Consider the following 72,089-nt stretch of genomic DNA (forward strand, 5'->3'; position numbering starts at 1 on the left):
TATCTTAGGTCTCATAATTAATATGGTAAATAACTTTTCAAAATCAATGACCAGCACATGGTGAAAGATAACCAGACCTACTCAGAAACCAGAAACTAGAAATTCAGACACCATACTCCGTAAGTTAAAAGGAGCAGGAAGACCAGAGGTACAAAGCCCTAACTATGAGATGCACAAATACTTAACTATTAGAATTATCATATTAAAATTATAAAATAGTTAGGCTTACTGTGTTTTAGAGGTAAAACACAGGCTTAAAAGTTTTAGCACAGACCTGAGAGCTGAAAAAGAGCTGAAAAAGAACCAAATAGAAATTACATAGTTTTAAAATGCAGTCTCAATAGAGGGTTTAATAGTAAACTGTCCATAGCTAAAGAGAGACTTGGCAAAGTGGAAGATGAGAGAGAAGAAACTGTGAGATGCAGCACAGAGAAACAGAGATGGAAAACACAAAAGTAAGAGTAAGACACTCCAAGGAGTCCCTGAGAAAGTTCAACAGGTTTTTGAAGTTCCGGAAGAAGAGAGGGGAAAGAAGGAAGCAGAAGCAATATCTGAAGAAAGAAATAATTTGGACAGGGATATCAGATTCCCTGAATATTCCTTCAGAGCTTAACTTCCCCCAAACACTCCCCAGTTAGCAGCCTGGTTAGTTCAGAGCACATGGGAGTCCCCTAGGAGGCAGCAGTGCCTAATGCCAAACACCAGTCTGAACACCTCAGCTATGAAAAAGCCCAAATGCTCTGATGGAAGAGAGGCAGTGAGCCAGAGGAACAAGGGAAGGAATGTTCCAACCTGAGGAAGTAGCATATGCAGAGGCTGGACGACAGGAAGAAGGAAGAGATAAAGGCAGAGAGGGAGAGAGAATATAAATGACTCTAAAAACAGAACACTGTTCAGTATGTCTGGGACATAGAAGGCGGTGACAAGATGATTAAGGAAGTCCCCAAAGGGACATGAAGAACCTCATGGCCATGAGGACACTTAGGTCTCATTCTGTGGGGTATGGAACATAAGAAGGGATATTAGAACAATCAGTCTGGGTAGAGTAGGGAGAGTTGATTAGAGTAGGGATCACTCAGAGACTGTTCTGAGTCATCCAGATGACAGCTAAGGGCGACCTGCTTAAGTGCCAGGTGGTGGCACTTAGGAAATGACAATACCTAACATTGAAGAAGGGTGCAGAAAACAGGGATTCTTAAATGTTGCCGTTGAGATCCCTGATGCAACTTTTTGAAAAGCAATTTAGGAATTTATCTGTTGTTGTTCAGTCACTCAGTTGTATCCAACTCTTTGCAACCCCATGGACTGCAGCACGCCAGGCTTTCCTGTCCTTCACCATCTCCTGGAGCTTGCTCAAACTCATGTCCATTGGGTCAGGGATGCCATCCAACCATCTCATCCTCTGTCATCCCCTTCTCCTCCCACCTTCAATCTTTCTCAGCATCAGGGTCTTTTCTAATCGGCTCTTCACATCAGGAGGCCAAAGTATTGGAGCTTCAGCTTCAGCATCAGTCCTTCCAATGAATATTCAGGATTGATTTTCTTTAGGATTGACTGGTTTGGGAATACATAACAAAGCTTAAAAATGGATATAAGCTTTGACTCAAAAATTTTCCTTCTAGGATTTATTTTAAATAAATAATTAAGAATGTGTAGTTTATCTCAATATTAATTATGAAAGGAAAATGCTGAAAACAACGTAAATGTGTCCAATGCTGAGCATCATATATATGTACCTAAATAATACTTTAGACAGTAAAATAATATTTTAAAAGATTCAATTTCCTCTTTATGCTTTGATCTTTAATTTTTTCTGTTGATATATATGAACTACTTTTGTAATCAGGAACAAATTAGTGAAAATGTTTAGAATTTATGAAAACATATACAAAAATTTACAAAGAACACAGGAACAAGTTCCAAAAATGACAATTATGCAAAGCATATGCTTCAGTCACTAGAAAATAAAATTCAAAAGTAACACCATATGTATAAATGTCTCCAGCCAAGAGGGATGCAAGTAATGCTACATTGTATTTATTTCTCAAATTCATTAGAACTGGTTTGAGTCCCCACATTCCAGACTGGTGTGAAGTTATGGATTCCATTCTCGGACATTTATCTACCATGGGTCCCTTACACTCATCTAAGGGGTTCATTTTAGGCAGTTTAAGAAGGAAACGGGCAGGCTTTAATTCTCAAGCTGACAAGAATTCTAGCTTCTTTAAGCCTGCTGCTGCCTTTACCACACCTTGCTTCACAGAAACATTTTGCCAGTCTGGGTCTTCCTCTGTCTGTCCAGAACTGCTGGTCCCAGCATCCCAAGTCATGCCACAAGGTTGTCTTTCAGAAGGCGGCAATTTTGTGAGCAAACCCACTTCTTTAGGTGAAGCTCACTCCCCTTACTTGGGCCCCAGTACTGCAGCTCTTGGTACCTGGACCTGTCTTCACCCGCAGCCACTTGCCTCCAAGGTCCTATACTTAAAAGTTGGTTCCATCATCTTCTCGTCCTTAAACCAGTCTCCAACCAGGACTTGGAGACCACACTTCAAACTGGAGTGCTTTAGTTTTTCTTACCCATTATCACACATCCCCAAACCCTCCTTTGAAATTAAAGATGCATCATGTTCCTTTCTTTTACAATAGGGCTTGTTTGTCTATGACGAAGGGTCACATTTTAGAAATACCCACAAAAAGCCTTTTTACTTGAAGACGGATGAGGATGGAAAGATAGTTTCCATTCTTTCCTGATGAGTTACTCTTCCCCAAGGACAGATCAGAAGACTTTCTGCTGAAAGAAACAATAGTATAAAGATCACCCTAACCATAAAGATAACAAAAACTTAAAAGAAAGACTCTTGGACAATAAGAAAACAAAACAATTCTCCTAAATAAATTTTGGGGCAAACCGAAAGCTAAAACATAGTTTATAGACAATACTACATTCATTTGAAATTTACGGAATATTGTCAAAGCTATGCTCAGAGGCAAATCAGTAGCCTTAAATGTTTTCTATGTTAAACAAGATAAAATAAACTCCAATTAAGTATTCAGTGTAAGAAATTAGAAATCTAACTTAGGCAAACTAAAAGAAGGTTAAAGTTAATTGAATTAGAAGACAGAGAATCTGTAAATTGGTTCAAGTTCTGTTTCTTTGCCGGGAAAAAACAGCAACAAAAGCAGTTACAAGAAGTCTCTAGTAAATCTAATTAGTAAAAGAAAGGAAAGCAAAATAAACATAAAGCATTAAAAGGAGGGATGTAAGAAGAGACAAATGTAAAAGCCTTAACAGAATATAAATTATTCTCTGGGGAAATGTAAATTATCAATATTTATCCAAAATGTTGATGGTTGAATACACTGTCATATTAGAAATTAGAAACTTTTTCAAAGAATCATCTATAAAAAAAGAGCTCAGAGCCAAATTAATGTTACCAATTCTACACTAAGTGAATTACCTTAGAAAACAGAAAAGGGTAAAAAAAGACTTCACAACCTATTTTGCAAAACCAGCATTACCCTAATATCAAGATCTGACTAAAATAAGCACTGAAAAGTGAATTTATTGATATAAATATATGTGTGTTTGCGAAGGTGTTAGTCACTCAGTCATGTCCAACTTCGCATGGACTATAGCCCACAAGGCTCCTCTGTCCATGGAATTCTCCAGGCAAGAATACTGGAGGAGTGGGTAGCCATTTCCTACTCCAGGGGATCTTCCCGACCCAGGGATTGAATCTGGGTCTCTTGCATTGCAGGCAGATTCTTTACCAGTGGGATTTGCTGGGTCATATGGCAGTTCTATTTCCAGTTTTTTAAGGAAAATAAACTCAAAATGGACAAAAGATCCAAACGTAAGACCAGAAACTATAAAACTCGAAGAGGAAAACATAGGCAGAACCCTCTATGACATAAATCACAGCAAGATCCTTTATGACCCACCTCTCACAGTAATGGAAATAAAAGGAAAATTAAACAAATGGGACCTAATTAAACTTAAAAGCTTTTGCACAACGAAGGAAACTATAAGCGAAGTGAAAAGGCAGCCTTCAGAATAGGAGAAAATAATAACAAATGAGACAACTGACAAAGAATTAATCTCCAGAATATACCAGCAGCTCATGCAGCTCAATACCAGAAAAAACAAACAACCCAATCAAAAAGTGGGCCAAAGAACTAAACAGACATTTCTCCAAAGAAAACATACAGATGGCTAATAAACACATGAAAAGATGTACAACATCACTCATTATTAGTGAAATGCAAATCAAAACCACAATGAGGTATCATCTTACACTGGTCAGAATGCTGCTAGGTCGCTTCAGTCGTGTCCAACTCTGTGCGACCCCATGGACTGCAGCCTATCAGGCTTCTCCATCCATGGGATTCTCCAGGCAAGAACACTGGAGTGGGTTGCCATTTCCTTCTCCAATGCATGAAAGTGGAAAGTGAAAGTGAAATCGCTCAGTCGTGTCTGACTCTTAGCGACCCCATGGACTGCAGCCTACCAGGGTCCTCCGTCCATGGGATTTTCCGGGCAACAGTACTGGAGTGGGGTGCCATTGCCTTCTCCCACTGGTCAGAATAGCCGGCATCAAAAAGTCTACAAACAATAAATGCTGGAGAGAGTATGGAGGAAAGGGAACCCTCTTACACTGTTGGTGAGAATGCAAACTGGTAAGCCACTATGGAGAACAGTGTGGAGATTCGTTAAATTCTTATATAATTTTTAAAGTTTACTTTCCATTTACAGTCATTGTAAAACATTGGCTATATGCCCCATGTTATACAATAATCCTTAAGTCTGTCTTATACCCAATAGTTTGTACTTCTTTTCCCCCAACCCTATATCACCCCCTCCCCTCTCCCCACTGGTAATCACTAATTTGTTCTCTGTATCTGTGAGCCTGCTTCTTTTTTGTCATATTCACTGGTTTGTATTTTTTAGATTCCACATATAAGTGATATCATACAGTATTTATCTTCCTCTGTCTGACTTATGCCACTTAGCATAATGCCCTCCAGGTTCATCCATGTTGCTGCTAATGGCAAATTTTTGTCCTTTTTATGGCTGACTAATATTCCACCTCTTCTTTATCCATTCATCTGCTGATGGATACTTAGGTTGCTTCCATATCTTGGCAATTTGTAAATAATGCTGCTATGAATATTGGGGTGTGTCTTTTTGAATCACTGCTTTTGTTTTCTTTGGATACATACCCAGGAGTGGAATTACTAGGCCATATGGTAGTTCTATTTTTTAGTATTTTGAGAAACTTCCATACTGTTTTCCACAGTGACTGTACCAGTTTACTTTTTTTTTTTTTTTTATGACAGCCATCCTGGCAGATGTGAGGTGATATATTTCACCAGGGATGGTTTTGACTTGCATGGTTTTGACTTTAGTGATGTTGAGCATTTTTTCATGTGCTTGTTGACCATTTGCATTTCCTCTTTGGAAAAATTTATGTTCATTGCTTCTGCCCATTTTTAAATTGGGTTGTTTGTTTTTTGATACTGAATTGTATGAGCTATTTATATATGTTGGATATCAATCTGTTATCAGTCATATCATTTGCAAATATTTTCTCCCATCCAATAGGTTGTTTTTTTCATTTTGTTGATGGTTTCCTTTGCTGTGCAAAATGTTTTAGGTTTAATTAGATTCTATTTGCTTATTTTTGCTTTTATTTCCTTCACTTTAGGAGATGGGTCCAAAAAACATGGCTGTGGTTTATATCAAATAGTGCTCTGCCTATATTTTTCTCTAGGAGTTTTGTGGTATTCATCAACCGTATATTTTTAAATGCTATTTTGGTTTTTAAAAACCTATGCTATAATACATTCCAAAAAGAAAAAAATGAGATCAGTTCAATATATGTCAAAATATCATTTGATAACATTCAAAACCTAATGCAGGCTAAAAGTGTCTTGGTAAAATGAAAAAGGCTATTTACTAGATACAGCATAAAAGTATAGCATATAATATACATGTATATATAGTAAATACACTGCATCAAACCACCAGTCAAGATCACCCTTAATGAACACTGGAATTGTTTCCCGTGAAATAAGGAATAAAAAGGAATTGTTCATGATCACTCCTCTTATGTAACTTTAACTTGAAAGATAGTGTAATAAGAAAGGAAAGTACATTGAAATGAGATAAGAAAGGCAGAGTCAGATATATCGTTTTCAGATTATACCATTTTCTATCTACAATACTCAAGTGAATTAATTTAAGCTATTATAATTCATAACAGGAGTTAGTGCAGAATTAAGAGAAAGAAGAGAGGAGAACGATTGGGAAAGTGAAAAAGAAAAGGATATGGCAAAAAAATAAACAAGAAAAGACAGAAACCATTGTCTGCCTTGTCATAAACACCAAATTCTAAGTGCTATCCTCGCTGTTGGAAGTCTAACTCAGTAACAGAAGAGGCTTTCTTTCCAGGGATTATATACTGAGTGCATTTTATGAGCCAAGAGTTGTTTATGTTCTTTTAGAGACTGCTGGACAGTTTTGAGTTGTTGTGCTGAGACTCAGACATGGTGAGGAGAGAAACGTCTTCATGCCCAGGCCCCAGAGTCTCTATGCACTCACTCATGCACCTGGAGCTTCATTTGTGTAACTGGGGACTGAAAGAGGATTCGGAAGAGGAAGGATAAGCAGGGATTTTTTTTTTTTTTTTCCTGTCTCCTTGAATAGTGTTTAATCCCTGAAACTGAACTATATTTCTTGAGACTTTTGGTGGGTTCATGGGCAAGAGGTTACGCCCGGAGGTGAAGAAACTGAGAGAAACTTTTGAGGCTCTGAGCACAGTCTGGGCTATTACAAGGCTCAGGAGACAAAGCAGCAGGGACTGGCTAAGAGGCGATTGTCTTCTCCTTCAAGGAACCCAACATTACTCTGGTACCCACCAGAAAGTGGAAACTTTTGGAACAACTGTAGGGATCACCTTGATGTGAACATTGGCGTTCTTGTGAGCTTAGACTTCCCTGTAGCTCAAATGGTAAAGAATCTGCCTACAATGCAGGAGATCAGGGTTTGATCCTTGGGTTGGGAAGATCCTCTGGAGCAGGGCATGGCAATCCACTCCAGTATTCTTGCCTGGAGAATCCCATGCACACAGAAGCCTGGTGGGCTACAGTCCATGGGGTCACAAAGAGTCAAACACGACTGAGTGACTAACACACATTCTCGTAGGCAGGAGGAGCTTATACCCAAGTGACCTTCAGGGGCTGCAGACTTGGATAACTGGGAGCTAGAGAAGAAAGGTGGGAAGACACTGGATGGTCACCCCTGGAGACAATCTGATTTGGAAACTCACACAAGCCCTGCCCTTTTGGACTGCCAGATACTAACGTGATACACATCAAGAACACCAATTTCTAATACTTCAGGGCATGGGAAATTGACTCACTGGTTTTAAAATTCATATGGCAACACAAAAGCTCAAAAGGAGTGAAGGCAATCTTACACAAAGAGACTTTTAAAAAGCCTGAAGACTTAAACCCCCATATACGAAGACTTATTATAAAGCTTTAGCAAATAAGATAGTGCGGCACTTCAATAAGCATAGACAAAAAGACCAATGGAGCAGAATATGAGTTACACATGAACAAAAACCTAACTTACAACAAAGAGGATACTGTCATATTCTTTTCAGAGGGGAAAGGATGAGTTTTTTTTATAAACAGTGCTGGTTCAATTGGTTATATAATGGAGGAAAATATATCTTGACCCCTACCTCACATCAGAAACAAAAATGAATTTCAGATGAATCACAGGCCTAAATGTAAACAGTAAAAATAATAAATCTTTGAGAAGATAACAGAAAATCTCAAGACCTTAGAATAGGCAATGATTTCATAAACAAGACACAAAGGGTGCTCATCAGTAAAGAAAAACCTGAAATATTGTACAATGTTAAAATTAAGGGCTTCTGTTCACCAAAAGACATCATTAAAAGAGTGAAAGTATTAATAGGATACTACTAAAACTATTAATACTTGACAGAGTATTAAAGATACTCTGCAAAGTATCTTTACAGGTAGGACAGATATTTGCACAGAGTAGGGCAGGATATCTGCAATACATATAATCAACAAAGCCTTACACCAAATATATAAAGAATCATACAAATCAATACAAAAAACCCACAGCTGACTCAATTAAAAACTGCGCAAAAATTCTAACTTATTTCACAAAAGAGAATATCCAAATATTCAATAAACATATGAGAAAATGTTAGATTTCCTTAGCCATGAAGGAAATGTACTTTAAAACTGCTAAGTTCAGTTCAGTTAAGTCGCTCAGTCGTGTCCGACTCTTTGCAATCCCATGAACTGCAGCACGCCAGGCCTCCCTGTCCATCAACAACTCCCGGAGTTCACCCAAACTCATGTCCCTAGAGTCGGTGATGCCATCCAGCCATCTCATCCTCCGTCGTCCCCTTCTCCTCCTGCCCCCAATCCCTCCCAGCATCAGAGTCTTTTCCAATGAGTCAACTCTTCACATGAGGTGGTCAAAGTACTGGAGTTTCAGCTTTAGCATCAGTCCTTCCAAAGAACACCCAGGACTGATCTCCTTTAGAATGGACTGGTTGGATCTCCTTGCAGTCCAAGGGACTCTCAAGAATCTCCTCCAACACCACAGTTCAAAAGCATCAATTCTTCAGCGCTCAGCTTTCTTCACAGTCCAACTCCATACATGACAACTGGAAAAACCATAGCCTTGACTAGACGGACCTTTGTTGGCAAAGTAATATGCTATGTAGGTTGGTCATAACTTTCCTTCCAAAGGAGTAAGCGTCTTTTAATTTCATGGCTGAAATCACCATCTGCAGCGATTTTGGAGCCAAAACAAATAAAGTCTGACACTGTTTCCACTGTTTCCCCATCTATTTGCCAGGAAGTGATGGGACCAGATGCCATGATCTTCGTTTTCTGAATGTGAGCTTTAAGCCAACTTGTTCACTCTCCTCTTTCACTTTCATCAAGAGGCTTTTTAGTTCCTCTTCACTTTCTGACATAAGGGTGGTGTCACCAACGGCAGTGATTTTGGAGCCCCCCAAAATAAAGTCAGCCACTGTTTCCACTGTTTCCCCATCTATTTGCCATCTGCTTTATTGACTATGCAAAGCCTTTGACTGTGTAGATGACAATAAACTGTGGAAAATTCTGAAAGAGATGGGAATACCAGACCACCTGATCTGCCTCTTGAGAAACCTATATGCAGGTCAGGAAGCAACAGTTAGAACTAGACTGGTTAGAACAGTTAGAACAACAGACTGGTTCCAAATAGGAAAAGGAGTACATCAAGGCTGTATATTGTCACCCTGCTTATTTAACTTATCTGCAGAATACATCATAAGAAACACTGGGCTGGAAGAAACACAAGCTGGAATCAAGACTGCCGGGAGAAATATCAATAACCTCAGATATACAGATGACACCATTGGGGGCAGGAGGAGAAGGGGACGACAGAGGATGAGATGGCTGGATGGCATCACCGACTTGATGGACATGAGTTTGGGTGAACTCCGGGAGTTGGTGATGGACAGGGAGGCCTGGCGTGCTGCAGTTCATGGGGTTGCAGAGTTGGACACGACTGAGCGACTGAACTGAACTGAACTGATGGGACTGGATGCCATGATCTTAGTTTTCAGAGTGTTGAGCTTTAAGCCAACTTGTTCACTCTCCTCTTTCACTTTCATCAAGAGGCTCTTTAGTTTTTCTTCACTTTCTGTCATAAGGGTGGTATCATCTGCATATCTGCTGCTGCTGCTGCTAAGTCACTTCAGTCGTGTCCAACTGTGTATGACCCTATAGATGGCAGCCCACCAGGCTCCCCCGTCTCTGGGAGTCTCCAGGCAAGAACACTGGAGTGAGTTGCCATTTCCTTCTCCAATGCATGAAAGTGAAGAAAGTGAAAGTGAAGTCGCTCAGTCATGTCCAACTCTTTGTGACCCCATGGACTGCAGCCTACCAGGCTCCTCTGTCCATGGGATTTTTCAGGCAAGAGTACTGGAGTGGGGTGCCATCGCCTTCTCCGATGTAATCTGCATATAAGTTAAATAAGCAGACAATATACAGCCTGACATACTCCTTTTCCTATTTGGAACCAGTCTGTTGTTCCATGTCCAGTTCTAACTCTTGCTTCCTGACCTGCATATAGGTTTCTCAATAGGCAGGTCAGGTGGTCTGGTATGCCCATCTCTCTCAGAATTTTCCACAGTTTATCGTGATCCACACAGTCAAAGGCTTTGGCATAGTCAATAAAGCAGAAATAGATGTTTTTCTGGAACTCTCTTGCTTTTTCAATGTTCCAGCAGATGTTGGCAATTTGATCTCTGGTTCCTCTGCCTTTTCTAAAACAAGCTTAAACATCTGGAAGTTCACAGTTTATGTATTGCTGAAGCCTGGCTTGGAGAATTTTGAGCATTACTTTACTAGTGTGTGAGATGAGTGCAATTGTGCAGTAGTTTGAGCATTCTTTGGCATTGCCTTTCTTTGGGACTGGGATGAAAACTGACCTTTTCCAGACCTGTGGCCACTGCTGAGTTTTCCAAATTTGCTGACATATTGAGTGCAGCACTTTCACAGCATCCTCTTTTAGGATTTTAAATAGCTCAACTAGAATTATGTCACCTCCACTAGCTTTGTTCATAGTGATGCTTCCTAAGGCCTACTTGACTTCACATTCCAGGTGAAGTGGAATGTGAAGTCAAGTAGCTCTAGGTGAGTGATCACACCACTTTGTGTGATTATCTGGGTCGTGAAGATCTTTTTTGTACAGTTCTTCTGTGTATTCTTGCCACCTCTTCTTAATATCTTCTGCTTCTCTCAGGTCCATACCATTTCTGTCCTTTATCGAGCCCATCTTTGCATGAAATGTTCTCTTGGTATCTCTAATTTTCTTGCAGAGATCTCTAGTCTTTCTCATTCTGTTGTTTTCCTCTATTTCTTTGCATTGATCACTGACGAAGGCTTTCTTATCTCTCCTTGCTATTCTTTGGAACTCTGCATTCAAATGGGTATATCTTTCCTTTTCTCCTTTGCTTTCACGTCTCTTCTTTTCACAGCTATTTGTAAAGCTTCCTCAGACAGCCATTTTGCTTTTTTGCATTTCTTTTTCTTGGGGATGGTCTTGATCCCTGTCTCCTGTATAATGTCACGAACCTCCGTCCATAGTTCATCAGGCACTCTATCTATCAGATCTAGTCCCTTAAATCTATTTCTCACTTCCACTGTGTAGTCAAAAGGGATTTTATTTAGGTCATACCTGAATGGTCTAGTGGTTGTCCCCACTTTCTTCAATTTAAGTCTGAATTTGGCAATAAGGATGTACTCACTCAGAACCCATTCCTCATTAGTGGGTTGTTTCTCCAGGAAGCACAAGAGAAATTATGAGGCGGCATGTGAAATATAATGAAATCTACCACATTGGGGCAGTATAACCACATCATGCCAGCAATCCCTAGCCAGCCGGGCTGCTGCGGTCCCAGCCCCCCATCCCTGAAGAGCAGCCCCACGCGGGGAATGAAGCACACAAGGAAGGAGAGGCTGACAGAGCGCTAAGCATCTGTTTGGGACATTATGATCTCTGGTTTAGAGCAAAATTGAACTGGAAAATACCTAGATGCATGTTTTGTGGAAGAATCAAGTGGGAGGTTCAGCAACAGAGGAAAATGCATTATCTGGGATCTTACTGATGTTTTTCCCTGGGGGTTTCAAAATGGGTAGTTTACTTCTATGAGTTAGCCAGGTAAACAGCTTGTCACAGATCTGATGTGCCTTAGATGCAATCTAAGGGAAAATATGCTTGTATTAGCAGCAAACATCCAATTTCTTTTTTCTATTCAACGGATGGGCAGGGGTGCTTCCCTGGTGGTTCAGTGGTAGAGAGTCTGCCTGCCAGTGCAGGAGATGCAAGTTCAGTCCCTGGGTCAGGAAGATCCTCTGCAAGAGGAAATGGCAACCCACTCCAGTATTCTTATCTGGGAAATCCTGTGGACAGAGGAGCCTGGTGGGCTACAGTCCCTGGGGTCACAAAGAGTTGGACACGACTGAGTGACTAACACTTTCCTGTATTCTTGTCTGGGAAATTCTGTGGACAGAGGAGGTTGGTGGGCTACAGTCCACAGAGTCACAGAAGAGTTGCACACGACTTAGAGACTGAACAACCATAAGAATTCAAGAGAGCCGAATAAACAGACCCACAAGCTTACAAAAAGGTCATTTCCAAAAATGTGCCATTTGGTTAATTTTTTAGAAGTTACAATGCATTTTTGTACAGAACCAAAGCTACATCTGAGAATTAGTTTCTCATGAACAAATCAAAAGAAATGGTTTAGCCTGTAATGAAATGAAAATATGACTTTTGCGTTGAAGAATAGAAAATAACTCTGTACTGAGAAAGAACGACTAACACACTGAATAATTCAGTCGTCATTTATTACATATCGCTTTGTGCAAGAGGCAGTAGGTCTGAGTCTGATGTTTGGAGGACCAGCAGAAGTCTGTGAGGGCAGGGCAAGTGCAGCGAGGGCAACAGTAGCCAATGCAAGTGGACGAAGGAGGAAGGGGCGGTGAGAGAGGGAAGCCACATGGGGTTGTTCTTTCTCGGACCTGACTGGGGGCAAAGGAGAATGTCCTCATGACAGCTGGAGAAGGATTCAGGACCAAGGGGTCAGAGCTCTCTGAGTATGCTTTTAGGCTGCTGAAAGGAAGCCAAGACAGAGGGGAAGCAAAGATACAGTTGAGAGGAGGTATAGTCAATGGGTCTATATTCTTGTGAGAAAGATTACTAGCTGTCTGGCTCTCCAATCTCTGCCTACCTAGTAAGAGAACCCTGATTGTATTCAGGGTACTGATGTACTTAGCTTAAGGCCACATTCTCCACCCTCTCTTGCAGCCAGATGTAGTCCAGTGACTAAATTCTGGCCCAAGAGATATGAGTAGAGATTTTCGGTGGAACATTTAGGGAGACTGCTGACTCAGCTGGGAGAAAGCCATTCTGTCCTTCCTGATTTTGAAACCTATAAATGTTAGAAATGTATTTCCCAAACATTATCTGAGCACATGCCACAGTGTAATTGATTCATTAATGAGAGGAGCCAGCAAAATGACATAGCTGGTTCAGTAAGGGAAAAAAGAAATCCTCAAATAAGAAGACTACGATACAAAAAGCAGCAAATGTTCTTCAAGGTAATAAAACTATGTATTCCGAGAAAACTTAATTTACATCTTATTGCCTTTTTTTTTTTTTCCCCCCACAAATTAACACCTAATTGTAGAGTCTGAATGCTAATCAAGAGTAACTAAAGGGTCATTCTCCAAGTGAGATTTCCCTTGGGGGGAAGTGACAGTGCTCTCATAAGACACTGGTAGGACATATAGGCTTCCCTGGTGGCTCAGATGGTAAAGAATCCACCTGCAATGCGGGAGACCTGGGTCCGATCCCTGGGTTGGGAAGATCCCCTGGAGAACGGCATGACAACCCACTCCAGTATTCTTTCCTGGAAAATCCCCATGGACAGAACAGCCTGGAGGGTTACAATCCATTTGGTCACAAAGAGTAGGACATGACTGAGTGACTCAATACAGCACAGTCAGCTTTATTTCTAAGTTTTGGATTACTTTGCTGAACACCTGCTATCTGGAACGTGGATGCAGGGGCTGGAGCTGCAGCATCCCTGAGGAGGGAAGCTGTGAACTATTCATAGAAAGGCAGGGCAGAAAGGAAGCCTGGGTCCTTGACGAACCATCAAAACACCCTTCACTGCTTACTCTTGGGCTTCTTTTATGAGAGAGAGGGGACAGAAACTTCTCTATTAAGCCACTGTTATTTTAGATTTCTCTGATCTGCACTTAAGTTTAATCTTCTAATGGAGCAGGAGGCAGATAGAATGAGAAATCATTATTAAAGCATGCTGGAAATCCAGTGGACCATTGCAGTCAGTGAAGGTGCCTAAAGGCAGGGATTCTGGCAGGGAAGACTCTTAGTGAAACCATCAATGGAGATATGGAGGACATAGGACTTTCCAGAACACATACAGAGAATGAAATGCCGTGTCATACTAGTGGGTAGTGGTGGCTTTACTACAATCTGGAAAAGGAAACTGAAGAACCACGGACTAGAGAGGAACTGATAAAGTTATTCATGAAAACTAGGATGGGGACAGCAAATGGGAAGGCAGAATATCACTAGTTTGTTCAAGGTTCCAAAAAAGCTTATTTAAGTAGTTTTCTCAACGTAATCCCTCTTTGGAATTTCATGCTATACATTACCATGTACTCTGTGTAGCCTTATACAGTTTACATGCCTTATACCTGTATATTACTGTCTGCTTGATATACTCACACCTATATATTACTTTCTAGGACTATATTCTCAAAGCCACATTTGATCTGCTGTTGTGGGTAATGTAAGAAATCTACTAGGGTAATTTTGACTGTATGTGACTTTTGTCTGTGTGCAGACTTAAGAATCTAATCTCCACCTTAAGATGTGATTCCATCTGAAGAAAAGCTGAAGGCAAATCTGATTAACAAGACTGGTAGAGAGGTGAGACTTAAACCAAGAGAGAAGGAGGGAGGTGTAGGAACAGATCAAGTCGTTGGCTAGGGAGTAGGAAATTCGGTAAGTTCTCACTTGACCACCTCAATGTCCTTGGTATGAGACAAGCCACCTGTTGAGAGCCAATGGGGACAGAAAGAGGAGGACTTTCAGGAGCTTGGGGAAGTGATGGAGTTCTGAAATAGCTGTTCTGGGGAATAGGCTTGGGAATCAACCAAGGACTTGCAAGAAGATTACCAAAGGGAAACATTAGAGCCTCGGACATGATTGGCTCCCAATGGGCGTGTTCTTCCTCTCTCTGTTTCCAGTCCCTGCTGGGGGAATTGGGGAATAGGGAGGAAAAAGATCAAGCAGTTATGTATTAAGCCTGTTCAGAGTAAATAGAGTCAAATTTGTAAATAAGATAACATCTGGCAAGTTGTGCAATTTGATTGCATTTGGCTAAGAGCTGAGTTGCTTAATTAAATTAAAATTAAACTTACTTTATTTTTTAATATTCTTTTTAAATTGAAATATAGTTAAGTTACAATATTATATTAGTTTCAAGTGTACAGTGGCATGATTCAATACTTTCACAGATTATACTCCATTTAAAATCACTATAAAATAATGACTGTTCCCCTGTGCTGTATATTAGTGTCATTCTTAAAATCTAAGGATGCGTGGTGGTTGTCCCCCTCATATGTCCATTTAGTTCACTAGCTTGTCCCCTGTAAAGCCAAGTGGGTCCTAGGAGTGAATTCCCACCAATTTAAGCAGAAGCTCTAATTGCAGTTGTCACACTAGTGTCATTACTAGAGTACATCAATATGGTCAATATGGCTTCTGGCTCATGGTACATGGCCACTGATTTGTCAAATATGTTGTCTTCTATTCTCATCAGAAAAGAGTGGTAGAAGCAGTTTGCACTCATGGGAGGCCAAACGATAGTATACACTTACAGGTTCTCTCTAGGTTTTCAGTTAACTCATGTCATCTGTCATAAGATAGTCCCAAGGGCTCCAGGCTATCTGGAAATTCTGTAAAATATTTCATTGCTCTACCATACTGATGACATTATGTTCATTGAACTGATGAGCAAGAAGTGGCAAATATGTTGGAGGCCTTAGTAAATGTTATAGACTTATTTTAGAATTAAATTCTGTTCCTGATCAATAGTAGACATTTAATAACTGTTGAATGATTGACCAAATACAAGCAACGGAGCAGCCTGTAGCTGTCTGCATGATGTGGAAGCCATTGTTTAGAAGAAAGCTTTGTCATGAAGAGATCCCCACAAATAGCAAGGAATTCACCTGTACCCCACCTGTGAAGACCAGGAGAGCTTACATAACTGTTGCTGCTGTTTCTGCTTTCGAAGGCATAACTTTCTTTTTCTTAAAAAAACAACAACACATCCTTTGAGGTTACCATCCTTGGAAGCTATAGTAATCCAAATGGTATGGCACTGGCATAAAATCATACATATAGACCAATGAAACAGAAATAAAAACATGCATATATGGTCAGCTGGTCTTCAGGAAGGGTGCCAAGAACACCCTTGAAAGGACAGTTTTTCAACAATGAATTGGTGCGTGGAAAATTAGATATTTACATGTAGAAGAATGAAGTTGGTTTCATACCCACCCCACCCCATTTTTGCCTTCTCTCTCAGTTCAGTTCAGTCGCTCAGTCGTGTCTGACCCTTTACAAACCCATGAATCGCAGCACGCCAGGCCTCCCTGTCCATCAACAACTCCCAGAGTTCACTCAGACTCATGTCCATCGAGTCAGTGATGCCATCCAGCCATCTCATCCTGTTGTCCCCTTCTCCTCCTGCCCCCAATCCCTCCCAGCATCAGTCTTTTCCAGTGAGTCAACTCTTCGCATGAGGTGGCCAAAGTATTGGCGTTTCAGCCCTAGCATCATTCCCTCCAAAGAAATCCCAGGGCTGATCTCCTTCAGAATGGACTGGTTGGATCTCCTTGCAGTCCAAGAGTCTTCTCAAGAGTCTTCTCCAACACCACAGTTCAAAAGCATCAATTCTTTGGCGCTCAGCCTTCTTCACAGTCCAACTCTCACATCCATACATGACCACAGGAAAAACCATAGCCTTGAATAGATGGACCTTTGTTGGCAAAGTAATGTCTCTGCTTTTGAATATGTTATCTAGGGTGGTCATAACTTTCCTTCCAAGGAGTAAGCGTCTTTTAATCTCATGGTTGCGGTCACCATCTGCAGTGATTTTGGAGCCCAAGAAAATAAAGTCTGACACTGTTTCCACTGTTTCCCCATCTATTTCCCATGAAGTGATGGGACCGGATGCCATGATCTTCGTTTTCTGAATGTTGAGTTTTAAGCCAACTTTTTCACTCTCCACTTTCACTTTCATCAAGAGGCTTTTGAGTTCTTCTTCACTTTCTGCCATAAGGGTGGTGTCATCTGTATATCTGAGGTTATTGATATTTCTCCCAGCAATCTTGATTCCAGCTTGTGCTTCTTCCAGCCCAGCATTTCTCATGATGTATTCTGCATAGAGGTTAAATAAGCAGGGTGACAATATACAGCCTTGACGTACTCCTTTTCCTATTTGGAACCAGTCTGGTGTTCCATGTCCAGTTCTAACTGTTGCTTCCTGACCTGCATACAAATTTCTCAAGAGGCGGGTCAGGTGGTCTGGTATGCCCATCTCTTTCAGAATTTTCCAGTTTATTGTGATCCACACAGTCAAAGGCTTTGGCATAGTCAATAAAGCAGAAATAGATGTTTTTCTGGAACTCTCTTGCTTTTTCGATCATCCAGCAGGTGTTGGCAATTTGGTCTCTGGTTCCTCTGGCTTTTCTAAAACCAGCTTGAACATCTGGAAGTTTACAGTTCACATATTGCTGAACCTTCTCTCTCTAGCCTACTTCTTCTCTGATCTCCGGTCAGAAAAGCAACCTGTCTATGACCTCACGTGCCTCACAGTTTATCTAGGCTATCATATATCACTGCCCACAGCTTTGCTGGTGCTAGTTCAGCCAAGAAGGGTTCTAACTCCAGAGTGAGCTGGACCATAAAATTCCCAGGAGGTAAGTAAGCATGAACAATGGATTCTTTTTGGCTTCCAAAGTTCTTGTTTCTTTTGCTCTGGCTCCCAACCTGACTTGAACTATGCTTTTCCTCTCTGCTAAAATCCCAGATTCAAATACAAAAGACCCAATTCTGGAATGGTGGCAGGAACAGCCTCCCAGACCTGGTCTTCAGTGAAACAGTCATAACTGGTGACAGTTACTTTAAAAAACTTAACCATTTAAAGTCTATACAGATTGTCCTGAGGGCATATAGCCAATGAAGAAACGTATATTCAAGAAAACCTACTAAATCTCAGTAAGAACTGTGAGAATCTACGGCATTTGAGCTATGAACTGCTCCCCGCCTCTCCCTGTCCCCAGAGAAAAGTAGGATGTATTCTTCTGCCGTAATTTGTAGGTTATGAAGAAGCTGGCACATAACTGGTCTTGGGTCACAGAGAAAGTACTTGAAACAGTCAAAGAGAATGATTCTATTTTCTGCAATTTCACACGCTCACACAAAAGGGCAAAAAGGGAGCCTCATGATCCTGTTTGGAGAATTTTTACACGGTCACAGCCCAAGTGGTCTAGACTCGGAATGGACACTTATTTGAAGAAGCACAGCTCAAATAGGCATTTCAGCTTTACTCACCTCTCTAAAAATTTTTAAAAATGTAAGTCATAATTTGTGATTAATCTTTAAACCCTTTTTAACTCTCTGGTGGCTCAGCTGGTAAAGAATCCGCCTGCAATGCTGGAGACCTGGGTTCAATCCTTGGGTTGGAAAGATCCCCTGGAGAAGAGAAAGTCTACCCACTCCAGTATTCAGGCCCGGAGCAAATTCCAGGGACCATATACTCCACGGGGTCACAAAGAGTTGGACTAGACTGAGCGACTTTCACTTTCACTCACTTTCAACTCTTCTCTAGAACCTACTAAATCTTCAGGGCCTCACACTCTCCTCCATACCCTCCCTCTGCCCTCCTCTCCAGTGGGTTTGCTAGAGTCTTTCCACCTCTTTGTCCCTTCCCCCTCCCCAATCTAGGGGCTTCCCTGGTGGCTCAGTGGTAAAGAATCTCCCTGCAATGTAGGAGATCCAGGTTGGATCCCTGAGTCGGGAAGATCCCCTGGAGAAGGAAACGGCAACGCACTCCAGCATTCTGGCCTGGAGAATCCCATGGACAGAGAAGCCTGGCAGGCTACAGTCCATGAGGTCACAAAGAGTCGGATACAACTGAGCGATTAACACACACACCTCCCCCATCTATGCAGTTGGCAGAGGAGGCAAAGGAGAATAACAGGACAGCCAGCACCTAAGTGATTTTGCCCAGTTGCACTTCAGTCACATTAAGTTTGCGCGGTTTTGGACTTTATCATTGTGTTTTTGTGTATGTTGTTTAAATTTGTGTTTGTAAAAGAATTACCATGTGTTAGTGGGTTTGTTTTTTTTTTTTTTTTTGGCAAGTTATCTTCTTTCTGTGGACAATGGCTTCTGTGTGCCTTACTGGTGCCCTTTGTCTGCATGTGAGTTTGACTATCTTAGCGTTATGGGTTCATTTCCCTTTCTGAGAAACCTCTCACCTCTCACAACTCCTCAACCCAGGTGGCTGGCAGAGCAGATAGACCGGCAGCCAAGCCCATGAGCGGGCAAGGGAGTGCTACTTCTCAACTTTGTTGCAGCTGCCCCAGGGCTTGAGCCTGTTTAGAGTCTGAGAGAGGAGGGTTCCTTTGTATGAGGGCCTGTCTGGCATGCAGTAGGAGCTCGAGAAAGCTGCTCTGCTTCTGTTTGCAGCTCGGTGTGGCAAAACTGCTGGTCTCTTCTGTGTCGCACCAGTAACTTTCTTAGAAGGGCAGTGAGGGCAATTCAGGTGAATGTGGCTACCATCACAAAAGTTGGAGACAAAGTTCATGTTTGGTCACTGCAGGAGATCATTCAAACTAAGTTTTCAACTCTGTCCTATATCCAATGTCTTCTCCGATCAGGGTCACCATTGCCCATGCCCTGAAGAGTTGTCTTGTTGAGGCCTGTCATGGCTCAACTATATTCCTTTAGTTACCTAAGAAGTGGACTTTCTGCAGAGGGACACAGGATTTCCTTCCTCGCAGGCCAATCTGGTGTTTCCCTCCCTTAGCCACCAAGAAACTGAGCTCCATGTTCATGAGCAAAGGCTGCTAAGGCTAGGAGGCTACTGTCAGATGCTGCCCCCTGCCTTCACTTTGACTTGATCCTTGTCTAAAAGCCCAGGGGAGATGAAAGGCGCTGCCCACGTCTCTCTACAAAAGATGCTATATTACTTCATCCACGTTTGTGAATGCCCAACACAGCCGACCACTCCAATGATGTTAGAGTGTTCCAGAGTAGACAGCCGGTGGAGAACCATTCAGCACAGCATGCGATTCTAAAATATAGTGCTCTCAAAAGTAAATATAGACACTAAAGGGAATGGTATGAAGTTTAAATCGCGGCATAAAAAATATGTTACGTAAGATTCTAACCTTCATGTTCAGTCCTTTTCTCTCAGGACACCTTTCCCTGATTCTTGTTGCAGCTGCCCCAGGGCTTGAGCCTGTTTAGAGTCTGAATGAGGAGGCTTCCTTTTGTATGCTGGCCTTGAGTCATTTTTGCTATTATAGTTCCAGATCTTTTGACATGCATACATACATTTCCAATAAAACCAGATTGTACTGATTTTGTGCATATTGATTTGAAACCTGTTTGTCCACTTAATGTGCTTGTGCATAGTCACTCAGTCGTGTCCAACTCTTTGTGACCTCATGGACTGTAGCCCACCAGGCTCCTCTGTCCATGGGGATTCTCCAGGCAAGAATACTGGAGTGGATTGCTATTTCCTTCTCCAGGGGATCTTCCTGATCCAGGAATCAAACCAGGGCCTCCTGCATTGCAGGCAGATTCTTTACCAACTGAGCTACCTTTTTAGATATTTCATGTTCATGGATTGGAAGAATTAATACTACTAAAATGTCCATTCTACCCAATCCCTATCAAAATTCCAATGGTGCTTTTCACAGAAATAGGAAAAAAATCCTGAAATTCATATGGAACCAGAAAAGACCTTAAGTAGCCACAACAATTTTTTAAGCAAAAACAAAGGTGTAGGCATCACACATCCTGATTTCGATATATATTACAAAAATTGAAAGTGAAAGTGAAAGTCAGTCAGTCCTGTCTGACTCTTTGCAACCCCATGGACTATATAGTCCATGGACTTCTCCAGGCCAGAATACTGGAGTGGGTAGCCTTTCCCTTCTCCAGGGGATCTTCCCAACCCAGGGATCAAACCCAGGTCTCCTGCATTGCAGGCAGATTCTTTATCCACTGAGCCACAAGGGAAGCCCATTACAAAAAATAGCACAAAGCAAAATAAAATGAAGAACAATGAAATGAGGTTTGCCTATAAATAGAAACCTCATTTAAAGTGGCTCCAGGAGGGGCACTCTCATGCTCTACCACTGGAATTCAACTGCAGACCCAGCTGGAAGAGCTGTACCTTTGCAGCTCCACAGGAAGAAAGTTACAGCATGACTACCCAGTAGGAGGAAGGAACAATTTCTCCTTGCCTGGCAATAGCCCAACCATTGAAACCATCACAACTCAGCCAATGAAAATCCACTACACTCTAAATTCTCAGTTTTCTCCAGTGGACTCCAATGTTTATAACAGACTCTCCCACTTCTCCTCTATATTAAAAAAAAAAAGTGTCTCTCTTGTAGTCTCCAAATTCGCCTATGGTGTGCCACAGACTGCATGTCCTAAAACACAATGTTCTTGCTGTTCCCAAATAAATCTATTGTGCTAGTAAAAGAACTCGCTGCATTTTGAGGGTTTGGAATTTGGAAGCAGCTTTTCTAGCCCAGGATCTCACTGAGGCTGTAAACGTGCCATCAGTTGGAGTTGCCGACTTTGGAGTCTTGACTGGAGCTGTGATGTCTGCTTCCAACTTCACTCATGTGACTATGGCCAGGAGGCACCCATCCATGAGGATGTGGCTTTCTCTACAAGGCTGCTTGCAACATGGCTCCTCCCAGAATGGGTAATCCAAGAGACAGTAGATATGACCAAGACAAAATTTGCACCGTCTTTTATAATCTGATCTGAGGAGGGACATGCCATCACATCTGCTAATGTTCCATTGGTCACACAAACAAATCTTACAGAGCGTACAATCTATACAGAGTACTCAGTTCAGTTCAGTCACTCAGTCATGTCCGACTCTTTGTGACCCCATGAATCGCAGCATGCCAGGCCTCCCTGTCCATAACCAACTCCCTGAGTCCACCCAAACCCATGTCCATCAAGTTGATGATGCCATCCAACCATCTCATCCTCTGTCATCCCCTTCTCCTCCTGTCCTCAATCTTTCCCAGCATCAGGGTCTTTTCAAATGAGTCAGCTCTTTGCATCAAGTGGCCAAAGTACTGGAGTTTCAGCTTCAGCATCAGTCTTTCCAATGAATATTCAGGACTGATCTGGATGGATTGGTTGGATCTCCTTGCAGTCCAAGAGGCTCTCAAGAGTCTTCTCCAACACCACAGTTCAAAAGCATCAATTCTTCAGCACTCAGCTTTCTTTATAGTCCAACTCTCACATCCATACATGACCACTGGAAAACCATAGCTTTGACTAGACGGACCTTTGTTGGCAAAGTAATGTCTCTGCTTTTGAATATGCTACCTAGGGTGGTCATAACTTTCCTTCCAAGGGGTAAGGGTCTTTTAATTTCATGGCTACAATCACCATCTGCAGTGATTTTGGAGCCCAGAAAAATAGTCTGACACTGTTTCCACTGTTTCCCCATCTATTTCCCATGAAGTGATGGGATTGGATGCCATGATCTTCGTTTTCTGAACATTGAGCTTTAAGCCAACTTTTCACTCTCCTCTTTCACTTTCATCAAGAGGCTCTTTAGTTCTTCTTCACTTTCTACCATAAGGGTGGTGTCATCTGCATATCTGAGCTTACTGATATTTCTCCCGGCAATCTTGATTCCAGCTTGTGCTTCTTCCAGCCCAGCGTTTCTCATGATGTACTCTGCATAGAAGTTAAATAAGCAGGGTGACGATGTACAGCCTTGACGTACTCCTTTTCCTATTTGGAACCAGTCTGTTGTTCCATGTCCAGTTCTAACTCTTGCTTCCTGACCTGTATATAGGTTTCTCAAGAGGCAGGTCAGGTGGTCTGGTATTCTACAGAATATCATCTCTTTCAGAATTTTCCAGTTTATTGTGATCCACACAGTCAAAGGCTTTGGCATAGTCAATAAAGCAGAAATAGATGTTTTTCTGGAACTCTCTTGCTTTTTCCATGATCCAGCAGATGTTGGCAATTTGATCTCTGGTTCCTCTGCCTTTTCTAAAACCAGCTTGAACATCTGGATGTTCACGGTTCACATATTGCTGAAGCCTGGCTTGGAGAATTTTGAGCATTACTTTACTAGCGTGTAAGATGAGTGCAATTGTGCAGTAGTTTGAGCAATCTTTGGCATTGCCTTTCTTAGGGATTGGAATGAAAACTGACCTTTTCCAGTCCTGTGGCCACTGCTGAGTTTTCCAAATTTGCTGACATATTGAGTGTAGCACTTTCACAGCATCATCTTTCAGGATTTGAAATAGCTCAACTGGAATTTAGTCACCTCCACTAGCTTTGTTCATAGTAATGCCTCGTAAGGCCCACTTGACTTCACACTCCAGGATGCCTGGCTCTAGGTGAGTGGCCACACCATCATGGTTATCCAGGTCATTAAGACCTCTTTTGTATAGTTCTTCTGTGTTTTCTTGCCACCTCGTCTTTACACGTTCTGCTTCTGTTAGGTCAAAACTCTTTCTGTCCTTCACTGTGCTCATCTTCGCATGAAATGTTCTCTTGGCATCTCTAATTTTCTTAAGAGATCTCTAGTCTTTCCCATTCTGTTCTTTTCCTGTATTTCTTTGCATTGCTTACTTAAGGCTTTCTTATCTCTCCTTGATATTCTCTGGAACTCTGCATTCAGTTGGGTATATCTTTCCCTTTCTCCCTTGCCTTTCACTTCTCTTTTTTCCTCAGCTATTTATAAAGCCTCCTCAGACAACCACTTTGCCTTCTTGCATTTCTTTTTCTTTGGGATGGCTTTGGTCACTGCCTCCTGAACAGTGTTATGAACATCCATCCATAGTTCTTCAGGCACTTTGTCTACCAGATCTAACCCTTTGAGTCTATTCAACAATTTCACTGTGACGAATAATCATAAGGGATTTGATTTAGGTCATACCTAAATGGCCTAGGGATTTTCTCTACTTTCTTCAGTTTAAGCCTGAATTTTGAAATAAGGAGCTCATGATCTGAGCCACAGTCAGCTCCCAGTCTTATTTTTGTTGACTATAGAGCTTCTCCATCTTTGGCTGCAAAGAATATAATCAATCCAATGTCGGCATTGACCATTTGATGATGTCCATGTGTAGAGTTCTCTCTTGTTTTGTTGGAAAAGGGTGTTTGCTATGACCAGCATGTTCTCTTAGTAAAACTGTTAGCCTTTGCCCTGCTTCATTTTGTACTCCAAGGCCAAACTTGCCTGTTACTCCAGGTATCTTTTGACTACCTAATTTTGCATTCCAATCCCCTAGCATGAAAAGAACATCTTCTTTTGGTATTATATCTGGAAGGTCTGTGGGTCCTCATAGAACTTGTCAGCTTCAGCTTCTTCAGTATCAATGATTGGGACATAGACTTGGATTACTCTAATGTTGATTGGTTTGCCTTGGAAACAAACTGAGATCATTCTGTTGTTTTTGAGATTGCACCCAGGTACTGCATTTTGGGCTTTTTTGTTCACTATGAGGGCTACTCCATTTCTTCTAAGGGGTTCTTGCCCTCAATAATAAATATAATGGTCATCTGAATTAAATTTGCCCATTCCCGTCTTTTAGTTCACTACTTCCTAAAATGTTGATGGTCACTCTTGCCATCTCCTGCTTGACATGGCCATCATTCCAGGTTCCTACACAATATTGTTCTTTACAGCATCAAACTTTACTTTCACCACCAGACACATCCACACCTAAGCATCATTTCCACTTTGGACCAGCCACTTTTTTCTTTCTGGAAGCTATTTAAATTACCCTCCACTCTTCTCCTGTAGCATTCTGGACACCTTCCAACCTATGTAGGGTGCGGCTTATCTTCTCCAAACAATGAACAAGCCCAATAAGCACTTTCTAGGTTGGACTGAACTAACTGAAGTGGCAGTTCAATCCAGCTATAATGTTCCAAGACTTTGATGGGTGACTGGTTAGGTCACTCAAGTTCAGTGTCAAGTTACCTCATACCTAGCTCGAGCTCAGTGGTCATGCACTACCGTAACCAAGGAATCGAGAGAAACAGAACACTGTTTGAATTAAATGTATCAGTTTATTAAATGTGAGCACAGACATGAAAGACTAATGGCAATATGTAAACCACACAGATGTCTCTTACCTAACCACCAGCCCTTTCTCAGCTAGAATTAGTCAAGTCTCCCACCTGAGTGGCTGGAAGCCAGATTTCAGCCTGGCTATGGCTATGGCTCACCTCGGTTGTACTTCTTTCTCCCAGTCCTGCCCCAACTAACTCTAACATCCCATGCTTTGCTCAGCTAGTCTTTACCGTCTCTGGTAGTTCTTTCTCTAAGTGTATGCTAGCTGCAAGGATGCTGCAGTCACTGTGTACAGCTGACCCTTGAACAACAAGAGTTTGAACTTCCCAAGTCCACTTATATGTGGATTTTTTTCCGTAGTAAATAATACAGTGCTACTTGATCTATGGTCGGTTGAATCGGTAGACATGGAATCACAGATACAGAGGAACAGTAGATCCAGGTGAACTGAGACTATAACGGGCTGACTATAACTTATACTGGATTTCCTACCATGCTTGGAGGTTTGGGGCCTCTGTCCCCTCCTCGTTCAAGGCTCCAATGTATATACACCTAGGGTTTTCTCTGTGGCTTGTATCTTTCTACCTCACCTCCCACCATGGAGATTTCAACAAATGAACTGGGGAGCTGAGGAACTGCATACTTGGACACCACCATGCATGGCTGATTCTTTCCCCATTTGGCACACCCTGTGGGTGGCTCCATTCCTCTACGTGTTAGACTAACTGCTCGGTTACATGGGTGTTTGCTGCTGCTTCTGAGCATCTTTGTCTCTGCTTTCCAAGGGCTTACTTGGCTACTGGCCATTTGACAGCCCTCAAGTCTTCTCAGTTCCAAAGGGATCACCCTGGTTATTTGGAGAGATCAGGCAGTGTGATGTGGGGATTAAACGTACAGAACTTTGGAATATCCACATATGGCTTTGTTCGCTGGGTGATGAGAAATGAGCTACCTCACCTCTTTGTGTTGGGTAAAATAGGGGAAATAATACTTCAGTTTAAGGATCACATTGGTCAGGTCCTGGCAGAAAACTGATTTCGTGTTATGTTGTTCAAATGAATGGGTTACTCACAGAGGTGTGAGCAAGAATGGGGGTACAAACAAGGGTTGTTGAGGCACCCGGAGACGAGCAGCAGTAGGAAGCCATTAGCATCCCTAAAGCTGAAAGGCGAAAGGGAGGAAGAGCCCACCGAGAACCAGAATTGTGGAAGAGGTGCTGTAGAGTGGACAGGTGCAGCTAAAGCTGGAGGTGCAGCCTGAAGCGTGGAGAGAACAAGGAAGACATTTCCCAGTGTCTCTCTCATCTCACCTGCGGGTGCTACCTATGGGCTGAATGGAATGGGAATCAGGAGACAAGAGAGCCTGGCAGGTGCAGCTGGAGAGCAGGGCTTCCAAGCGCAGAGCAGGGCACAGAGGGTTTAGTGAAGGGGCTGAAGAACCAGACGAAACTAGCAGCACGGGATTAAATGAGAAAATATACAGTATACTTTCCACAGGACCTGGCACATAGCAACTACCCCACAAAGAGTGATTGTGGTTATTGTTAATATCACCAAGGCTGCAAGGTCACTGGACTTTCCGGTTATACCTGAAGCCATCTTTGCCCCTCTAAGCAAGTCATGACGCTTGGTTTAGTAACGCACTCTCTCTGGGTCTGCTGACACCAGAGCTTTAATGATCTAGTTTCTGTTTTCATCAGGTGAAATGTAGGCTGTTTAACCTGTCCCCAGATTTACAGCAAGAAAAAATAATTTCTGAGCAAAGTTCTTTTGAGAAATCTGTCCATCTGGGCACCACAGATCCCTTTACACATGGCCTAAGACTTTCCTTTGTTCCTCTTATCTAATGAGCCAAGACGAAATGGTCATGCTAATGGAAACTGCTTTGTACTCCAACTGCTGCAGCCCAAGCATAAAATCCATGATTTCGTAAGGGCTTAAAAATGTCTTTTAAACTCCCTTACCTCACCACTATTCGGCTGCCTGCTGTCTTTCCCGTTTTGTTTTTGTCCCTGTCACTGGTCCAAGGTGTCAGAGGACCTGATGCTCCCTGCCCCCTTTACTGCCTCTGATCACACCCCTCTCTTTCCTCACCTTTCCTTTTTTCCCCTTAGATCTTGTTTCACATTTCCCACTCTTCTCAGTTTTCATGCTTGAAGGCTGGCCTCTCAGTCAACACTGCCAGCCAGTCAAATCCGTCTTGTTGTTCAAGGAGATAGACTGATTAAATCACCGCAGGTAAGATAAAAATCTTTGGTTCTTTGACTCTTCTTGGCTGCTTGGTGTGGCTCTGCACTCCAGGTTTGAGGTTTCTAAAGGGCTGAATGTGATGACTAACCTCCTTGCACCTTCAGTCGTGTCCACCTCTTTGCAACATGGCCAGGCTCCTCTGTCCATGGGATTTTCCAGGCAAGAATACTGGAGTGGGTTGTCATTTCCTTCTCCAGGAACCTCCGTGCACTGTAGTAAAGTCTGACTGTTCAGTTTGGTTGAGTCTGTGCTGAAGACAGAGAGTGAGCCAGTGACCTGTGTATAGCTTAGAAAAGCAGAGAGGTGTGACTCTAAGGACAGTCTTAAATCTTGAAAAGCGTATGTACAAAACTTGTAAATTTTTATATTTTGGAACTTTGCTTCTTTGGGGTTGAGGCAAACTGGTCACCCCTCTGCCTGTGAGAGCTCTCTACAGTCTGTGGGCTAGCAGTGTGCTGATCTTTTAAAGTTTCTTTCCCTACCCAATCCCCCTTTTTTGATGAGGTTTCAGTGAGGTCTGTTAGGGGTGTATCCTGCAGCTTAATTGGCTTAAAATGTTCTCTCCTTTGGTGTGGTCTCTTTGGGGACCAATTGGGAGAAAAAAAAACCAATAGTGTAACTGTTTTGATACTGAAAATTGATAAATGTCTTTTTGAAATAACCAGTCCCTCCAAAATAAATAAATACAATATGACAATCTCAAAAAAAAAAAAAAAATTATTAGAACAATTTAAAACCAGACATGTATGTATTTTAGGAACCTAAATACTGGCTACATTACTGAGCCTAAATTGTGTGGTCCTTAGAGTATATGAATTGAATAATCATTATTAATGGAACATGAAATGCATGAATTTCATCATTCTTGATAATCATTTACTTTGAAGACTTAAAAGTTGAAAGCTATTTAGAAGACAATACTGTATACTGTTAGGATTCAATCCAAGTATAAATTTTGTCGGATTCAATCCAAGTATAAATTTTGTCGTTAAGAACCAGGCTGGCTGGATTTAGCAGGATTAAGCTTGGCTTTCAAAGTTATTTCTGAAAGGAACAAAAAGTGACCTTCATACTGTAATAAAGTCTATCTAGATACCATTTACCCAGCATGTCCAGGTCTCAGCTACAGTAAATAGTAGTTGTTTTATTAATGAAAAAGGTCAGAATTAAAGTATGTTAATGAACAGACTAAGGATACCAGTTGTCGAGACCCTCTTGCTACACCCAAAGACAAAGCTAACGATAACCCATATTCAGGCATGTGTTTGACTAGTGAGCATGAAATCTTCGTCTAGGAAGAATTACTTTTTTAAAAAAGCTGAGATATTCAAGTGAGTTATATTATTCCAGTCCCAATTTAACAGTCAGCATTTAATCCACTTCTTTCTCATCCCCAATCCTAGCTATGGCTGATGGGAGTAATAAGCCAAGACCATCAAAAACTGGAGGGGACATATGTATACCTATGGCTGATCCATGCTGATGTATGGCAGAAACCCAAACAATATTGTAATTATCCTGCAATTAAAGATAAATAAGGAAAAAAAAAAGCAAACAGGAAAAACCAAGGTATAATTTATCTATTTTTTATAGGATAGTCATTAGTTCAATCAGTTAATGCACTGTTAACTCAATAAAGTTATCAATGGGAAAGGTACAGAGAAGTCATTAGCGAAGGAATGCTCTCTAATCTCCAAATTCTTCACCAAGTTTCATTTTCATTGCTTGTTTAAAGGGCATTTTTTCTTTAAAGTCCTACCATTAAGGTATGGAACATAAAACTCGCTTGTAATCCATCATGTTTTTAATGTTAAATCTACACTGCAATCAAGTAATCTCTCTGGGAACTGATAACCAAAGTTCGCTTTTAATGGGGAGAAGGGGCCGATGATGCCCATCAGCAGTGGATCTACTGTTCTGTTCATACTATGGAATGCTACTTGTTAGTAAGGAGACTATGAATAGACTCAACATAAGTGAATCTCAAAAAAACGAACAAAAGTCACATATGAAAGAGTAAATACTACATGATTTCATTTATATGAATTTCTAGAACAAGTAACACTAATCTATTGTGACAGAAGTCACACAACAGTTCTATGGGGAAGGATTAACCGGAAAGGGGCATGAGGGAATTTTCTGTTGGAGTAATGCAAAGGTCCTGTATCTTGACTGGGGTTGTAGTTACCAAATCTCAAATTACATATTTAAAATCTGTGCATTTTATTGAATGTAAAGTATACCCCAGTTTTTTTTAAAAGTGCTATCTATCTAGAGGATCCTAAAGTTAAATGTAACCTATCACCACACTGCTCCTGCTGGTGCTAAGTCGCTTCAGTCATGTCCAACTCTGTGTGACCCCAAAGATGGCAGCCCACCAGGCTCCCCTGTCCCTGGGATTCTCCAGGCAATACTGGAGTGGGTTGCCATTTCCTTCTCCAATGCATCAAAGTGAAAAGTGAAAGTGAAGTCGCTCAGTTGCGTCCGACTCTTAGTGACCTCATGGACTGCAGCCTACCAGGCTCCTCCATCCATGGGATTTTCCAGACAAGAGTACTGGAGTGGGGTGCCATCGCCTTCTCCTCCTATCACCACAGAAAGCATCTAATGAATCTATTAATTAAAAAACAACACAGGTCGTTCATTCAGAAAGCAGATACGAAGCTTTAATTCACTGTGGGCATTTCTATTCACTATATAATATATAAACTTTTCATATTTCTTCACACAGATAAATCTTTTATAAGACTTTTTTCCCTCCAAGTACTGTGTACCATAACACCATTACATTTAACTAGCTAAGGACATATTATAAATACCATGAGCCACTGACTATATACAGAAAATGACACGTTAGAAAGTATAAATTAAAAATGTTTAAGAAAGGCTAAATACAATGAAAGTTTACATGTATTCTTTAATTCTAGATATCACATCACAGTGACAACCAATTACAATAAAATCAAAACTTCTTTTAGAAGATAATACATTCAAATTTCTAACATCCAATTATTTTCATTTCCACACTGTTAATACTACAGGCTTAACACGACAGGCTTTTAGACTGCAGACCAAGTTTCTTGTGTAATAATAACAAAGTTTCTTGTGTAATAATAAGAATTACTATCTTGATCATGATCAAAAGAAACCAAATTTATATATACTGTACTATACAGAGATGAGACTTTATTAAGTATAATATGGAACTCTTTAGTAAAGGTGTTCAAGAGAAATTCAAATAGTAGCCTGAAAATGAGTTTTAACTGCTACTGTATTCTACATACATTCCGTTAAAAAATGAAGTCTCTGTCAAAACATTTATAAATAAGTATATAGTATAATAGCTTTTCCCCCTCCAAAATACCACCTGGGAGAAAATTTCCAAGGTGACTCAAGGAGGGGAAAAAAAAAGGCCTCAGAAAACAAACATTATATGGTCTCATAAGCGGCAATCTTCCAGAGTCTATTTTCAATTGGAATAAATTCTGCAGCCAATTCTACCTTGCTTCGGTGTTCACAGTCCAGAGTCCTTGAATATCTAGTTCAGTATTCTACAGAAATCTGCAAGGACTCCCAAACACCCCTCAACTAATTACACAAGGGAAAACTGATCATGTTCTGTATTAAAACTTATGTGAAAATTGTACATAGTCATAGCCATTCTTTTAACAGTGATGCTAGAATAAGTGATGAAATATATGCACAGCTGTACACGAATCACCATTAAACACAGGAACACAACGCCATTTGATGCATATCAAATAAGCTCCCCAAAAGCCAATCTGAATATATTTATTTTCATTTACTTTGATACAGCGTTGGAAGGGTCTGCATATAATTACGGAGACTGCTGCAAACAATATTTGATGCTATTAAGTGTTCCATTAAGCAGCAGGCATGCACAATAGTTACTTTAAAAAATTTCTCATGTATGTATCTTAACATTTCTATTTATAAGCTACAATATGTTTAAAGCATTTAGTAATCTTTAAACCAATTATTTAAATTGACCTATACCTAAGTGGGGAAAAACAACAACAAAAAACTTCATCTCAACACCTGAAGGTAATATTTAAACTTTACTCCCCCAAATTATGTAAATTTTTTTTAATATGTCATCCTTAAAATTCCAAACATGACAAAAATTCTTACCACTACTAGATTAGAAGTATGATTTCTCAGCAGCAGTCTACCCATCACACACTTAAAGCATGCCACACTTCAGGGGTTTACATGGTAAGAGTGACGTGCTGGCTGTAGATGACCATAATTGAACATCAGTCTCTTCTCTTCATTCTGGATCTTTTATTTCAAACTAAATAAAGCTTTTCATTAATATAAACTAAAACTTTTTTCCCTTTATTTAACACCAATAGAGGAGATAAAACACCTTTATTGTCTTCAAGTGCCCGGCAAAATAGAAAATCTTTCAACTACATTAGGTAATCGGGTGAAGGGCTAGTGTTTGTTTTCTCATTTAAGGAGCATTCCAAGTCAAATGATCACACACAATGACAAATTCAGATTGCCTGGTTCTCGGTCCTTTATGGCTTAAAGCAGTGGATTTGAAAACTACCTCTGGTTAAAATAAAGTTCATGAATAATGCACAGGTTGTACATCTAGGAAATCATGCAATAAATATATGTTCTCATGTACACTGGAATCTTGGTGATGAAAGGGGTCTGCAGGTGTGAACAGTAATGTTTCTTCATTTTACCAAAAGAATACACCCAGCAAGTTCATTGCTTTGGGCCTATTCAAAACCCTGTTTGCCAGGTCATCCTGATTTTCTCAGAGTGATAAAAGCAGCCAATGTCGTAAGCCATCTTACGACAGTTAAGGAACTGATGGGCCTCAACTGCAGGTGCTGTGAGGTCTGAACTAAGCAGAACGAGATTCTCAGGATCCTGCCACTCTGCTACAAAGTCACTTTGGACTACCTGGCAGACTAGAGTATCAAATAGGGAAATGCTGAGAATGACCCACTGGAAATATTTACTATAGTATTATCTTAAAAAAAAAACCTATCTGCCCTTTAAATCTATTTGAGAATTGCCTTGGTAAGACCCACTCACTGTTCCTGGTTTTGATATGCCCCTACAACATGAGAATTGAACTGAACTACAATGATTGTAATGTCATCTCTGTACATCCGAGCAAGCTCTTCAGGAAGACTAAGCATTTTGGAGAGGCGCTCATGATCAACAGCCCCAAACTCATTGTTGCCCACAGCGTGGCGAATAAGGTGGGTTGCTGCATTCTGGTCCTCAAACACCGATGACATCTTAGCTCTCCGTTCTGTTAAAAGGCCATGCATCTGCCCCAGAGTCACCTTATAGCCACCAACGGCTATTGGCTGCTGGTGGTGCATGCCTGTTAGGTACTCACCCACAATCCTAACCACATCCTGCCTGTGCATTGTCTCCCACAGCCCATCAGTCGCCAGTACCAGAAATTTATCCTGTGGCCTTAATCGGTGGTAAGTTACTTCTGGTTCAGCAGTGAGATAAGGAGGTGTGTAATAATTAGGAGGGATGAACTTGGTGTATTCATTGTCATTCAACTGGTCTGGGCCAGATTCTATCACTCTCTTCTGAAGGTCAATGCTCCATTTGAACTTGACGTCTCCAAAAGCCCGAAAAGGCATCAGCAAGCCAAGCAGCCGATCCTGTTTCACCACACTCTTGGCCTCGTTCTTTGGGTGCTCCAGTTTCAGCCGTTCCACTTCTCTCTCATTCTGAGCGTTGTGGTCATTAGACAGCGTGACTGCTGACCAAGAGCCGTCCTCTTCCTGCACTCCCAGCATGGCTCTGCTATCGCCAGTGTTGGCCACGTGAAGGTCAACGCCATCCACGTGGGCCACGCAAGCTGTGGCCCCAGAAAATGCCACTCGAAGCACTAGGTAGTTGAGGAAAGAATTGGGATCACCAACTTGAGCCTCCAAGGAGATGTCATTATCAAGCCTCTTGAAAGCATTAATCAAAGCCTCCTTAACATCAATATCAGTCGACTCCCCAGTGTTGAGGTCAATAAGCTCTTGCCAGTAAGTCCTCAAGCTGTTGAAATATAACTTGGATGCCTCCTTACTGAAGTAATCGTTGGGGTGCTTGTGCCACTGGAGAATGGGCAGCAGGGCTCGACCACTCTCTACAGCATTTTCGATCTCCAGCAAAGTCTCGTGGGGTAACAAAGAGACAGCAATATAATAAAAGAGTCTTTCACTAACTGCCTGGGAGCAAGCACAGCCTGCGTGGCCATCAAAAACCCCCAAAAGCATCCCTCTGGTCTGCAAGCAGGTTGCTGCACTCCTCCGGTCCTCAATGGGTGCGTTTGCCGGCAGCTGATTGCTGTCAAATCCAAGGACAGAACTTACATTTTTGCCATCAAATTCTGGCACTTTGAAACTGTACTCATTAGCTTTCAGGATGCTATTGACTTGGGGAGGTGTGAGGTAAAACTTCTGCGGTGTGGAAGCGTATCTCCTTCCTTGGGTGTACTGCCACCAGCTCTCCTTTGGCCTGTAAAAGGTAGCATACGCCGGATGGGGTGTGTATCTCGGGCGACTCTGCGGAATATAAGGGGGTGAGCAGCAGAGATGTTTGTGGTGGCAGTAACATGCAGTGCCATAGATTCTGCTCAGTTCACAGTTACGAATCAGAGGGAAAAACAGTTGAGTTGGTGCTGGCATGGCATCAGAGAACAGTGGCAGGCTGGAACTTCTGACCGGGATTCCTAGACAGCAATTTCACAGGTACGCACAAAGAAAAAAAGTTACAGATTACTTAATCTATTTTTGCTTTCATAACAGATATTTAGCAGGTGAATTTACAAGTGCCCCGTGCCTCCTAAGGTACTATATTTTACACATATACCATGTACTATCTCTACAGGATATACTCTGCTAAGTGCACTCGATTACTTAATGGAGCCAGGGGCAAACTGTCTTCCAGCTTTACTTTTCTCTTTGTAGTTCTTTATGCAGCACAAACTGGGCAGAATGTACAATAGATCTGGCTGGGAAGAGCGGAGATGAAGGTTATATAACATCATGCAGTGGCAGTCTACCTGGCCAATCACCCTTCTTTTTATCCTTAAAAAAGGCCATGGGTCTCCCATATTGCACAGGGACTTTTCCCATTTATGAAGATCCTGTTTCTAGAGCCATGGTCAATGGTTAGCATTTGATACACCTGGATAGCACCATAAATGTGTTTGGATGCAGCCTCGACCTGTGTGTATTCATGAATTATTTGTACAATATATACATACGTTACTATAATTAACACGTACACGAAAAATCTTACATAATGGATAAAAATAGAAGTTCCAAAATGCCCTCCTTGCATCCAGGAGATGGTCTTGCAAACAATGCTTCTCCAGACCACTGTGCCGATTTGGCAAGTTTAGGGACACAGGTCTGCCACCAAGTCACCAAATAATCCTGGAAAAGCGGGCAGGTTTCATTTATTCATTAATTTTACTATACTTTTTGTGATTAAAAAAAAAAAAAACAAGTATTTTAGTAGCTCTAAAACTTTATTAGTAACATAAATGGTCTCAGTTCTGGAACTTAATTTACTTGTTAGTATTTTCCTCTGCCTATCAGCCATAAAAGAAAGCTACAGAAATATGGTCTTCATCTTTTATGGACCCCAAGTAGAATTCACCCGTAGAAAAATATTCTCTTACATTTTAAAAAATGGTTATCTATTTGCCTTTGGAAATTAATAAACAGTGAAACAGTAGTCTAATGTTCTACGGTTTGGCTTAAAAAGGTAGAGCATTATACTCGTGAATAAATGAAAAATCGTATCACTTATATCTGGAAGTGGAACACTGAAAATATTTTGATGAGCATTTATCTAGAAAATGTAATAAACATGTATCAATAAGCCAGGTAATCTATACACGAAAAGAATCCCTCTTGTAACACATATTTCCCCTGAATTCTTGAGGTATGGCCTCAAAGTGTTTAACTGGCCTATAAACAAATAGGCTTTAGAAATATCTTAAATAGGGAAACAAATGCAATAAACAAAAAGGAATAAGGAATAGAAAATCACTTGAGCCTTAATATCAACTATTTCTTCCTAAGGTTGAACACGTTAAGAAAAATTTTTACAAATATCATAGAGTATTAGCTATATATTACATTATTTTCACATACCCTTTTTGGAAAAACAGTTAGAAAAATGATAAGTGGAATATAGGGAGCAAACACTGAGTTTGCTTCGGTAATAAGCACTGTGTAAGCCAGTCGTATAGAACCCCTTTTGCATGTGATAGAATGTACCATTATTTTAACTGCACTATTTAAGAAGAAATTTGTTTACAAAATTGAAAACAAGATTAGGCAAGAGAAGGTAATGAATAGAATTTTGGAAATAAGAGCAATAACTAAATAACGTCTGAAAGGCAGTCAGGTCTTTCAGAAGACCTGAAATTCCAGAAGAACAGGAATCTATCAAGAATAACCACTTAAATAACAGCACTTTAAACTGAATACCTGAAAGTCATCCAAAGGTTAAGTGTACATGACTGAGCCAGGAGATGTGCTACAACGCTGGGCCACATGACATTGGCTTTCAGATACGAACGATATCTCTTGCTAGGTTTGTATGCAGAAAGCACATGGACTTATTTCATGCTTTGTATGAAGATTATTTCTATTATTAAAAATGGAAACATACCAATTTTCATGAAAATAAATTTTCTCTGTAAGTTTATATACGTCTGCATTTAAGCTTACTTTACTATGTAAGAATTTTAGAGGAAAAAAAATACCTGTGTTTCTGTATGGAATGCAGGTTGAATCAAAGTACTGTTTGTGTTTGGAGGCGGGGTTTGAGAGACAGATGTGTAACAGAACTGGGCTATATGACATCTGATCAAGAAATAACAAGACCGGGAAACTCACACTTTCCTTAAATTCCTTTGTTTTGACAATCCTCCTGCTTTTCTAATTGACTGCAAAATGAACTATTTTGGCAAAAGAACTGATTCACGCAGCAGATGCTTTGAATACATAAATTCACACACCAGGCACTCAAGTAACATACATTTTTCCTTCAGGCATAAATTCTCAAGATTAAAAACAAAAAAGCAGAGAGTCAATTTTATTAATTCGATCTTTCAATTACTCAGGGGTTTAGCATATGGACCGAGGTTCCCAACATGCCTCTCAAAGTCAAATTCCTAGGGAAGTTACCTACTCTGTGATTAAAGAGCATTCGTTCACCACCAGTACAAGTGACATACTCTCTCTATCAGACCAGTTACTCCTGGAAGTTAATGTACTTTCGAATGCTTTCATAAACCGTAAGTGAACATTCGAAACACTCTTGAGTATCCTTCTGAATATCCTGTGATTCAACAACAAAAGTCCATGAAATCAAAACTCTTGTTGACAACTTGCTAAATTAACGAAGTTAAAAGGGCTCTGATGCAGCAGTAAGAATAGCAGCAAGGTACAGTTGTGGTAAACTGAAGCACCGTCAAATCTTCAAGTTATTTCTGGCCACAATTTCACTTAAAAATTCCGATCCCATGATCCCGACTTGGCCACCTTAGGTACAGCATCTTAGTCTTAGGCAGATTTTGCCAGTGACTAATAAGGAAAAATGAGCTGTAAGGAGAAACAGGAAAGAGATCCATCCATTCTTATTGATGTACTCTGCAGGGCTTGTGCCAGGAAATGATTCCACTTTATCAATAAACTCTCAGAACAAACTAATTAAGAGAATGCAATTACTGCCCCGACTCCAGAGCTCTTTAGCTTTGCAAAGCTTTTGGTGTAAATGGAAAAAAAAAAGCTTTACTAATCATTAAATGTGTCAGAACCCCAGTTTATGTAATCCGATTGCATTAAACACCCCGCATAAAGACTCTCTGCGATTTTTCAGCATTTTGGGGCAACGTTTAGCCATTTCACAGCTCCTGTTATCTCTACATGAATGAAGAAACCTGCTGCCTTTGGAATACTCCGAAGCCCCAAGTCAGCACTTGTTTGATCAGTTTCCTTTGTACCCTACCTGAAAATGGCACTCACTTAAGGCGTCAACTGCTATCCTGGTGCAGGATCCCTTTGTCCCCCCTTTTCTACCTACCTCACCTCTTCATTCCACACAAACCCACCTAACACCATCCACACGCAAAATCAGTCATCATCCTCCCTGGGTACCCAACGCTAGGTAGTTAAGGGAATACCTACCAATTCGTCTGGGCCCGGGACACACACACATTCTCCTGTCATCACAACACGGAGCCGACAACATCCACAACCCGCGCGGAGAGCAGCAGCGACAGCGGCACCGGCCCATTGAAAAGCAAGGCAGAGATGCTCGTTAGAGGAGGCGTCGGCAGGGGAGGCGCGAGCGGAGGAGGGGCGAGGTCTCGCTGCAGCCGGGTGAATGGGGCTAGGAGGTGGGGTGGGGTGAGGTGGGGTGGGGGAAAGAGAATAGAGGCGCAAGACCGGGGGTGGGGAGGAGGGCGGAAACCTAACCAACAAACCCACCCCTCGGGAGCCGCGGAGCTACAGCTGGAGGCGGCGGGGGCCCAGACGCCGGCGGAGGCGCGCCCCGGGACCGGCCCGTCCATCCAGCCCCGGCGCGGAGCCCACGGGAGCGCAGCATCCTCCTCCCGCCCACGCTGCGCCGGCCGCAGACCTGAAAACCGAGGGTCGGCCCGCGGGGTCACCCTGGGCCCAGGGTGTGCGTGTGAGGGGGGGAATCCTCAGGCAGAGCGCCTCCGCGCCACCTGAGCCGCACCTGCCTCGGACCCACCCTCGCGCCGGCCCTCACGGCGCCCCGGGCGCGGCCAGCGGGCGAGGCGGGCCCGCCCCCGCGGCCCTGGAGCCCCGCGGGCAGTCCCCCGGCGCCGTCACGCTCGCCGCGGCCCCGACGCCCCTCGAGCGCGCACCTGGCGCCCCCAGGCTCGTCTCCTCACGCGTGCCGGCCGCCCGCCTCACAACTTCGGGCGGGCGGAGGAGGATTCCGGACGGCGGTTCGGCGCTGGGGTGAGGGAATACGAACCGGACACGGCAGAGGGAGGAGCCGCTTCTTCTCAAGAGGAGGCGGCGGCGGCGGCGACGGCACTTCCCGGCGGTCCTTCCTCACGAGCGGCCGCGACTCCTAGGAGCGCGGCCCCGGGCCCCAGGCCGGCCCACTCCGCCCCGCCCCCTCCCGTCCCCCTACGCCGCGCCGGGCCCCCGCCCTGCCCCGCCCGCGCTTTCGGGTCCGAGCGCTTCCCGCCTTCCCATTGGGTGCGCAGTGGCGAGGGGGCGGGGCGCAGCAGAGCGGGCCGCTGCTCGGCGCGTGGGGGCGGAAGAGCCGCGCGCTCCCCGCCCGCTTTGTGACGTCACGAGGGTCAGACACGCCCGTCCATCCGCGCGAGCTGCCCATTGGCTCTGCGGGCCTGCCTCACGTGACCGCGCCCGCCCCCGCGCCCGCTATAGCCGGGTGGAGGGAGGGCTGCGCGCGTCCGTGGGCTTCACTGAAGGGCCGGGAGGGAGGAAGCGCCGGGGTCGGCACGAGCGTCCCCGAGCGGGCGGGGCCCGTGAACGGCCGCTTCCCGCAGGCAGGCTTCCACGACGCACCGGCACCTCGGCGAGCCTCCTTCCCTCCTTACGGGTGGGCTGGGGCTTCGTAGTTTTGGGCTGCGAGGGGAGGCTCCCTGCCCAACGGGAAACTAAATTCCCAGAGACGGCCCTACCTGGAATAACAAGGCATGAGAGGACCCCAGGGTATCTGAGGCCTGGTTCATGGGATTCTTTTCGGAGCGTTGACTTTGGAGCATGGTTTCTGTCATTTTCTGGACATGTCTCAGGGCCCAGCAAGAGAAAGGCGGTCTGGACAGCAGCCAGAGGAAGTTGTGATGAAGGAATTATTGACTCTGTCGAGTAGGTGTGTGTGCTCACTTTTTCTGAAAGAAAGAAAGTGAAGTCGCTCAGTCGTGTCCGACTCTGCGACCCCATGGACTGTAGCCTGCCAGGCTCCTCCATCCATGGAATTTTCCAGGCAAGAGTACTGGAGTGGGCTGCCATTTCCTTCTCCAGGAGATCTTCCCGACCCAGGGATTGAACCCGTGTCTCCTGCATTGTAGGCACACCACGTTTTCTGAAGGGCTTTGAAATCAGTCTTTATTTGCCCTGAATAAGAAAAGGGTAGAACGCACAATGCGAAAATGGGAAGATCCCTGAACTTTCTGTGTCAGGACCTTCATCCAAGTCACTTCTGCTCCGTGAGCCTCAGTTTCCACTTCTGTTAAGCTGGATTGGGGTGGCGTTGGCAGTCTTGGTTAAAGGGTAGACATGGCAGGGGCTGCTTCACTTGTTTCTGTCCATACGTAATCTCCTCTTTATGGGAACTGAGTCACTGATAGTGGCTTCTGAAAACTTCCTTGGAGATGGTATCAGGCAGATCATTGCACTTATCCTGCTGCTGCTGCTAAGTCGCTTCAGTCGTGTTCGGCTCTGTGCGACCCCATAGACGGCAGCCCACCAGGCTCCCCCGTCTCTGGGATTCTCCAGGCAAGAATATTGGAGTGGGTTGCCATTTCCTTCTCCACTCTGTCTACTGTTAAAAACAGTTAACTGACTTATTAAGCATATCTGCTTACGAGCCGATAAAATTCCCAAAGTGATGTGCCCAGGTTATAAAAAGCTGTCATATTAACAGTATTGTGGAGTTTTGTTTTTGTTAATTTGCACTATCTGATTTTATGTATTAAAGGAGAAATTTTATAGACACAAAACAGTGCCAGGAACTGGTTCTTTATAGCTCCTAGATTTTTCCAACTACCTCCTCTATTCTCTAAATAGAGGGCATTTTGGCCCAGCCCCAAGCTTCCCACGGAACTCTTGTGGCTATTTTTATGTGGCCCTCATCCATTTTACATGGGCCTATCTGCTTCACATCAACCCCTCTTTTTTACTTCTCAAATGAGCTTCCCATAAGTTGGTATTTTTTTCATGGTCTTTTATTCTGTTGAGTATCTGATTTAAGTGTCTGTTTTCTGTAGTCTCATAGAGGCAGTATAGGGTGGTGTAGCAAAGTGAGTAAGAACCCAGCTGGAACTAGACTACCTGAGTTCCAGTCCCAGCTCTGCATCTTGCTACGTGGTCTTGGGCAACGTCTTCCTGGCTCAGTTCTTTCATATATAAGATAGGAATAAAAATAGTAATATTTTAAAACTTTTTACCCTCACAGGTTTGTATAAAGTGAGTTGATATATATATATATATATATATATATATATATATATATCATGCTAAGTAAGTACAAGTAAGTAGTAAGGGCTATGTAAGTATCAGTTATTATTAATATTATAGACAAGTCCAGGTCAGTGTGTTTGTTTTATTAAGGACTCCTAGAGAGTAGGAGGGAGAAGGCAATGGCACCCCACTCCAGTACTCTTGCCTGGAAAATCCCATGGATGGAGGAGCCTGGTAGGCAGCAGTCCATGGGGTTCCACAGAGTCCGACACGACTGAGCGACTTCACTTTCACTTTTCACTTTCATGCATTGGAGAAGAAAATGGCAACCCACTCCAGTGTTCTTGCCTGGAGAATCCCAGGGACGGGGGAGCCTAGTGGGCTGCTGTCTGTGGGGTCACACAGAATCGGACACGACTGAAGTGACTTAGCAGCAGTAGTAGAGAGTAGGAGATAAATACACTCAAGTAGAATATATTCTACAGCTAGATACTAAGCGGTTATTAATAGAGTGGCTGCTGCTGCTGCTGCTAAGTCGCTTCAGTCGTGTCCGACTCTGTGCGACCCCATAGACTGCAGCCCATCAGGCTCCCCCGTCCCTGGGAGTCTTACAAACTTAGGATATCAGGTTAAGGTGATTTATTTACATGAGGAATGTCACTACCTCTTAGCTCCTGCTTTACAGACATGGAGACCAGGTAGTTGAATATAAGTGGATTTTTATTTTGAGAGTTTCTACCTGAGGACTCAGAAATGAAGTTTATACTAGGTTAGTTTGCTGTCTACAAAACTTTTTCTATTGTGAAAATAGAGTCATGAGACTCCAGGACCATAGCAATGACCTCTTTAGATCACCTTGGTAGCATATACCTTATTCAACACCAATATTGCCATTAGTCAGAGCCCTTTAAAAATTACCTTTTCAAATTGTTTTTGGATCTGCACAGGAAACTCCAACTTATTTTACTATAATTAGCACCTTGGTTTTTATACCAAAATAGTATTGATTCTCTCATGCTAATGTTCTTAGTTTTGAACAACCTATTTCTGAAAATAACACCTACTCTCAAAAAATCGACATATGCCACCACTAAATATAGTCAAAAGAATTTGTCCTGAGAATTGAAGGCATTGCCAAGGTATTTCTGGAATCAAAATAAAGGATCCCCCAAAGTAATGGCTATGAAATAAATTCATTTAGAGGTGTAGGTTTTGTTCTCTAGCTGCAGTTATATGATTCTGTGACGTGTATGTTGTAAATAAAGTTATAGTCCTTCTGCACAGGAACCAAGTGCTTGTACCACTGGGGGAGGTTCTTAAGTATCTCAGCCTTGTCTCCCCTCTGGTCTGGCTTTCTTCCTGTCTCTAGATGGAGCTCCTTTTGGTCACCCAGTGAATAGGCTTGCTTCAGAAGTGCTCTTTTTATCACATGGCCATCTGGCCAAGGCCAGAGCAGGTCTGTGGGTTTGCTGCTCTGACCTCACAGACTGTTTTAGCCACCAGAACACCTGTTGACACTTTAACATTGGAAAGTGTGGAAAAATAGCATCAAATAACCCAGAATTTTTGTTAAGGGCAGGCAAAGAGAGAGGAGGAGGGGGCTTCCCAAATACTCCAGTACAAAGAAAGCACTGTGCAAAAATACCTATTTTTGTTAACACAATGCTTTTTGTAACACCAAAAATGAAAGTCAGTACCTGAATTAGACCCTTAACACACAGTCATTTTCTTGCCCTAGAATAAACCTGGAAATGAGCAAGTGCTTAGCCAGACTGGCCTGGTATTCTTATGGGTGGATGATATAAACCCTTGGGTTATTGGAGGTTAGCTGTGACAACATGGAGATGGTCCAGCAGAATCTCAGTGGTGCCAGACAGGAAGCTTAAAATAGACTTGCAAGTGGGTCTGAGATGCTATTCGCCTGATGGCTAGTGAGTTAACCGTGGCCTTTGCCAAAATCAACGATTAGAGGAAAGAGAGGCTGCTAGACAATCTTTAGCTCCTTCTTCCCTCCAGGTCTTAGATGAGAAATCAGCAAGTATTTACTATTAAGCATTAGGTACTTGTTTTATTCATCCTGGCGTTGAGAATTGCTTTGAAATTAAATTATTTGCAGTTGTGCGCTGAAATCAACAAATCATCTGTAAGAAAGAAGCAGATCATGTACTGTGGCTCATTTCTTGTGGGTCAGAGGTTATAGGTGTGTTCAGACTTATTTAATATTTTAAAAGTAGTCCATCCTCATCAGAATTCATGAAGCAGTAGTAGTTTGAGGGAAATATATGTATCATTGTTCTCTTGCCAAATTAGAAACAAAAATCTCCTGCATTGACCTAACATGACAACGAATATGGAAAGTAGGTATCTGGGGTTGCTTTCCTTGAGAAATCCCTGCTAATGGGGTTGTCTTGAATATTAAGGATGATATGCATGGGGGAAGGGTTTTTATTGTCTAGCCATCAGACAACTAGGCAGTGAAAAATTACACTTTTTCGTTCAGTGTGTCTCTACAGATGATTCTCCAGAATACAGAAGGTAAAAGATTTCAGAAAGGTTTCAGGGGAGCTGAGAACTTGGGGTGGATCTAGAGCACTTTACAGTAGGTGCCAGGTCATGAGTGCCCCTGAAGCAGGCCATGCCAATCTGCAGACTTCAGCAAAAGCCCCTACACTATGAACTCAAAAATAGTAGCTGCTGATCTACACATTTCTTTAAAACTATAATTCTCTGCTTACCTGGACAGCATAACTATAAGAGTATAAGCTTCCCAAGGACAGGCATGGATCATGTCACTTTTATACATCCATATACACCCACAGCTTGGCATAATAGTGAGAACTGAGGGGTAGTGGATGCTTACTTTATACTGTCTTCTGTTCTAAGTGCATTGTCTGGCTGTATCCTCATAACACTCATAACAGGTAGGTTTTACCGTTATATCCATTTCACAGAAGAGGAACCTCACTGAGGGTGATTTGCACTGCTTACATAAATAGGAAGTAGTAGAGTGTCCGTCTTACATTCTGAGGCGCTATGCTTTAGTGACCGCTGCACAAAATAGATGCTCAGTAATGAACTCGTGTCAAAGTACAGAAAGTTTCACATTTTCATTATGGGCCCGACAGTAAAGTATATCCTTATAATTGCAGAATTTCCACCCATGTTTCTGTATCTGTAACCAGCAATAAGTTTTGCACAGATAAGTGTGTCTCCACTAAATAGCCATTCTTGTCAGAGCACTGTAGGGTTTGGTTATGGTTTTTCAGGAAAAACAGTTGTAGCTAGCTGAGCAGCCACAACTGGTCCCCCACTGACACCTCAAGATACTAGCAGGAGCATCAGACTCTGATTGACAAAGTGAAAGACAAAGCAACCACATTTTTCTCATTCTTGTGGTCAAGGGAATTTCCCGGCCACAAAGGCACAGAGTAGATCCTTGGGGTTCAAGGGAGGGAGAGGGAGCTAGCCCATAATATGTCCCACCAACTTCCCAGAAACTTTGACACTGGAATCTATCTTGACTGAGAGATGACTGCACATCCACCAGAGAGGGCCCTGAGTCAGGCCAAATATTGAGACAAGCAAGATGACTGGTCAGAGACAATCTGAAACACTGTCCATACATAACCCATGTAAACAATCCTCATTCCACACTTCACTGAAGCTCCACCTGTGTGTTCTTCCACACTACTTTGCTTCTAATAAATGATTTCACTGCTTCACAATCTGTCTCTGTGCTGAATTCTTTCTTCAAAGAAGACAAGGACCAAGTACCTGCTTCAAGTCACAGCACCCATTACCCCATGAGATCAGCTATTATAAAAGCATATTTTCCTTGGAAACTAGATGTAAATATTTGTAGGTGAATACCTAATGTATACCTATAGAAGGCTGAACGCCAAAGAGTTGATGCTTTTGTGGTGCTGGAGAAGACTCTTGAAAGTCCCTTGGACTGCAAGGAGATCAAACCAGTCAATCCTAAAGGAAATCAGTCCTGAATATTCACTGGAAGAACTGAAGCTAAAGCTGAAGCTCCAATACTTTGGCCACCTGATGTGAAGAGCCGACTCACTGGAAAAGACCCTGATGCTGGGAAGATTGAGGGCAGGAGGAGAAGAGGGCAGCAGAGAATGAGATGGTTGGATGGCATCACCGACTCACTGGACATGAACTTGGGCAAACGGAAATAGTGAGGGACAGGGAAGCCTGGCATTCTGCAGTCCATGGGGTCACAAAGAGTTTGGCATGACTTAGTAACTGAACAATATCACCACCTAATGTATTCAGGTCACACCCTAGTAATAACATTTAATCTATTTAAAGCTATATGTTCAGTTTAAAATAAAGCACTTTTTAATCAGTATCCACATGAGAGGTGAAAGTTCAAGAAGAGAAAGAAGACAAGAAGAATGTTAGTTATCGAATTATGTGTCCAGTTTCTGCTAGGAATAATGGACTCCGGAAGTCTAATCAGAATATACTAAAGTACAGTATCTGGGTTGTGATTTTATCCCTTCTTAAGGCATTGAGATTTTATAAAATGAACATAAGTTGGAGCCAGAGACACCTGAGTTCAAATCCTAGCTTACTAGCTGGGTAATCTTTCCAAATTTATCCAATAGCTTCAACACTTTAAAAATCTAAACAGTGTTGTAAGGATTCAGTTCAGTTCAGTCGCTCAGTTGTGTCGACTCTTTGAGACCCCATGAATCGCAGCACGCCAGGCCTCCCTGTCCATCACCAACTCCCAGAGTCTACTCAAACTCATGTCCATTGAGTCAGTGATGCCATCCAGCCATCTCATCCTCTGTCGTCCCCTTCTCCTCCTGCCCCCAATCCCACCCAGCATCAGAGTCTTTTCCAATGAGTCAACTCTTCACATGAGGTGGCCAAAGTATTAGAGTTTCAGCCTCAGCATAAGTCCTTCCAATGAACACCCAGGACTGATCTCCTTTAGGACAGACTGGTTGGATCTCCTTGCAGTCCAAGGGACTCCCAAGAGTCTTCTCCAACACCACAGTTCAAAAGCATCTATTCTTCAGCGCTCAGCTTTCTTCACAGTCCAACTCTCACATCCATACATGACCACAGGAAAAACCATAGCCTTGACTAGACGGACCTTTGTTGGCAAAGTAATGTCTCTGCTTTTCAATATCCTATCTAGGTTGGCGTCTTTTAATTTCATGGCCACAGTCACCATCTGCAATAATTTTGGAGCCCAAGAAAATAAAGTCAGCCACTGTTTCCCATCTATTTGCCATGAAGTGATGGGACCGGATGCCATGATCTTCATTTTCTGAATGTTGAGCTTTAAGCCAACTTTTTCACTCTCCTCTTTCACTTTCATCAAGAGGCTTTTGAGTTCCTCTTCACTTTCTGCCATAAGGGTGGTGTCATCTGCATATCTGAGGTTATTGATATTTCTCCTGGCAATCTTGATTCCAGCTTGTGCTTCTTCCAGCCCAGGATTTCTCATGATGTACTCTGTATACAAGTTAAATAAGCAGGGTGACAATATACAGCCTTGACGTACTCCTTTTCCTATTTGGAACCAGTCTGTTGTTCCATGTCCAGTTCTAACTGTTGCTTCCTGACCTGCATATAGGTTTCTCAAGAGGCAGGTCAGGTGGTCTGGTATTCCCATCTCTTTCAGAATTTTCCAGTTTATTGGGATCCACACAGTCAAAGTCATAATGATAATCTAAAAGAAAATGCGAAATGATGGCTGGCAAATAGCACAAAGTGGTAGCACCGAAATGACTCCCCTGTTGCTGCTGTAACAAGTTACCACAAGTTCAATGGCTTAAAACGGCACACAGATCTTGCAGTTCTGGAGGTCAGAAGTCTAACGTGGGTCTCTGTTGGCTAAAATCAAGGCATGTCAGCAGAACCACATTCCCTTCCGGAGGCTTTGGGGAGGATCTGTTTTCCTGTCTCACCCAGTGTTCAGAAGCTGCAACAGTTCCTTGACTCACAGCTCCTTTCTTCACCTTCAAAGGGAGACAGCAGCATCTTCAGGTCACTCTCACTGTGATTCTTCTGCCTTCTTCTGATTACATCGGGCCCATCGGGTCATAATCCAGGATAATCTCTTTATCTTAAAGTCAGTTCATTAGCAACTGTACATCCATCTACAACCTTCATCCCCCCTTGTCATGGAGCACACAGCATACAGTTCCGAGGGACTGTGGTGTGGACATCTTTTAGAAAGGGCTGTGGCTCTGCATTTCACAGTGCTTTTTGCTCTTAACACTTGTTCATTCATTCATATACTTACTAAAGGAAAATACGAATGATATAGTAAAAGTATCTTTCAGTTCAGTTCAGTCACTCAGTCGTGTCCAACTCTTTGCGACCCCATGAATCGCAGCATGCCAGGCCTCCCTGTCCATCACCAACTCCAAGAGTTGACTCAAACTCACGTCCATTGAGTCGGTGATGCCATCCAGCCATCTCATCCTCTGTCGTCCTCTTTTCCTCCTGCCCCCAATCCCTCCCAGCATCAGAGTCTTTTCCAATGAGTCAACTCTTCGAATGAGGTGGCCAAAGTACTGGAGTTTCAGCTTTAGCATCATTTCTTCCAAAGAAATCCCAGGGCTGATCTCCTTCAGAATGGACTGGTTGGATCTCCTTGCAGTCCAAGGGACTCCCAAGAGTCTTCTCCAACACCACAGTTCAAAAGCATCAATTCTTTGGCCCTCAGCTTTCTTCACAGTCCAACTCTCACATCCATACATGACCACAGGAAAAACCATAGCCTTGACTAGACGGACCTTTGTTGGCAAAGTAATGTCTCTGCTTTTGAATATGCTATCTAGGTTGGTCATAACTTTCCTTCCAAGGCGTAAGCATCTTTTAATTTCATGGCTGCAGTCACCATCTGCAGTGATTTTGCCAAGAATTCTTCTGTTTTAGTAAAGTGCTTCAGTTCAGTTCACGCACTCAGTCGTGTCTAACTGTTTGCGACCCCATGGACCACAACACGACAGGCCTCCCTGTCCACCACCAACTCCTGGAGTTTACTCAAACTCATGTCCATTGAGTCAGTGATGCTATCCAGCCATCTCATCCTCTGTTGTCCCCTTCTCCCACCTTCAATCTTTCCCAGCATCAGGGTCTTTTCAAATGAGTCAGTTCTTCACATCAGGTGGCCAAAGTATTGGAGTTTCAGCTTCAACATCAGTCCTTCCAATGAACACCCAGGACTGATCTCCTTTAGGATGGACTGGTTGGATCTCCTTGCAGTCCAAGGGACTCCCAGGAGTCTTCTCCAACACCACAGTTCAAAAGCATCAATTCTTCGTTACTCAGCTTTCTTTATAGTTCAACTCTCACATCCATACATGACTACTGGAAAAACCATAGCCTTGACTAGATGGACCTTTGTTGGCAGAATAATGTTTCTCCTTTTTAATATACTGTCTAGGTTGGTCATAACTTTCCTTCCAAGGAGTAAGCATCTTTTAATTTCATGGCTGCAGTCACCATCTGCAGTGACTTTGGATCCCCCCAAAAATAAAGTCAGCCACTGTTTCCACTGTTTCCCCATCTATTTGCCATGAAGTGATGGGGCTGGATGCGATGATCTTAGTTTTCTGAATGTTGAGTTATAAAGCGCTTCAGTTCAGTTCAGTTCAGTCACTCAGTTGTGTCTTACTCTTTGCGACCCCATGAACTGCAGCACACTAGGCTTCCCTGTCCATCACCAGCTCCTGGAGTTCACCCAAACTCATGTGCACTGAGTTGATGATGCCATCCAGCCAACTCATCCTCTGTCGTCCCCTTCTCCTCCTGCCCCCAGTCCCTCCCAGCAGATTTATACATTAAAAAACTAGCTGAGGCGGTTGCGGTGGGAGAGCAGCAGGCCAAGAGTGTGAGTTGCTCACCCCAGGGGCTGCCTGCTGTCCCGCTGCCCTCCGAGTGCAGCCATGTCCGAAGGAGAAGCCCCAGGAGGGAGTGAAGATGGAGAAGGACCACATCAACCTGAAGGTGGCCGGGCAAGTTGGCTCCAGGGTTCAGTTTAAGATCAAGATACACACACTATTCTGCAAGCTGATGAAGGCCTCCTGCCAGAGCCAGGGCTTGTCCATGAGATGGATTCAGTTTAGGTTTGATGGACAACCCATTAATGAAACAGATGCCCCAGCACAGCTGGAGATGGATGACCCTCAGAGGACACCAGAGGACACGACTGGAGAGGACACCAACAGCAGAAGGGGGGCCTCCAGCGTGGCCAGCTGCCTCTTGGTGGGGGGGGGGGGGCGGCCTCTAGAGCCCCCATCCCCTTGTGGTGCTGGGCTGTGTTTGCTGTCAAACAGTGCAGGTGTGGCCAAGCCCATCAGCAGGCAGGCTCGAACACCGAGGACATTCCCTAGGAGGACTTTGCTCTGATGCACTCAAGCGCCACCACAGCAGTGGTCCCCAGCCTCCCTTGGCCCATCCCCTCCTACCTTTGTTTGGGTAAAAGGCCCACGTGGTGAGGGACTTGGGTTTTGTTTTTACCTTTTTGTTTTTTCTCCCTCCTATGAAATTTTCTCCCAACTTGTGACCTGAATGCCTACTTTCTGTCTAGACAGGGATCTTAACCCCAGGTGTTGACCCTACCTCATTCCAATCATGGAGAGAACCGTCCCCACTCTGGGGGTGCTTCTATGGGGCGAGTTTTGGGGTCACGGTCGGTATGGGAGATACACTTTCACTTACTGTTTCTTGCGGGCACAGGTTTTTTTTTAATGCTAAATATTAGAAATGTAAGCTTTGCCAGAGTATAGGAAAGTTGAAGGGAAAAGACTGGAATGTTTGTTAAAATGTATGAAGTTCTTCAGTAACACGGCCCTGGGCAGGGTCTGGGGTCCCAGACCCATTGCCATCAATGGCTGGTGACACTGCTCAGACACAATGAAAATGGGCTTTCCCCTTTTCTTAACAGAGAAGAGAGTAAGTCCCACACATCTGCCGTGGTCACAGTGCCAGGGCCTCAGATTTCCTCCAGTATTTGCTTCTGATGAGTAATCATGGTCTGTACGTAAACTAGGAAGATAGAAAATACTGCTGATTTTGCCGTTATGTCTTCGTGTAAAAGAGCTGCTTCAAAGCGTGGCTACAAGTGAGAGATGCCTCTGGTTCTCCCCGAGGACTGTGCTCTGCTCCCCAAGTTGGTATGGAGCTTACACGTTACATGTGATTTCGGTTCTGTGCAGCATTTTGGGGTCTGTCTTAGTCAGCCTCCAATGGCTGTCCCGTTGCCCTTCCGTGTGGACTCGCTCATGTGTGACAGCCCCTGGCTGCCTGTTCGGGTCACCTGGGCAGGACTGAGGCCTCGTTGGAGAAGTCTGCACTTCCTTTGTACCTTGCTGTTCGGGCACGTGTGGGGTATCTGCCGGCTCTGTTGTGTTTATTCCCCAATTTGTACATTATTTGTTGTCCTATACTACTGTCAATGGTAAATATTGTTTGGTATTCTGTCAAAAAAAATTAGCTGATAATACAAGATAGCATGAACAAGCCCCAATATGAGTCATTTAAGAGGAGAGGTCACTTAGATTAATGAGGGAGAAAAAAAGATTTTGATCATCCACGAGAAGTAATAAGGTCACCTCCTTCCCTCCACAAAAGGGCAATGTGATCTTAGGTTGCATTAAGATGAGAACAAAGGAGGGGCTCGCCTTGGTAAATCCTTGGTAAATCCCCTGGAGATTTTGAAGGGTGTAAAAAATCTTCAGTGGAGCCAAAGGAGAGAGCCAACAGGGTGAAGAGCCTAGAATCAGAAAGTATAAGAAGTTTGGGGATATTTATGGTGTGATCTTCAAATACCTAATTGACAGACATATGAAAAGAAATCTAGATTTATCTTTGAAATCTTTGGAGTTTTAAACTGCTAAATTGCTTTAGTCATGTCCTACTCTTTGCGAGTCCATGGACTGTAGCCCACCAAGCTCCTCCGTCCATGGGATTCTCCAGGCAAGAATACTGGAGTGGGTTGCCATTTCCTTCTCCAGGGAATCTTTCCGACCCAGGGATCAAACCCATGACTCGTGTCTCCTGCATTGGCAGGTGGGTTCTTTACCACTAGTGCCATCACTAGAATAAGTGTGTAGAAGTTAGATTTAAACTCAGTGTAGTAATTTTACATGGTTATAGTTTCCTGAAATGGAATGAGCTACCTGAGTTTCCTGTCCCTGGAGGTATTCAAATAGAATCCAGACAAGTGTCAAAGAATGTGCTCCCAAAGCACTTCTTCAGGCCTTAAACGTTGTATTTACATTGTAATCGTTTGCATTCCAGTCTCCCTGTGCAACTTGTGACTTCTTTCTGATCTGAATCTGTCATGTTCATTTTAACTTGGCTCAGAAGGTACAAAATCAATCTTGGTTTGGTGGATAGATGCATGAATGAGATTAAAGGTTGGGCAGAGTGATCTTTAGTCCTTCCAACTCAGACTCTCAGTTCTCAGCTAGGATTTGAACTAGGTTTAAAGAATGGAATTGGTTGCAGAAAGGGGGTGGCAGTGTTGCATCCTAGGTTTCACAGTACAGAGAAAGCTCAGAGACAAGAGGGAGCAAGAGAGTGGAGGAGCTACGATGGGTGAAGTACAGGAATTAGAGTTGGGGCAGAAGGTTGGGTCTTGATTCTTGAAGGTTTCTTTAATTTCAAGGATGTCAGGCTTTCTCATCCTGCAGTCTGAACCCAGGCTGATGCTTGACTAAATCCTTATGAAAGAAGACAGAAAAAGTGCTCTTACAGTCATGAATTTTGGCTCTGCTGGGAAAGACTGTGACTTGATATGGACTGAAATGTCCCCCATGATTCTTATCTTGAAGCCCTAACTCCTAGTGAGATGGATTAAGGAGGTAGGGCTTGGGGAGGTGATTGGGTTTAGATGAGGTCATGAGGATGGGGCCCTCATAATGGGATTAGCTCCCTTCTAAGAAGAGACACCAGGGAGCTTTCTCTCCCTCTCTGTCTCTCTCTGCCATGGGAGGACACATGGAGAAGTCCATCTACAAGCCAGAGAAGAACACCCTCACCAGGGAGCAGAATCAACCAGCACTTTGCTCTTGGATTTCCCAGCCTCCAAAACTGAGAAATACTGAAATAAGCATCTCCTGTTTAAGCTGACCAGGCTATTGTATCAATATTTTTGTTACAGCAGCCCGAACTGACTAATACAGGGCTCTTGCCTACATCTGGGAGTAATGAGTCAGAACTCAGCGCTAGGCAGTGGCAGCAAAAATATAAAAGAAATCAGATGGGAAGAGACATTACTGAAAACATTAAGACTTGGTAGTGAGATAACAAGAAAGGGTTTAAAAGGGAGGGCCACAGCTTTGTGAACATGAGGGCAGACAGTTATGTCCATTGAGCTTCTTAGTGCAATGGAAGGAAGATGAGAAACTATTTGGAATATCCAGGATTTCCTGCAACTGTTTCCATTAAGTTCATGGCTGAAAATGGGCTATTTTTAATGTTGATGAGAATGGCAAGTCAAGAGTTTTAGTCTGTGGAGAGCAAACTTTTCTTGGAAGGGAGCTGTAGTACTGATAAAACTTTGCTCTGAATGGTAGTATTAACAGCAGGCACTGTTGGACAAGCCTGATGATGGGCCAGCCTGATACAAGACACTGTGTGTATCATCCCACTTCATTAAATTATCCCTCGTTTGAAGACCTCAGCTTGTACCCCACGCAGTATCTGCTTTAGGGAGTGCCCAAGGAAAATTCTCATTCACATTAGCTCTAAGGATAATTATATGTCTCTTAAATAATTAAATTTCTTTTTTAAATTTTTGGACTCTGAATGCAATTAACACATGACCCTGTGTGTGTGTGTGTGTGTGTGGTGTGGTGGGGTTGGCAGAGGCAGGAGGAAGTTGAAGGCGTTATGCTAAGTTTCAGATCCATAATTGTGGCCCAATTTTAGTTGTGTGTAATATATAATTTCTTAGCCTCTTTCCTGTTTCTTATTTTTTCCCTCCCCTTGTTTTTCTATCCTCCCTCCTCTTTTAATTTATGCTGCCTTGTATTTTATGTATCTCTGAAGGCAGTCCTAAATTCCAAAACAAAGGACAATAATTATAAATATATTTCTATTTACGTCAGCCCCCACTTTATAGATGAGGAAGCAGAGGCTCAATTTATTTAACTTGCCGGAGATCACAGTGGGTGTACTACTTACCTATTGCCAGGTAACAAATCCCCTCCAAAACTAGCAGCTTAAACCAGCAAACACATAATTTCTCAGTTGATTCCTGAGGGTCAGGAGTCTGGGAGCAGCTCAGTTAGGTAGTTCTAGCTCGGGGGCTGGTGGGGTTGCAGTCGAGCCGTCTGCTGGGGCTCTAACTGTCTGAAAGCTGCAAAGTCTTTTATAACTTAATCTCAGAAGTGACGATCACTCTTGTCTTCCACCAGTCACACAAACCAACCCTGGTAAAGGGAAAGGAGTCCACAAGGGCGTGAGTCCCAGGGATAGGATCGCTGGAGGCCATCTTGGAAGCCGCCACTCGCATGGAGGAAATAGCATAGCTGAGCCTGCAGGATGTTGCTTCTACAAAAGCACTGGCTCTGGATATGCTCAAGTTTGGTCCCCAGAGCGGCTTTCATTTTTTTTTTCCCCCTTTTCAGCTTGAAGAACAGGTGAATGAGCACAGCAAGTGAGGAGGCAATGGGCTTCAGTTTTCTTCCTCTGATCCTGCTTACAAGTTGCCAATGCTGCCACAGTTCCATCCATAAAGCTTTGTATTGCCTCATAACTATTTAATCGCTGCTAAAAGTAAACTTGATTTTAATCCATAAGACAACACTAAATGATCTAACTGTCGGGTCCCACTAAGAAGTGGAGAGTAATAGCTAACATGACACACTATACAGGCTGATAGCCTCTGACTTTGGTAGTGCAAGAAACAATTGATAGTAATTGTAATTCCTCCCACTTTTTATACTCTTTGCTTCATGGGAGATATGGGTATATAAAGGATGGAAGTTTTTAGTGATTCTGCCTTCCCCCCTCCATAAGGTGATTCCACCCCTCATTTGTTAGTGTAATGAGAAAATCTATAAAGATATTTTTATGGAACATATTTTTTACTGCATTGCTGATCTGTGGCCACATTTTGTCAGGGTAATAAATTAGGACGTGTTGTTTTCCTGGATTCAGGAAACTGCCGGCTCAGTGTTTGGTATTCAGACCTCAGATCCATGACTCACCAATAAACCACCTGGACAAATGAGCAGAGAGGATCTGAACTGCTGCGGACTATTGCCCCACCTCTCGATTCTTAACTCTATTCTGTATCTGGAAATTCCATTTTCATTTGAGATATGTATAAATTGATGTTACTCTCCATGTTTAAACATAGCCCCAAACCGATTTCTTTCCTGAGATTGTTTTTCAGAACAGTGGTGTTGAACTTCAATTAAAATTTGCAAACCATCGCTGTGCGCCCGTGGTATTTGAATGTTGCTATGACTTGTACATCTCTGTGACCTCCCTCCAGGACTTTGTGGTACGCCAGTTTGCAAATGAGATGATCAGTTTGGTCTAGGGAGAGAATTTTCTCTTTAGCTTTGACTGATTTAGGTACAAATTGATTTGTTAAATTCTCTTAGAGTGTTCTAGGCTTTGTGCTATGTTCTCTAATTGGATAAAAAGCTAAGACACAGCTTTGTACCTTTAAAAACTTGTGGTCTAGCTGCTAGGTAAATATTAACAGGAACAATTATGAAACCATGTGAGATAGCAGAAGTATTCACAAAATCCTTGAGGAGAAAGAAGGGGATTAGTTCTGCCCAGTGGTGGAGGAGGAAGATTTTACCAGGAAAGACCTCTCTTAGATCGGTGGCCCCCAGATGTTGGTCTCAGGACCAGTGCTAGTCTCTAATAAAATTTTCACTGACTTGTGGCAGAGTGAGAAAGAAAACAAAACTCCATAAGCCAATTTTAAGATTAAAAAAATCTTAATTTATCATGAAATTATGTATTGACGTTCTTTTTCCTGTGATGTCCTTCACTTCATGAAGACATGATGATAATATGTATTATTGTTTTCTTTCATTGCAAAATAAAACTTGGCAACCTAGCATCATCCAAATTTTCTTGTGTGCATTCATTTATTGGTCCTTGAAACCTAAACGGCTAGAAGCCCTTGTGAGGATGGTTATATTTGTGCTGGGGTTGGAAGAAAGAGATACTCATGTAAAGGCATTCTTGCTGTTTGCCTGTCAGTGGTTTAACAATACCTACATTAAGGGGAAACTAATTTGCGAGAAAGAAAAAATGTATGCTTGCATTTAAAAACTGGCTTTGAATGTTTTTCTAGTATGTGTCTGGGGGAATGTGGAGGGGGGTGGGTATAAGAGAAAAAAAGTGCCCACAGTGCTGCAGAATGTGAACTGTAGCTTTGGAGAGCTGCTGTTGCCAACATGAATACTGGTTTTAGAAGGATTCCCATCCCCATCCCTTCAACCTTCACCCCTCTGTATAAAATCTTCAGAAGTTTAGATAAGATTAAGCTTGATGATTGTAAACCTTCTACTTCTTTCCAGGTATTGGATTAAAAAGTAACCTTTGTATATATGGGCCCCTTTTCTCCCCTGATTTTTCACCAGGGGACAGGAGAGTGAGCCATTGTGTCTGTGTGTCTGAGCAGGTCAGTGGTAATGGAATGTTTAACCTGCCACGTTGTCAGTCTACCTTGTTCATCTCACCTACAGTGGCAAAGCTTTTCATCTATTTGCAAATGGATGCCTCTCAGGAGTTGAGCTATATCCATAATTTTAGGGAATGTATCATCTTTCTAGAGGGACTCAAGGAGAATGACAAAGATGATAAAAGGGCTGAATAATATCAAAAGGTATTAGATTTAAGAAGAATACTATCGGGATTTCCCTATCTGAACTCTGAGGCAGTGATCTTACAGGATTCCTTCCAGCAAAAATGCTTTAAAAAATGATCAAAGATTTCCCGGAAAATTTGCAAGACAACACTTGTAAATAGCAGGCTCTTCTACTGTGCATTTGGAAGCAGCCCTGTGTGTGGTGAAGTAAGAGGCTCTGAAGTCAGAGGATTCAAATTCTTGCTCACTCATTACTGCAGTCAAGTCACCACCTTGCTAAGCTTTAATTTTCTCCTCTCTTCAATGGAAATAATAGCCAAAGTGCTGTTGTAAACAGAAGTAATAAGCATGCAATAAGCACAAACTATTACTATTCTTCTTATATTTAAATTTTTATTATTGTCACTTCCTCCCGAGAGGAGAGCCTCTCTCCTGGCCCTTCTGTCCTTGGCTCTGCACTGTCTCCCGTCTCTGTGTCTGGAGTGTCCTGATTCAAGTGACCATGTGCGCTGGTTGATTCAGCTTCCTTGAAACTAAAGCATCTGCACATGAACAACAATGAAATTATGTTTATAGGGCAGATCATTTATTCTGCCTAACTCTCAAATGTTAAAGGAGATAAATACAAATTTTATGTCACAATATTTTTAGACAAAATCATGTGGAGAAAAAAAATGTTATTTAAGCGAATTATGTATTCTATTAATAATCCACAGGCTTCACTCTCCCCATGACCTTTAGCAACCCAGTAATGGATATATTGGAAGGAGATAAACACACAAGAGAGGATGAGATGATGGAATATTCCATGTCCTTTCTGGCTCCTATTTTGTATTTTAAAAAAGAGAGAAACATGGGCTTTAAGGGGTAGAATTGTGACCCAGTCTGGCACATAGAGGCATGCTGTCCACCCTGAAATGGCCAGCTAAGCTGTTGGAAGTTGAGATAGAGAAGCTAAAAAGGGCCCTTTCCACACCTTAGCACCAAATTTTGTAATTAAAAGAAAACGAAGGGGGAGAGGACACATGTATACTTATAGCTGATTCATGATGTTGTATGGCAGAAATCAACACAACATTGTAAAGCAATTATCCTCCAATTAAAAATAAATTAAGGGAAAAAAGAGAATAAAAGGTCCACGAGGTTTCATTGGTTCCTTAGAAGTGTTGAATTGACCTAACCTGATGAGCACTATTTGAGTCATTCTTTCATTCAACCAGTAATTGTTGGACACCCAGATACTGTTCTTGCTGAAAGTATGTGTGCGTGCTAAGTTGCTTCAGTTGTGTCCGACTCTTTGCAACCCTATGGATTGTAGCCCACCAGACTCCTGTGTCCAAGGGATTCTCCAGGCAAGAATACTGGAGTGGGTTACCATGCCCTCCTCCAGGGGATCTTCCTGACCCAGGGATCGAACCTGTGTCTCCTCTGGCTCCTCATTGCAGGCAGATTCTTTACTGCAGAGCCATGGGGGAAGCCCACTGTTCTGAATACTGGAGGGCAAACAGGACCAAACCAACCCCTGTTCTCATGGCACCTGCAGTCCAGGGGGGAAATCACTGCAGAAAAAACTCCACAGGAATTCACAGCAGAACCAAACTTTAGTGGCTTACGAAGTCCCTGAGGGTGGCCTTGGTGGCTGATGTCTCGTAATCACCTTGCTTAATATTCATGCAGAGACGTAGGTGTGTTTTTCTTTTATACTACTTATCACAGCAGTAACTTTCTATTAAAGCCATGAGGAGTTTTGACCTCTCAAAGATGATTGACATGGCTTTGGAGATCTATTTTTGTCCTGCTTTCTCAAGTTCGTGTCCTGTGTGATAGCCAACAAGGAAAATACCACGCTGCCAAGTGTAAGCACGTAAGATCTGTGTTATCCGTGATACTTGGACTATTGCGATACTGATGGGCTGAGAAATTTTTCATTTACCTAACGTAATTTTCAGGTTTGAGCATTGAGGTTACCTAACAAGTTAATGGGGAGAAAGCAGTGGCACCCCACTCCAGTACTCTTGCCTGGAAAATCCCATGGACGGAGGAGCCTGGTAGGCTGAAATCCATGGGGTCATGAAGAGTTGGGCACTACTGATCGACTTCACTTTTCGCTTTCATGCATTGGAGAAGGAAATGGCAACCCACTCCAGTGTTCTTGCCTGGAGAATCCTATGGACGGAGAAGCCTGGTGGGCTGCAATCCATGGGGTCGCACAGAGTCCATGAAGCCTGGTGGGCTGCAATCCATGGGGTCGCACAGAGTCGGACACAACTGAAGCAACTTAGCAGCAGCGGCAGCAACAAGTTAACTATTTGATATAGTTAACTTTTGAGGGGGTATGGCTTCTTAACTTTCAATGTCAATTTTAGGTAGTCAGAAATCTTGCCTGAGGCCAATACCTGGATAATATTGTAAGTGCTGGTGAAACTATGAGAATGACCATCAGATTTCCGTAGGCAGGCGGTTTGTAAAGAAGGAGGATTAGTTTTAACCTTAACTCCCCCTTCAACTCTTAACGAAAAACATGTGGTAAATCAAGCAGGGCGTGTTAGGTATTGCATTTCAGTTGTGGAGTGACATCTAATACCAAGTCAGCATTTGTTGTTAACTCTGGATGTACTGTATTAAGTAGTTAAGGACAAGTCTTCTCTCAAATATCCCCCACAGACAATTCATTAATGACAACAGGAAAAGAATGGTACCTTTCCAGTGGGGAGACCAGACGGGCCCCACCATCACCAGTGAACCCAGCATCTGCAGCCACAGTAGTTACTGACTGCCTCGAGGTTCTCCCTGAGATGCCGTGGAAAGTGCATGGCCTCACCTGGGAATATTCGTACCAGAAAATGGTTAACCTGAATCTGATCATGAGGAAACAAGCAGACAAATCCAGATGGTGGGACATTCTGTTAGGCAATTGGCTTGGACTCTTCAAAAATGTCAACATTATGAAAGCCAGACCAAAAAGGGAAAAAAACCTAGGTGGGTAAATGCTATAAATTAAGAGAGACCAAAGAGACCTGGCAGCTGGGGGATATGGTGCTGAAGGACACTGAAGGAAGGAGAGAGAGTAGAGGGAAAGGGAGGGGAGGAAGGAAAAAATATCTATAAAAGACATTTGGGGGCAAATTGGAGAACCTTTAATATAATCTGTGTTTGATTATCCTTTTGATGCTAAATTCCTTGCCTCTGAGCGTTATGAAGGAGGATGTCTTTGGTCAGGAGAATTCAGAATTCAGGAGATTGGTGCTGAAATATTCTAGGTGTGAAATGTCCTGAGAGCTGCAACTTTCAAGGGGCTCAAGATAAGGGCTCCCAAAACATGGAGAGAGAGAAACAAACATGGCAAAATGTTAGTTGGTGAGTCTAGATGTAGGAAATATGTGTGTTCCTTGAGTTATTCTTTCAACTTTTCTGTTTCAAGTTTTTCAAAACAAAAAAAGGGAGAGGTGAGGGAAGTCTGTTTGAGGGAAATTATAGAAATCCGGAACAAAAACAAGATGTAAGAGAACACATGTGCGTACAACTCAGCTGTGATGCCTCAGAGGAATAAAGGCCAGGACAGTGGACTGACTCTGCAGTGGGACTCACAAGGGTTGTGCTCTGGTGTGTCCTCAGGCATCACTCACCCTGGGATCATGGGCAGTTTGCCTAACTCTCTGTATCCATTTCCTGCTGCTAAGTCTGCTGCTAAGTCGATTCAGTCGTGTCTGACTCTGTGCGACCCCAGAGACGGCAGCCCACCAGGCTTCCCCGTCCCTGGGATTCTCCAGGCAAGAACACTGGAGTGGGTTGCCATTTCCTTCTCCAAGTATCCATTTGCTAGGGCTGCTGAAACAAGCGTCACAAACCACGTGGCTTGAAACAACAGAGATGTCTCACTCATCTCACCATTTTGGAGGCTGAAGTCTGAAATCAAGGTATTGGCACGGTCAGGCTCCTTCTGAAACCTGGAGGGGAGCATCTTTCCTTGCCTCTTGCTGGATTTGGATGGGTTGCCAGCAGTCCTTGGCTCTCTAAGCTCACAGCTGCAGCCCTTCGCGTTCTGCCTCCATCTGTTACATGGTGTTCTCCTCTCCTGTGTCTGTCCCAGGATCCCTCCTCCTCTGGGAAGGACAGCAGTTGTATTGGATTGGGGCCACCCTAATGACCTCATCTGAAACTTGATTACATCTGCAGAGACCCTATTTCCAAATAAGGGTGCGTCCACAAGTGCTGGGGATTAAGGCTTTGACACATCTTTTCAGGGGATGCAGTTCAACCCATAACCCTCTTCATTCTTGTTTCTCTAACTCCCAACATGTGTGGGGGACGCGGTGGACCCAATCAACCAGAATGCACACTGAGGTCCCTTCTGAAGCTCAGAGTCTGAGGCTCTGGGTGTCCACTGTTCTAAATTCAGACATGAGTCAGCTTTGGGCGACTACAGAGCCCAAGAGAGATGTGATGAGAAGGAGGTTCCAGGTCATTATTAAACAGATAAGAAGCGTGTCCCTTGGACACATGATTAGTGTACATTCTTGGCATAGCAGGGGCTGTTTTATTTTGCTTGTCATAGTCATCCTTTTTGTCCTCATTTTTATTGTTGAATGATTGTTTGTCAAAAGTTTTCTAAGCTGAATTCCCATCCTGTTACCCATAAAATTGCATAAAATGAGATGCTAGAGTTAAAAAAAAAATAACTGTCACATCACAACTGATATTAGAGATTGGCAAGGCTGCCAGCTGGAGCAGACTAACAAGGAAAATCAAGACTCCTCTCTCCGTCTTTGTCCTTCAGGCTAAAAAAAGGCAAGATAAGAAGAGAGAATGTTCTGTAATGAGTAAGGGTGGCCGTGCCTCGTGATGGGTCAGCCATGCGTGTCTGGAGGAGGACTCTCTTTGAGGCCCAGGAGGTGGGCTGGGGGCGGGGTGTGGAGGACGGCAAGTGGAGGAGGGTAGGGGGAGCGTAAATGGAGATGAGAACCACCAACAGTCTCCTGATGTCTCTGTGCTTCAAAGAGAAAACTGTGTCACAGCCGCAGGAGGGGAAAGCACTGATCGCAGAGTTGAAAGAGGACATTTTCCCAGAGCTGTAGACCCACAGTCCTCAGCGTGACTGATGTACAAAGCTTCATCTGCCTCCCTCCTGCGTCTCCCCCTCTCCTGCGTCTCCCCACATGTGACTTAAGGTGGATGCCAGATGTGTAAACCAGGGCAGGGCCGTGTCCCATCTATTAGAAATCTCTGACTTGTGGGCACGAAACAGAAACCTCAGCCAAAGGGAATCTTCTCCAAAATCCAATTGCGCTATTTTCTTTCCTGGCTTTCAGAAATCATTTGGATAAACCATGGATGATTTAATTATACTGTCATTATGAAAGCAGGTTCTGTCACTTGCCGTCAGTGCCAGGTAAAAACACTTGGAATTCACACTGTGTCGTTATCACTCTGGTCTTCCTTTGCGGCTCTTCAGCAATGGGTGTTATGGATTTGTCATCATTTCCATTGTTAGCTCTTATTTTCAAGGCTTCTGTCTTAGTTGCTGAAATTGCATTGTCCTGGATGGGAGCCTGGAGGTAATTTCCTTTAGTGTTACAGTGGCTGCAGTCTTTTATGGGTGTGTGTGACTGTGCAAGTGATTTCAATATCTTTTTATTAAAAAATTAATTCATGCGTAAGTCTCAACTCATTTTTTTCTGATGCAGATAGCTTTTATCCAAGATTGAGACATGAATCATGTGAAGTAAACATTTACAAAGTCCACAACTCAGAAAAGGCCCTGCCTTGGCAGCAGTAAGTAATGAGATCACTGCAGTGATTATCAGTCATAGTTCTTTATGGTCACACATTGTGTATCTATGAGATTTATAATATAAAACAGAGGGAAGAGCAGATGTGGTCTGAAATTGTAAATTTAAATTATGTGCCTTTTACTTGTTATTGACATTGAGATCTTCTCAACGAATCTTAGAACTTCAGTATCTGAAAAAGACCTTGTTAACTGTTATCTGTTAAGTCGTTTCAGTCGTGTCTGACTCTGTGCGACCCCGTAGACGGCAGCCCACCAGGCTCCCGCGTCCCTGGGATTCTCCAGGCAAGAACACTGGAGTGGGTTGCCATTTCCTTCTCCAATGCATGAAAGTGAAAAGTGAAAGTGAAGTCGCTCAGTCGTTGCTCAAGACCTTAGATCTTCTTTAGTCCATCAGCTGTGGATGCTTATTCCATCAGGTCTATATTCCCTCTTCTGCCCTTCCATTAATAGGTCAGTTAACTACTGATGTGTAACAATCCCAAAACGTGTGTTTTGGCTAAGAAAACAATCACTGGGTAGTTCACAATTCTGGGTGTTGGCAACTTGAACTGAGCTCGGCGAGGTGCTGCTTCTGCTGGTCCTGCCTCAGCACACCCATGTGGCTTCAGCTCATCTGGCCGTTCAGCCAGGAGCTGACTGAACATGTATGGCTTCATCACATATCTAGCAGTTGACTATGGCTCAGAGGCAACTGTGACACGTGTCTGCAGCATCCAGTAGGCCACCCCAGGCTTTTCACTGGCCACTGGGTTCCAAGAGGAGCAAATGAGAGCAGATCCCAATTCACAGCTCTTTTCAAGCCTCTGTTTGTGTCACCTTTGCTAATGTGTCATCCAGTTGAGTTCAGTCGCTCAGTCATGTCTGACTCTTTGTGACCCCACGGACTTCAGCATGCCAGGTCTCCCTGTCCATCACCAACTCCCAGAGTCTATTCAAACTCATGTCCATTGTGTTGGTGATGCCATTCAACCATCTCATCCTCTGTCGTCTTCAATCTTTCCCAGCATCAGGGTCTTTTCAAATGAGTCAGCTCTTCACATCAGGTAGCCAAAGTATTGGAGTTTCAGCTTCAACGTCAGTCCTTCCAATGAATATTCAGGACTGATCTCCTTTAGGATGGAGTGGTTGGATCTCCTTGCAGTCCAAGGGACTCTCAAGAGTCTCCTCCAACACCACAGTTCAAAAGCATCAATTCTTCTGCACTCAGCTTTCTTTATAGTCCAACTCTCGCATCCATACATGACTACTGGATACATAGCTTTGACTAGATGGACCTTGTTGGCAAAGTAATGTCTCTGCTTTTTAATATGCTGTCTAGGTTGGTCATAACTTTTCTTATTAGCCAAAGCCAACCATTTGGCCAGGCTCAAGTGCAGAGAGGTGAAGAGATAAGGCTCTACCTCTCAATGGAATGAACAACAAAAGGGAAGTAGCCTCCATTTGTTTTTGTTTAGAAACTGGGGCGCCATCCTGATAGCATCAGCTGAAATCTCCCTAGTATTCAGTCTTGCCTGAGAAAGGAAGAGAGAGTTATGGGCCACTGTGCATTGCCCAGCCCACTCCTAAAGGAAGTGACAAGTCATCTTGAGGAAAGAGAGAGGAGAGTTCAAGATTGTTCAAAGTCATTAAGTAGGTGATGGGGGCGGTTCCACCTCAGTACAGCCCTTATTTGTCCCTCAGATGGCCCAACCCTGCCCCAACAACCTGTACCCAAGACCTGGAGAAGAGGCTGCAGTAATAAGAACAGAGTTTCAGGGAAGTTTCTAGGGAAGACATGGGGATTTAGAGGATGGAGGGAGTTTCCTCATTTTGGTCTCTTCTGGGGATAGGGGGTTGTTGGGCTGAACCCAGTCTGCTCCTGGACCAGAGCTGACATGGGAGAGGAAACTGGCCTGGGATGGCAACCAGGCCATAGCCACAGGCTTTGATGGAACGTGCAGGAGGGACTCACAGCCTCAGCGGGTCAAAGCAGGAGAGATTGACTCGCAAGAACACAGAAGACACCCTTTCCTGGGTAAACTGGAGGACTCAGGGAACTCAACAGTTACACTCGGGTAAGTCATCGCTTCTGTTTTTAAGCCAGTATGTGAGTTTGTGTGCGTTACTCATTGATGATGTCTAAGCCATGCTGATATACGAGCAACAAGGGCTAGAGAGGGAGATGTGGGAGCCCTCAGTCAGAGAGAGGCTTCAGGGAGGGGCTAAGACCAGAGGGAGATCTGCAAATAGGGGAGGACTTAGAAGAGGACTAAGCTGGAGAACGTTCCAAAGTAATCTGCCCATGAGGGCAGTTAATACTTCACTGAGAAACCTGCTCTTTTACTAAAAACTACTTTGTCTTAGGTCACTTCGGTGGAGACATGAGAGAAGTTGTAGAATCAGAGGAATTGGGGAGGAATAATGTTCCCAGATGCCCCTAGAATCTCAATATTTAGAATCACTAGGAAAATCAAGTTTCTTTCGAAATGGCATTGATGAACTGCTGCCAGAGAATAAATGAGTGGTGTGTGTGTGTGTGTGTGTGTGTGTGTGTGTGTGTTTGGAATCTTGGTCTTTACTGGCTGCAGGGCTTAACACACTCAGGCCGAGAGCCAGGGCCCGGATTTTGTTGAAAGCAGTAATGTCAATGTTTTGCACATGTGGGGACAAGAGAAAGCAGAAAGAACATAGAGGTCTCAGATAAAATGATGAATAACATATAACCCCCTTCAGATCAGATCAGATCAGATCAGTTGCTCAGTCGTGTCCGACTCTTTTCGACCCCATGAATCGCAGCACGCCAGGCCTCCCTGTCCATCACCAACTCCCGGAGTTCACTGAGACTCATGTCTATAGAGTCAGTGATGCCATCCAGCCATCTCATCCTCTGTTGTCCCCTTCTCCTCCTGCCCCCAATCTCTCCCAGCATCAGAGTCTTTTCCAATGAGTCAACTCTTCGCATCGGGTGGCCAAAGAACTGGAGTTTCAGCTTTAGCATCATTCCTTCCAAAGAAATCCCAGGGCTGATCTCCTTCAGAATGGACTGGTTGGATCTCCTTGCAGTCCAAGAGTCTTCTCAAGAGTCTTCTCCAACACCACAGTTCAAAAGCATCAATTCTTCGGTGCTCAGCCTTTTTCACATTCCAACTCTCACATCCATACATGACCACTGGAAAAACCATAGCCTTGACTAGACAGACCTTTGTTGGCAAAGTAATGTCTCTGCTTTGGAATATGCTATCTAGGTTGGTCATAACTTTCCTTCCAAGGAGTAAGCGTCTTTTCATTTCATGGCTGCAGTCACCATCTGCAGTGATTTTGGAGCCCAGAAAAATAAAGTCTGACACTGTTTCCACTGTTTCCCCATCTATTTCCCATGAAGTGGTGGGACCAGATGCCATGATCTTTGTTTTCTGAATGTTGAGCTTTAAGCCAACTTTTTCACTCTCCTCTTTCACTTTCATCAAGAGGCTTTTGAGTTCCTCTTCACTTTCTGCCATAAGGATGGTGTCATCTGCATATCTGAGCTTACTAATATTTCTCCCGGAAATCTTGATTCCAGCTTGTGTTTCTTCCAGTCCAGCGTTTCTCATGACATACTCTGCATACAAGTTAAATAAACAGGGTGACAATATACAGCCTTGACGTACTCCTTTTCCTATTTGGAACCAGTCTGCTGTTCCATGTCCAGTTCTAACTGTTGCTTCCTGACCTGCATACAAATTTCTCAAGAGGCAGATCAGGTGGTCTGGTATTCCCATCTCTTTCAGAATTTTCCACAGTTTATTGTGATCCACACAGTCCCTTATTCATATGTATTTATTTATACACACTCTATTTTGTTGCAAAAGGAAGTTAGGGTGACTTAAATGAATACATTTATATATTGTATTACATACATATAACTCGAAAGCATAAATTTTAAATAAGAATGAAATAATTTTTGCACAAGTTTTTTTTTTTTCTGCATTGTTATATTAATAGCTTTGCATTTGTGGGGACAATTGAATGGCACTTCCCTCCTCCAACCTACATAAAAAAGGCAGGTGTCTGAATTGTGCACTAGTTGAGTCCCTTCTGAGTCACCACCTACTGTGCATCGAGTTTGGAATGAATTCTACAACCTCACCCAGTTTGGGTTAAGGAATAGGCTTTATTGGGGAAGAGCTTCCCTTGTAGCTCAGTCGGTAAAGAATCTGCCTGCAGTGTAAGAGACTGGAGTTCGATCCCTGGGTTGGGAAGATCCCCTGGAGAAGGAAATGACAACTGACTCCAGTATCCTCGCCTGGAAAATCTCATGGACAGAGGAGGCTGATGGGCTGCAGTCCATAGGGTTGCAAAGAGTCGGGCACGATTAAGCGACTAACACTGACTTTATTGGGGAAAGGGAAACTTTATAAGGCAGGCTACACAGAAAGAGGACCAGGTTCCCTGCCTCCCACGGTCCCACAGAGAGACAGGCAAGGGTGCTGTGTAAGAAATGTAGTGTGGGTTTACGTTCCAATAGAGGAACAGTATCTCTCTTTATTCTGCCTTTTCTATAAAGCAAGTGTAAAACAGTCGCTTTGTCAGGGAGGGAAAACTCGGGCAGTTTGATCAAGGCAATCTGGATTGGGGGGCCGGCTGTTTACAGGGGTACTGGGAAAGCCAGCAGCCATGGTCCATAGGATGCTGCAGGGAAAGGATGCTACTGGCCCCATGGGAAACTGAGCTGGGATGTAGCATTTCTGTTGAAAGAAAGACCTCTCTGAGGCCTGCTACCTCGTTGGCCAGGCAACCAGAGTGAGCTGCCATAGTCATTTTCAGACTATTTTGCTCGTCACCCTGTAATTAGTGACGAGTCTGCAGCCAGGAAGCCTGAAACTTGCTACGGTGGCCTTACAAAGGTGCCCCCACCTGTCTGATCCTAATTAGAGGTTCTAGTCCTCTTCCTACTCTGTAGCCCGTTAAGAGACCAGATGAGTGTAACCAGTGGCCAAACAACTAAAATGGGAGGCTGGCAAGTTAGCTAGCAATATTTTTCAGCTGAAGGAGGAAATGGTAATCCACTCCAGTACTCTTGCCTGGAGAATTCCATGGACAGAGGAGCCTGGACTGAGCAACTATCACATTTTTCAGCACTTTGCTTTCAGAATTAAAAGATAAATCAGACAAATTTATCCAAAATGTGCCTTCCAAAATACAGCCCAGTAACCAGTATCAATTCAGTCCATTTTTCAAAGCCTCCTAAGTCTAGAACTCAATGTAATTAAAAAAAAAAAAAAAAGATGCTCAGAATAGTGAACTGGGGGCATTCAACATCCCCAGTCACCAAAAAGGAGGAATATGGACCAAAACACAGGAGAGAAAAATTAGCCAAACATTTAAATCAAAAACCAAAATAAGACTAATAATAATGGATGGCTGCAGCAGACCACTGGCCAGTCACCTACTAGGCAGCCCCTCTTCCTTGCTAACAGAACCCCCGTTTTGCTTTCGCCTTCACAGGGCACCCGCCCCCACCCCCACCCCATAGCCTATGAGTATGTTTTGCTGTCCTAAGTCAATCATGGTGACCCCACAGGGTTATGCCGTGATTCTGGCCAAAGAGCTGAGAGAGATGGTCTTCAGGGGGCTTCAGGGGAGGGTTTCCTTGTCCTTGAAGAAAGGCAGCAGCTGGAGGGTGTGAAGGGTGAGCGGCCTTCAGAACTGCTCCCGGAGTACTGGCCTCTGAGCCCATCTCGAATGAGGCCGCCTGCCCCATGGGGTCTCCTAGCTTGCTTCCTCTGTCCCCTGTCTGAACGACTCTCTCCCCCAATGTGCCGCATTGTGCCAGACCCCAGGACACAGTCCAGCTTGCACTGTGTCAACTCCGAGGTGGTGAAAAAAGCCACGGGCTCTGGAGCCCTACTACTTGGGGGGTGCCTGGGTCCCTGGCTCCTTGTCTTGATACCTTTGTCTACTATTCTGTCATTAGCCAAGTACTGGACTGCTTTCCTGTTTGTCTGGGTCACCGCTCAGGCCCATGTCTGATCACCACAGTCTCTGCGACCCCTAACAAAGTTCCTGACACCAGAAGCTCCCAGTAAATGTTTCCTGAAGGAGTCAGAGAGGGAACTAAGGTATCCCAGTTGCCTTTACCACACGATGTGACCTTGGGAAAGTGGTGCAACCTGTGATCTGTCTCCTTACCTATAAACTGGGATGATAACATCCCTTTGTAAAGGTTATTGAGATGGTGTATTTTTTTAAAGTGTAGATACTGAAGAGGGGACAGGAAAATGAAGGAAGATCTGTGTCACCTGAGTGGTGGAAACATGTCAAGTAATGATTAATCCATCAGTGATAGCTGGAACTTTTTCAGTAGCTGTCACATACTGAGTATTGTATACCATTATCTCGTTAACTACTTCCAAGTCTTCGAGGAGGAAATTACTGTACCCATAACACAGATAATAAAACTGAGACTCAGGAAATAACGGAGAAGGCGATGGCACCCCACTTCAGTGTTCTTGCCTGGAGAGTCCCAGGGACGGGGGAGCCTGTTGAGCTGCCGTCTATGGGATTGCACAGAGTCGGACATGACTGAAGCGACTTAGCAGCAGCAGGAAGTAAAGCACTAGCCAGGTGGCAGAGCTGGGGATTCAGAGCATGCCTGAGCGGCTAAGCATTGTCATTTTGGTGCCCATCACAGGGACGAGCTAGGAGCCGCCTCCAGGGAGGTATCAAGCCAGAGACCCGGTCCAGGCTGTCCTCAGTTAACACCTCTGCTTAATAACTTGGAAGAGAGCAGGCACAGCAGGTGCTTCAAAGACCAGAGGCGGAAACCAGAGCAGACGTCCAAAGGCGCTGCTGGCAAGCGGGAGGGGAGGAACTGGGATTCGGTTTGGGGAAGTACAAACCCATCTATCTGCTGGGAGCTAATCCACAGCCAAGGTGGGGAGGTCAGGAGAGAAAGGACAGCTGAGAGGCTGAAAAGCCACTGGGCGGACAGAGGGATGGACATGCTGCTCTGTAACGTGATGAGGCCAGAGCCAGGCCAAGGCTATTCTGGGTAGGCTTCACCGGAGCTGCGGAGGCCAGGGAGGGCCTGCTCCCTGCCTCGTGTGTACAGAGGCCAGCCCCTACTGCAGGCTCACACACACACACTTCCATACGCACTTCCATGAAACACACACACACACTTTAATACTGACCCCCAAGATCCCCATGAAACACACACACACATTTTGACACTGACCCCCATCACACCCCATGAATCTTTTAAACTTTCTTCCTTCCAGGTTTTGCCCGTGTTTTATTTCCTAAAGTCTCTAAGAAGAGTCATGGGGCTATTGCATTTGTAGCATATAGGGTACAGTTCTGAGCGGATGGGGAGGCAGCTAGAAAGCAAGTGAATGAAGAGGTGCTCAAGCATGCCGATGAGCCGGTCTCCAGTTTCAGAAGCTCTGTCTCCAGTTGGAAGCTCTGATCCTTCTTCTAGTCCTTCCAGAGGCAATGCTGCTCAGTGGTTAAAGGCAGGTGCCTCTGGCTTTTACTACCCATGTAAACGTAGCCTACACATCGAGTCTATTTCCTCAGCTGTAAAGTGGGAATAGAATTCACAGTTCCTCAAGGTTAAGTGCAGGACTGCTCCTGCCTAGAGTTGGTCCTGGATAAGTGGACATCAGCATCCCCTGAAAATCTGCCCCTTGGTTGACAGTGGCGTGTTCACAATCTTGCTATAGGCTTCTTGTTCAGATGCCTTTGGATCTTGATAAGCCAGGCTTTGCAGAGATGAACAGATTGAAACCAGGAGTGAAAAAGAGCCAGTTTGAGGGCTTTCTCTAGAGCTGAAACAAAGGGATCCCGATTCCTGGCAAGCTGGTTAAGTGGGCTCAGGGATATACCAGCTGTGGAGCCTTGTGTGCTCTTGTGCACCTCTGGGCCTCACACCATTGGGAGGGTCCTCACATGTGGGTGGGCACCTTGGGAGACAAAGCTTAGTCATTATTCTACCTGTCCCAAACCTTGCTCCCTCTGGGGAATTAAGACACCTACTCACAAACAACGAAATATGCATACCAACCCATCAGACTGTGGGCCTGACTATGACAAGGTGAGGGGGAAGTAGGGTGAATTTCTCTGGGGGGTTCATCTTTCTCTCTCTTTATCTGTGGGACTTATATGATCCTTGCCAGAAGCTAAAGGATGATCTGGACACTCTTAGCTGGCCGATTCCCAGGAAGGGGAAAGGAACATCTCTGCCTTTCCAGCTGGAAGGACCCTCTGGGGTCATCTTGTCCAGTTTCTTGAAGGCTCAAGACCCAAAAATGCTTGTCTGCAATCCTTTTTCAGAGTAAATGGTGGGCAAGCCCACCACCACCCCCAGACTTGTCAGCCACTGCTCTCTACTCCCAAGTCCAGGCGGAAAAGGGCAAACTCAAGAATGTGAGAAAGACAAGCCATAAGGGAATCATTTCATTTTCAAACCCAAGTAGAGAGGCAAATTGTGTGCCATTGTCTTCTATCTGCAGAAATGACTAAGCAGAATTATGAACAGGCCAAGATTAATCTTCCTCCTGATACATGAACCTGACTTTCTTCTTGTAGCATTTGATTTATTCAATTAATAAAATGCTGTTTTTCCTTTATAATAAGCAGATAAATTTCTCCATTAAATGTCCTAGATGACTGCTTTTGAACTGAGTGTGACTCTCTGTGGGTGATTTTTGTGCATTTTGGAATGCAAGTTGTTTGACAGCCCTTTTAAAAGTGTTTATTGATCAGGATCATATGATATACACACAAGAAGGAGGGCCTGGTCTCCCCACCTCTTGTCCTTTGCATTCTTCCAGCACACCTGCTTGAGAAGCCAATCTGGTAGATCCTTCTTTGATCTACCAAAGTAGATCTTAGCTTCGCTTAATTTTATCTGACAGAGACGCCAGTTTCCAAGAAGACCAGTGGGGAAGACAGAATCACTGTGTTTCAGATGCAATTGGAAGGGGGTGTCTAGGTGCCTTCCACACCCAGTAAGCCACGGTTCCCTCTGGCATAGCACATGCCCAGTGAGCCATGCAACTCCAGGGAAGCCATACAACCTCTCTGGATATTACCTCCTTATTTTAGCTATGGTAATAATCATTGCATCTCTCAGTTAAATCGCTCAGTCGTGTCTGACTCTACGACCCCATGGAATGCAGCACGCCAGGCTTCCCTGTCCATCACCAACTCCCAGAGCTTGCTCAAACTCATGACCATCAATATCTACCATATATGGTTGTTGTGGGGGTGGAAGGGCATAATGTATGACAAAGGGCTTTCCAGAGGCAGCAAACCATAGAGCTGCAAGAGGCAGTTATTGTGCTGTTATGGCTGTCTGCCCTCACCGGGGGTCATTCTGAGAACTGTATTTCCCCCGGTGAAAATTTCTTTGCTTCCAAGTTAAAATGGGTAAAATTTGTCAAGGACTGTGGCATAAAGGCATTGATCTTCCGCTCTCACTGACAATGAGCAGTATCTCTTGGAGATAAGTCTGAATGTTAGCTGTGTCCTCACTAGTACTAAAAACTTTTCTAAACATTATGTCCTTGGATTTAAAAATCATTACCTTAAAAATTATTTCCTCTGCAGTTCTGCAGAGCTATGGTGCACCCACACAGAACTGGCCAGCATGGAGTTCAGACACGAGAGCTCCAAGGAATTTTAGACACAAAACTCACATGTGGTTGAAGAATATTTCAGGAAAGATGCAGGAACTTCAAGGAATAGAGCGGAGAGGACTTTACTATTCTGACCAGTTTATTCATAGAGTCATAAATACTAAATTTGGAAAGTTATCTGGGCCAAACTCTTCATTTAAGATGAGAAAATATGGCTTAAAATAGATTATTGGTTAAGCAGTTACTTTGGGAAAACTCTGGCTTTTTCTGATTTCCAGGCCAATGTTCTTTCCATTACATTGTTAATAATATCAACGACAACCACAACAGCTACTGTTTATTGAATAATGAGTGTGCAAAACTATTTACATACGTTTACTCATTTAACTCCGGCAACAAACTAATGAGGCGGATATTGTTCCCATTTTACAGATGAGGAAAATGAAGGTCAGAAATATTAATTACTTCCCCAAGGTCAGGATACTGATGTTTATATCAGTCCACAGTATAGAAAGCAAGAAGGGGTATATGTGTCAAGGATTGGTGCTGTTTGTTTACATACAACAGAATGTCTCCATTTTTTTTTAATTTAGAGATGAAAATTACTCCTAATCTCAAATATCAAGGGCCCTAGAATATACATTCTGAACTGTCAGGTCAGAACAAAACTTTCCCTGAAGTGTGTCTGACTTTACTCTGACAGGAATTAACTGGAAATGAGGGTGTGGCACTTCCCCATTCTTCTGCATGTCAGGCTTTTAGAGTTTAGACACAAGATGAGTCATAAGGGAAATGTGTAGGCTTTTGGCCACAATGGAAATACTCATTTTCCCAATTGCTCAGCAGCAAAACATTGAGGCCAACTCTTTTTGTATGCTAGGAATGTTAAAAATATTTTTCGGTCTTAGTGTTGCTTTTAAAATCATTAAACCAATTTCTGTTGCCCCTGCTGCAGTTTCAAAAGATCCTATACTCACAAGAAATTTACCCGCTCCTTAATCTTGATTTCTTATTTTTCCAACTTTAATTAAAAGGATAACTTCCTCACACTGGCACACGTTATAGAGCTTGAATTTTAAAACTTCCAACATGTATTTTCTCAAAATATCAAAGGACACTTTTCAGAAATTCTGCCTTCCCTAAAATGTTAACTTTACACTAAGCAATGCTATGTTTGAATGTCCCCAAAACACCAGAATGAGTTCTTGACATTTCTCTAGTACAAAATAAAAGCATAAGAAGAGAGAAAGAGAGAGAATAGCAGTGTCTGAAATTAGCCAAGGTTCTTCAAGCCCAAATGGAAACTGGATGAAACTTGATAAAAAATAAAATAAAATAAAATATTATGAAAACAATCCCATAGCTGAGTATTGGCTGTTGTTGGAAC

General features: G+C 43.3%; 1 protein-coding gene and 1 long non-coding RNA gene across 10 annotated transcripts; both read right to left on the reverse strand.

Annotated features, from left to right (window-relative positions):
• Positions 1–29,908: 29,908 nt before the first annotated feature.
• Positions 29,909–38,460, reverse strand: PDP1 (pyruvate dehyrogenase phosphatase catalytic subunit 1). 9 transcript variants are annotated; one of them, XM_027561547.1, is made up of 4 exons: positions 38,300–38,439; positions 37,480–37,514; positions 34,574–34,710; positions 29,909–34,001 (listed from the first exon to the last, which is right to left on the reverse strand). In XM_027561547.1, exon 4 carries the CDS (start codon positions 33,955–33,957, stop codon positions 32,341–32,343), a length of 1,617 nt encoding a protein of 538 aa, XP_027417348.1. In that variant the 5' UTR covers positions 33,958–34,001; positions 34,574–34,710; positions 37,480–37,514; positions 38,300–38,439; the 3' UTR covers positions 29,909–32,340. The 9 variants fall into 9 exon arrangements, with proteins under 9 accessions (XP_027417348.1, XP_027417351.1, XP_027417346.1 ...); XM_027561550.1 differs by having other exon boundaries at positions 34,560–34,710; XM_027561545.1 differs by lacking the exon at positions 34,574–34,710 and having other exon boundaries at positions 38,300–38,460.
• Positions 38,461–55,716: 17,256 nt separating this feature from the next.
• LOC113903975 lies at positions 55,717–59,375 on the reverse strand. The gene is made up of 3 exons (XR_003514367.1): positions 59,198–59,375; positions 58,009–58,130; positions 55,717–55,851 (listed from the first exon to the last, which is right to left on the reverse strand). It is a non-coding gene; the product is annotated as an uncharacterized LOC113903975 (long non-coding RNA).
• Between the last annotated feature and the right edge of the window lie 12,714 nt (positions 59,376–72,089).

This window comes from Bos indicus x Bos taurus, chromosome 14, assembly GCF_003369695.1.
Source record: "Bos indicus x Bos taurus breed Angus x Brahman F1 hybrid chromosome 14, Bos_hybrid_MaternalHap_v2.0, whole genome shotgun sequence".
NCBI lineage: Eukaryota > Metazoa > Chordata > Mammalia > Artiodactyla > Bovidae > Bos > Bos indicus x Bos taurus.

What these genes read in the sequence shown, in the direction of transcription:
- PDP1 (XM_027561544.1), bottom strand. Translation starts at nt 37,865, where the DNA reads ATGGACGGGCCGGTCCCGGGGCGCGCCTCCGCCGGCGTCTGGGCCCCC. An exon ending in AGCTCCGCGGCTCCCGAGGG is followed by an intron (nt 37,515 to 37,782) that starts GTGGGTTTGTTG and finishes TTGTGATGACAG; the next exon opens with GAGAATGTGTGTGTGTCCCG. An exon ending in TCCCGGGCCCAGACGAATTG is followed by an intron (nt 34,002 to 37,479) that starts GTAGGTATTCCC and finishes ATTGCTGTCTAG; the next exon opens with GAATCCCGGTCAGAAGTTCC.